Source organism: Pinus tabuliformis, chromosome 4_2 (assembly GCF_031772625.1).
Source record: "Pinus tabuliformis cultivar Carrire ecotype Pingquan chromosome 4_2, CPIR1, whole genome shotgun sequence".
In the NCBI taxonomy this organism is placed as follows: Eukaryota; Viridiplantae; Streptophyta; class Pinopsida; order Pinales; family Pinaceae; genus Pinus; species Pinus tabuliformis.
Genome location: NC_142304.1, coordinates 698,110,002 through 698,182,090, shown reverse-complemented (window position 1 = coordinate 698,182,090; position 72,089 = coordinate 698,110,002). Strand labels below are relative to the sequence as shown.

Genomic DNA, 72,089 nt, shown 5'->3' with positions numbered 1-72,089 from the left:
ATCAAAAGGCGAATGTGATATGAGTACACCTGTGAAAATATGCCCTCACAGGTAAAATAGTGCATAATAAGCCTCATGATGGGAGCATACTCGCTCCGGAGAAACCTGAATGGAAAAACACCCGCCAAATGTCTTATGAATGGTGGCCGGACATAATGCTCAAAGTGAACAATATCTAGCATCTTGCGCTTATTCCACACCTCACCAACATTAGGTATCCCTGTAGCATGTGAGATCACCTCGGGTGTCAATGTAAAGTTCACCCCTGCAAGATTGACATGTCCATCATGGAGGTGTAAAACAAAAAGGCGGGCCAACTCTCTGTGGTGCTGAATCCGAGAAATCCTCTCACAGAACTCATAACAAGACATGTACTGAAAACAAGTGACTGCCATAGGACAGGCCTGTAACTCTGCTAAAGAAGTGGGCTCCTCTCGCTTATGATGTCCACCCTTACCACCCTTACGAGGCCTCCTCTGTACCTCAACCTCTGCAAATGATGAATGGTCATCACTTTGCTCGTAAGTTTCGGTTTCTGACATAGTTTAGGAGCAAAGTGGACAAACTGTACTGTTGTCTCTGCCTGTAAAAAGTGCTGAATTCTATGTTGTTTCAAGGGGAAAAAGACATGAGGGAAATGTTAGGGGAGGGACCTTTTTACAAGGAATTGGGAATATATAAATATGACAGGGAATTTTTAAGGAAAATGTTGCAAACCATTATGCATATAGGAGTACATATTTAAAATTAGGGATATTAGGAAATCATTTGCAAAAATCACTGCATATGGTAAAAATATGTATGAAAGTGAACATATGGGGATATGAAAACATGCAGCATTAATAGGGGAAGATAGGGAAACATATGCACAAAACTGCTGACATATTCACCAACATTTTCCATTGTTTACACATGCATATGGTAGAGGGAGATTAGGGTTTTGAATGCTTTGGGAGAGGGGTAGGGTTTACACTTTTAGTTATTAGGGAGAAGGGAGGGTTTGCATTTAATTTATAAATAGCATGGGAGAAAAATAGGCATACATACAAGTGTGAGTGGAAAGGGGAAGGAGGGAAACAATTACAAAGGGAAAACACCTTGAAACAACACAAACCCTAGCACATTTTACCCATTAACATTGCAGTCATATGAAGAGGTTTCACTTGTACAATTTCAATCATTAAAACATGTTTTATGATATCCACCAATCATAACCACACCCATTTCAAGTTTAGAACACCTACCTCAAACAAATTTGTGGCTTGGAGAGCGTTTGAGCAAATTTAAAATCGTTTTGCAGGGAGACAGCTCGACGGGTCGCGCCCGTTGTATCTTCACACTGTGGAAGACCCTCTGACGGGTCACGCGCACCTGACGGGTCGCGCACCAGTCCAATGCCCGAACTCGCTCTCTATTCGCTCCTTTCTCTCAATCACTCTCTCAAACCTCTCTTGCAAGCGTCTAGGATGCACAATGAGAGTGATAGGAGGGAATTTGGGGTTTTATAAGTTTCATTTGAAAAAAATTCATTCACAAACCCACTTTCTAATGTTTTCTCTTTGACACTTTATAACACTGACTTTTTGGTTTCTTTTGTCCTGAATTTGACTCATTGAGTGCTTTGACTTGATTCTTTTTGCAGTTAGATCATCTGAGGGATCTTGGCAAGGGGACCAGGGTTGCATTTTGTTCACTGAAGACTTTTGAAATTTCATCACTTATTTACAAACTTGGAAAATGACCTTGGCTTTAAAAACAGAGTTTTTAAATCCAAGGTGAAGATTAACTGTACCAGATAAGAAATCTTGAAGAAACACTTTTACAATCATCCCTCTGGCTTGCTGAATACTCATTAACTTTTCAGACACATGACCCTGTAAACATATTTGACCAAAACCCTAGACCTAGGAAATTGACCTCAAGACAAGATAAGACAAGCTTGAAAGAGCTTAATGACTGAAATGACCTGAACCAGCAATGCCAAGAGGGGTACAACACACCAGCTCCTCCATCAGGGTTATGGCATGCCTAACGGAATGCAAAAATTGACACTGATGAGACACCTACATATGCAAATGCAAAGAGTTTTGATCGCTGATGGAGGGCTTAAGACCGACTCTAACATTGGCTCCAATGGGGATGGTAGCTCCTTGGAGGTACCAAGAACCTTAGACCTCTGGGAGAGCAGACCAGTGCTTTATTCATTGGGCAATGGAGTCATTATTTCGGCAAACGACACAAGACTTTGACTCATTTATTGACTGAAACCTGACTGAAACTTAACTGGAACTTGACTCAAACTGACTCGATGGCAAATTGAAATAACTTGAAAAACTCACTCAACAGACCAAACACAAATGACTCATGACCGACTTAAAACAAAACTTTACAAAGCTTTTTGAAAAACGGCAGCAATCCATCAAGATTTGGAATCATGATGACAACCACCTGCATACTAATGAAATATTTACAATCATGTATAATGAGCTTTCCAATGTAACCAATCCAGCAGATGGCTACATACCAAATTTCTGCTCTTGCTTATCTCGAGCAGGCGAAACGATGAACATGTAGGCAACTCAAAATAACCACTGAAACCAAAGCTTATGATAATGAACCAGGTAACATTTATCTTTTCTAATGCTTGCAGAAGAATGCCAAAGGGATCTTGATAATCCTGAAGCACTACCTTGTTTGGAGATCCAGCTGCAAAAATATAAGTACTCGCTTCATTCTGATCTGAAAGAACAGTGGGTTGCTGATTGATTGGAAGGCACAGAGAAGTATAAGCTTCTGCCATATGAGTGTTGGCTGTAAATTCCTTGACAGTGAGAAATTTTGACATATTGTCTCTCTCAAGCTTATATTCCTCAATTTCATGGTCTAGGTCATTCTTAAACAGAAAACAATCCACAAGATCATCAAACATGACAGCCTCATCATCTTCATGAAAGAAAATATTATCTGTTTGCTGATCTATAAAACTAATTACAAGACTGTCATCATTTTCAAAAGAGGAAGAAGTTTCACCAACACTTTCGTGACCATGTGCACACTGCCGATTTTCTTTAGCTTGGGTTGTAGCATGACCTTTCAAAACCTGATCTATCTCCTCTTCAGACAAAGGAGATAAGACTTTCTGTTTCCCTTTGCTCAAACAAGTCTTGTCTTCTTGAAATAACATTTCAAAACATGAAAAATCTGAATGACAGTCCTGATCTTCTGAAACTTGGAAACATTGTTGATCATCTTCATATGACATGGCAATCAAACTATCCAAATTATGATTGAAAGAAGAGTTTTCACTTACTTGAACAAAGATCTCATCTTGTTGTTCATGAGCTGGCTGAATTACCTCCTCATGTAGGCTCTGTTCTGATGGCATAAGGACATTTGGATCAAGAACTTTGTCTATGATCTCAACAACAAAACTCTCCTTTTCAGGATTCAGCACAAGGTATGCTTGGTCATCACAATCTGAATCTAGAACTGAAGTAGCTGTCCTAACATTATCACATTCTGCAATCTGGTTTTCTTCTGTGGGCAGATCTGAAACAACATTTTCTCTTTCCTCATTTTCAGCCATATGGAAATCTTCAACCTGCTGATCTTGACATGTATCCTCTAAGATTTCTGTGTGCTGCTGAAACGGATTTTCATACAGAGCCTCCATGATCTCAACATCCATAAAATTATCATCTTCATAATATTTCTCAAGGCTTTCAATAAAAGTTGAAGCATGTTGGCAACAGTCATGAACTAAATTTAATGATGGATAAGATGCTTGATATCTTTCAATGAACAAGGCATGAAAATCCTTTAAACAATAAATACAAGCAGGCGGCAAACTTTCATACCATGATTGAGCTGCACCTTCCAGAGTGGCCAAGAATATCTTCCTCAAGCAATCTTCAGGAAAATCCACCTTTAACTTGCGAATATGCATATGAAATCTAACTAGATGTAAAGCAGCATCCTTCTTACCATCATCATTAAATGTAGGCAGATTCCTTGACCAATCTACCTTCGGAATTTTATTCGAAAAACCTGGAATGTGATCTCGGCTCAAGGGAGCATATCTTCTTGTGATCCGATCCATCTTGAAAATCTCAAAGCTACTGATCTTCCTGCAGTGAAGTCACCATGAAGCATTGGTTTCTGGAGTTTTCAGTGAAGGAGTCGCCAGTGAATGATTTCAGCCTTGTCAGTGTTTGATCGTTGTCCACCATCAACAATCAGATCTGAACTTGATACATGTACTGGGGTAAAATGCAAATGAAGTGTTGTATTCACAAGCTCACGGAGATTGACTGAAGCAGCGTTTATCTACTAACGCTGATGTAAAACAAGAGCGTTTTCAAAGGCTACCTGGCGTAACTTCAGGCTCCGTCTAAGACTTATGAAATAACACGTCAATGAGCAAAGAATTAGTTGTTCTTCCCCAGTATGGTCGCCAGTATGTTAGCGCTTGAAATTTCACCTCAGGCTGAGAAAGGTAAACCTCAAGGCTACATCAAACCATTTAGCCTCGTAGCTAGCCCTACGGGGCAGGAGAAGGCTCTCTCCGGTCAATCTCGGCAGATCTTCAATGGGATGAGATGACCAACAAGGGAACACTGATATTAGGCTACTAAACTGATTAAAATGGTTGATTTGGGGTTTTTTGGGTTTTTGGTGGCAAATTGAGGAATTGCAATTTTGGGTGCGGGGATTTGACACAGTTTCTGCAGGGGGTTCTTTGGGGCGAGGTAGGAGACCGTATTGATGCCTTTGATTGAGGTGAGTGGATGGAAACGACCGGTGAGGAGCTAAGGAGAGCAAATAATACTTTGAATTCTCCTTAAACAGTAGAAAACATAGAAATTTAAAAGCAGAGCATGGCAAGCATGAATTCTTACTTTAACACTTCATTTGTTTAATATGCAGAAGGAAAGAAAGGGGATGAATCACATAAACACACTTACAAGAAAATTAAGAAACACACCATCAACACTTGAGTCCACAAGAATCCCAAAGAGGACTGCAAAACCCTGGTCTTCCTTAGCCAAAAATTGCAGAGATACAGTGAAATAATACAATGATAGCTTCTCTCTCAAGAGTCCAACCATGAAAATGAGAAAGAAAGTACATAATATAGATGATCTAACCTCTTTCCCTGCCTCCATGGGTCGAGCTCACTATCCTAGGAGCTGTTTCAACCACTTCTAAACTAAGCACTACAAACTAGGCAGTCAAAACAACTTGCCTCTATAAACTTGGAAACCAATTCATACATTACATATTTACCCATTACATGAATGAATCTTCTAGAAGTGTTAAACAAGAGTAAAAGTGTCTTAGAGTTACAAAAATTACATCAAAGATAATCATCTTCAACCCCAAAAAGTCAAACTGAGTCAAATCTGCGTTTTCTGGGCTGTACAGTGCAATCTGGCAAAAAACTGCCTGACAGGTCGCGCCCCCCTGCCTGACGGGTCGCGCCCCTTTGGAGCTCTGTTTGGGGTACTTGCAGGTGGCCAAATTGAGTAAAAGTAGGCTTGTTGGAAAGTTCTATGAGTCTACTTTCCAACCCAACTGGAATTTTTGAATTTGGAGTTCATGTGCCCTGTCAAAAACCAATTCTCCCAAGACAGCTTTCTGCAGTTCAAAAAAGTGGCAGAAAGTCAAATTTTGCATGTATTTTGACCTTCTGGAGGCCCAAAACTCCATAAAAACTCAAGTCCATCCATGGGCATATGTAACTTTGCATAACAAATCAGGAAATTCTGAGTTTTTTTGAAAAGGAGTTGCCATGACAAAGGGTCTCACGGGGGGTGAGACCCGTTAAAGAGCCAAAACCTGTAAATTACCAAAAAATGCCAAAATTACCCAAAATTCTCAAAAAAATTTGGGATTTGAGTTGTGGCTAGGCTATTGAGTGCCATGATCTTTGAGTGAAGCCTCAGCCAAGATACGGAGTGGATTGGTCTTCTTCTTCCCTTTTAGGGCCTCGGACAACCGCCTTTGAAACATCTTCATTTTGGCCTTGCACACATGCATTCTTGCCTAGTAATGGTTTTTCATGTTCCTCAGCAACTTTTTATCTTGCTTGGCCTTAGCCAATAGCCTCTCCAAGTGTGCGTTCTCCTGGATAAGCATAGACTCTCGGTCAGCAGGCAATGGGTCACCGGGTCTTCTACGGTTTAAGGTTTGGTCATCGAATCCTCCATAGCTCATCAAGTGCTTTCTCCTCCTCCAACTGTTTGTTGCGCTGCTCCAGGTAAGTGATGGTCCAATTGGCACCCTCAAATCTCCTCTGCAAAGAATTATTTTCAGCTCTGAGATGTTGAATGATCTCCTTTGCCTCCTGGCTAGGAGAACTGGTCTCAAGATCAACAAACTCAACATCGGGAACTCCTGATGGACCCTCATCAAGCATGGGCTCTTTGCCCCTCTATGGTACCTGTGCTGGTGAAGAAAGCGAGGCCCCTTCCACCTGATGTGGAGATAACACTCGCTGAGCTGAAGATGAAGGCGAGACCCCTTCCACCTGCTGTGGAGATAGTACTCGCTGAGCTGCTGCAAACAAGGCCCTCTGGCCTCTCTGATAAGTGAGCTGAGATGAGGAACTAACATGTCTAGTGACAGGGATGTTCATCATCCTCACTCGGGTGAAGTGCATCAAAAGGCGAATGTGATATGATCACACCTATGAAAATCTACCCTCACAGGTAAAATAGTGCATAATAAGCCTCATGATGGGAGCATACTCGCTCCGGAGAAACCTGAATGGAAAAACACCCGCCAAATGTCTTATGAATGGTGGCCGAACATAAGGCTCAAAGTGAACAATATCTAGCATCTTGCGCTTATTCCACACCTCACCAACATTAGGTATCCCTGTAGCATGTGAGATCACCTCGGGTGTCAATGTAAAGTTCACCCCTGCAAGATTGACATGTCCATCATGGAGGTGTAAAACAAAAAGGCGGGCCAACTCTCTGTGGTGCTGAATCCGAGAAATCCTCTCACAGAACTCATAACAAGACATGTACTGAAAACAAGTGACTGCCATAGGAAAGACCTGTAACTCTGCTAAAGAAGTGGGCTCCTCTCGCTTATGATGTCCACCCTTACCACCTTTACGAGGCCTCCTCTGTACCTCAACCTCTGCAGATGATGAATGGTCATCACTTTGCTCGTAAGTTTCGGTTTCTGACATAGTTTAGGAGCAAAGTGGACAAACTGTACTGTTGTCTCTGCCTATAAAAAGTGTTGAATTCTATGTTGTTTCAAGGGGAAAAAGACATGAGGGAAATTTTAGGGGAGGGACCTTTTTACAAGGAATTGGGAATATATAAATATGACAGGGAATTTTTAAGGAAAATGTTGCAAACCATTATGCATATAGGAGTACATATTTAAAATCAGGGATATTAGGAAATCATTTGCAAAAATCACTGCATATGGGAAAAATATGTATGAAAGTGAACATATGGGGATATGAAAACATGCAGCATTAATAGGGGAATATAGGGAAACATATGCACAAAACTGCTGACATATTCACCAACATTTTCCATTGTTTACACATGCATATGGTAGAGGGAGATTTAGGGTTTTGAATGCTTTGGGAGAGGGGTAGGGTTTAGACTTTTAGTTATTAGGGAGAAGGGAGGGTTTGCATTTAATTTATAAATAGCATGGGAGAAAAATAGGCATACATACAAGTGTGAGTGGAAAGGGGAAGGAGGGAAACAATTACAAAGGGAAAACACCTTGAAACAACACAAACCCTAGCACATTTTACCCATTAACATTGCAGCCATATGAAGAGGTTTCACTTGTACAATTTCAATCATTAAAACATTTTTTATGATATCCACCAATCATAACCACACCCATTTCAAGTTTAGAACACCTACCTCAAACAAATTTGTGGCTTGGAGAGCGTTTGAGCAAATTTAAAATCGTTTTGCAGGGAGACATCTCGACGAGTCGCGCACCACGCCCAACGGGTCGCGCACCTCTGACGCGCCGCGCCCGTTGTATTTTCACACTGTGGAAGACCCTCTGACGGGTCGCGCGCACCTGACGGGTCGCGCACCTGGCCTGACGGGTCGCGCACCAGTTCAATGCCCGAACTCGCTCTCTATTCGCTCCTTTCTCTCAATCACTCTCTCAAACCTCTCTTGCAAGCATCTAGGATGCACAATGAGAGTGATAGGAGGGAATTTGGGGTTTTATAAGTTTCATTTGAAAAAATTTCATTCACAAACCCACTTTCTAATGTTTTCTCTTTGACACTTTATAACACTGACTTTTTGGTTTCTTTTGTCCTGAATTTGACTCATTGAGTGCTTTGACTTGATTCTTTTTGCAGTTAGATCATCTAAGGGATCTTGGCAAGGGGACCAGGGTTGCATTTTGTTAACTGAAGACTTTTGAAATTTCATCACTTATTTACAAACTTGGAAAATGACCTTGGCTTTAAAAACAGAGTTTTTAAATCCAAGGTGAAGATTAACTGTACCAGATAAGAAATCTTGAAGAAACACTTTTACAATCATCCCTCTGGCTTGCTGAATACTCATTAACTTTTCAGACACATGACCCTATAAACATATTTGACCAAAACCCTAGACCTAGGAAATTGACCTCAAGACAAGATAAGACAAGCTTGAAAGAGCTTAATGACTGAAATGACCTAAACCAGCAATGCCAAGAGGGGTACAACACACCAGCTCCTCCATCAGGGTTATGGCATGCCTAACGGGATGCAAAAATTGACACTGATGAGACACCTACATATGCAAATGCAAAGAGTTTTGATCACTGATGGAGGGCTTAAGACCAACTCTAACATTGGCTCCAATGGGGATGGTAGCTCCTTGGAGGTACCAAGAACCTTAGACCTCTGGGAGAGCAGACCAGTGCTTTATTCATTGGGCAATGGAGTCTTTATTTCGGCAAACGACACAAGACTTTGACTCATTTATTGACTGAAACCTGACTGAAAACTAACTGAAACTTAACTGGAACTTGACTCAAACTGACTCAATGGCAAATTGAAATAACTTGAAAAACTCACTCAACAGACCAAACACAAATGACTCATGACCGACTTAAAACAAAACTTTACAAAGCTTTTTGAAAAACGGCAGCAATGCATCAAGATTTGGAATCATGATGACAACCACCTACATACTAATGAAATATGTACAATCATGTATAATGATCTTTCCAATGTAACCAATCCAGCAGATGGCTACATACCAAATTTCTGCTCTCGCTTATCTCGAGCAGGCGAAACGATGAACGTGTAGGCAACTCAAAATAACCACTGAAACCAAAGCTTATGATAATGAACCAGGTAACATTTATCTTTTCTAATGCTTGCAGAAGAATGCCAAAGGGATATTGATAATCCTGAAGCACTACCTTGTTTGGAGATCCAGCTGCAAAAATATAAGTACTCGCTTCATTCTGATCTGAAAGAACAGTGGGTTGCTGATTGATAGGAAGGCACAGAGAAGTATAAGCTTCTACCATATGAGTGTTGGCTGTAAATTCCTTGACCGTGAGAAATTTTGACATATTGTCTCTCTCAAGCTTATATTCCTCAATTTCATGGTCTAGGTCATTCTTAAACAGAAAACAATCCTCAAGATCATCAAACATGACAGCCTCATCATCTTCATGAAAGAAAATATTATCTGTTTGCTGATCTATAAAACTAATTACAAGACTGTCATCATTTTCAAAAGAGGAAGAAGTTTCACCAACACTTTCGTGACCATGTGCACACTGCCGATTTGCTTTAGCTTGGGTTGTAGCATGACCTTTCAAAACCTGATCTATCTCCTCTTCAGACAAAGGAGATAAGACTTTCTGTTTCCCTTTGCTCAAACAAGTCTTGTCTTCTTGAAATAACATTTCAAAACATGAAAAATCTGAATGACAGTCCTGATCTTCTGAAACTTGGAAACATTGTTGATCATCTTCATATGACATGGCAATCAAACTATCCAAATTATGATTGAAAGAAGAGTTTTCACTTACTTGAACAAAGATCTCATCTTGTTGTTCATGAGCTGGCTGAATTACCTCCTCATGCAGGCTCTGTTCTGATGGCATAAGGACATTTGGATCAAGAACTTTGTCTATGATCTCAACAACAAAACTCTCCTTTTCAGGATTCAGCACAAGGTATGCTTGGTCATCACAATCTGAATCTAGAACTGAAGTAGCTGTCCTAACATTATCACATTCTGCAATCTGGTTTTCTTCTGTGGGCATATCTGAAACAACATTTTCTCTTTCCTCATTTTCAGCCATATGGAAATCTTCAACCTGCTGATCTTGACAAGTATCCTCTAAGATTTCTGTGTGCTGCTGAAACGGATTTTCATACAGAGCCTCCATGATCTCAACATCCATAAAATTATCATCTTCATAATATTTCTCAAGGCTTTCAATAAAAGTTGAAGCATGTTGGCAACAGTCATGAACTAAATTTAATGATGGATAAGATGCTTGATATCTTTCAATGAACAAGGCATGAAAATCCTTTAAACAGTAAATACAAGCAGGTGGCAAACTTTCATACCATGATTGAGCTGCACCTTCCAGAGTGGCCAAGAATATCTTCATCAAGCAATCTTCAGGAAAATCCACCTTTAACTTGCGAATATGCATATGAAATCTAACTAGATGTAAAGCAGCATCCTTCTTACCATCATCATTAAATGTAGGCAGATTCCTTGACCAATCTACCTTCGGAATTTTATTCGAAAAACCTGGAATGTGATCTCGGCTCAAGGGAGCATATCTTCTTGTGATCCGATCCATCTTGAAAATCTCAAAGCTACTGATCTTCCTGCAGTGAAGTCACCATGAAGCATTGGTTTCTGGAGTTTTCAGTGAAGGAGTCACTAGTGAATTATTTCAGCCTTGTCAGTGTCTGATCATTGTCCACCATCAACAATCAGTTCTGAACTTGATACATGTACTGGGGTAAAATGCAAATGAAGTGTTGTATTCACAAGCTCACGGAGATTGACTGAAGCAGCGTTTATCTACTAACGCTAATGCAAAAGAAGAGTGTTTTCGAAGGCTACATGGCGTAACTTCAGGCTCCGTCTAATACTTATGAAATAACACGTCAATGAGCAAAGAATTAGTTGTTCTTCCCCAGTATGGTCGCCAGTATGTTAGCGCTTGAAATTTCACCTCAGGCTGAGAAAGGTAAACCTCAAGGCTACATCAAACCATTTAGCCTCGTAGCTAGCCCTACGGGGCAGGAGAAGGCTCTCTCCAGTCAATCTCGGCATATCTTCAATGGGATGAGATGACCAACAAGGTAACACTGATATTAGGCTAGTAAACTGATTAAAAAGGTTGATTTGGGGTTTTTTGGGTTTTTGGTGGCAAATTGAGGAATTGCAATTTTGGGTGCGGGGATTTGACACAGTTTCTGCAGGGGGTTCTTTGGGGCGAGGTAGGAGACCATATTGATGCCTTTGATTGAGGTGAGTGGATGGAAACGACCGGTGAGGAGCTAAGGAGAGCAAATAATACTTTGAATTCTCCTTAAACAGTAGAAAACATAGAAATTAAACAAATTTAAAAGCAGAGCATGGCAAGCATGAATTCTTACTTTAACACTTCATTTGTTTAATATGCAGAAGGAAAGAAAGGAGATGAATCACATAAACACACTTACAAGAAAATTAAGAAACACACCATCAACACATGAGTCCACAAGAATCCCAAAGAGGACTGCAAAACCCTGGTCTTCCTTAGCCAAAAATTGCAGAGATACAGTGAAATAATACAATGATAGCTTCTCCCTCAAGAGTCCAACCATGAAAATGAGCAAGAAAGTACATAATATAGATGATCTAACCTCTTTCCCTGCCTCCATGGGTCGAGCTCACTATCCTAGGAGCTGTTTCAACCACTTCTAAACTAAGCACTACAAACTAGGCAGTCAAAACAACTTGCCTCTATAAACTTGGAAACCAATTCATACATTACATATTTACCCATTACATGAATGAATCTTCTAGAAGTGTTAAACAAGAGTAAAAGTGTCTTAGAGTTACAAAAATTACATCAAAGATAATCATCTTCAACCCCAAAGTCAAACTGAGTCAAATCTGCGTTTTCTGGGCTGTGCAGTGCAATCTGGCAAAAAACTGCCTGACAGGTCGCGCCCCCCTGCCTGACGGGTCGCGCCCCTTTGGAGCTCTGTTTGGGGTACTTGCATGTGGCCAAATTGAGCAAACGTGGGCTTGTTGGAAAGGTCTGTGAGTCTACTTTCCAACCCAACTGGAATTTTTGAATTTGGAGTTCATTTGCCTTGTCAAAAACCAATTCTCCCAAGATAGCTTTCTGCAGTTCAAAAAAGTGGCAGAAAGTCAAATTTTGCATGTATTTTGACCTTCTGGAGGCCCAAAACTCCATAAAAACTCAAGTCCATCCATGGGAATATGTAACTTTGCATAAAAAATCAGGAAATACTGAATTTTTGTGAAAAGGAGTTGCCATGACAAAGGGTCTCACGGGGGGTGAGACCCGTTAAAGAGCCAAAACCTGTAAATTACCAAAAAATGCCAAAATTACCCAAAATTCTCAAAAAAATTTGGGATTTGAGTTGTGGCTAGGCTATTGAGTGCCATGATCTTTGAGTGAAGCCTCAGCCAAGATACGGAGTGGATTGGTCTTCTTCTTCCCTTTTAGGGCCTCGGACAACCGCCTTTGAAACATCTTCATTTTGGCCTTGCACACATGCATTCTTGCCCAGTAATGGTTTTTCATGTTCCTCAGCAACTTTTTATCTTGGTTGGCCTTAGCCAACAGCCTCTCCAAGTGTGCGTTCTCCTGGATAAGCATAGACTCTCGGTCAGCAGGCAATGGGTCACCGGGTCTTCTACGGTTTAAGGTTCGGTCACTACGAATCCTCCATAGCTCATCAAGTGCTTTCTCCTCCTCCAATTGTTTGTTGCGCTGCTCCAGGTAAGTGATGGTCCATTGGGCACCCTCAAATCTCCTCTGCAAAGCATCATTTTCAGCTCTGAGATGCTGAATGATCTCCTTTGCCTCCTGGCTAGGAGAACTGGTCTCAAGATCAACAAACTCAACATCGGGAACTCCTGATGGACCCTCATCAAGCATGGGCTCTTTGCCCCTCTCTGGTACCTGTGCTGGTGAAGAAAGCGAGGCCCCTTCCACCTGATGTGGAGATAACACTCGTTGAGCTGAAGATGAAGGCGAGACCCCTTCCACCTGCTGTGGAGATAGTACTCGCCGAGCTGCTGCAAACAAGGCCCTCTAGCCTCTCTGATAAGTGAGCTGAGATGAGGAACTAACATGTCTAGTGACAGGGATGTTCATTATCCTCACTCGGGTGAAGTGCATCAAAAGGCGAATGTGATATGAGTACACCTGTGAAAATCTGCCCTCACAGGTAAAATAGTGCATAATAAGCCTCATGATGGGAGCATACTCGCTCCGGAGAAACCTGAATGGAAAAACACCCGCCAAATGTCTTATGAATGGTGGCCGGACATAAGGCTCAAAGTGAACAATATCTAGCATCTTGCGCTTATTCCACACCTCACCAACATTAGGTATCCCTGTAGCATGTGAGATCACCTCGGGTGTCAATGTAAAGTTCACCCCTGCAAGATTGACATGTCCATCATGGAGGTGTAAAACAAAAAGGCGGGCCAACTCTCTGTGGTGCTGAATCCGAGAAATCCTCTCACAGAACTCATAACAAGACATGTACTGAAAACAAGTGACTGCCATAGGACAGGCCTGTAACTCTGCTAAAGAAGTGGGCTCCTCTCGCTTATGATGTCCACCCTTACCACCCTTACGAGGCCTCCTCTGTACCTCAACCTCTGCAGATGATGAATGGTCATCACTTTGCTCGTAAGTTTCGGTTTCTGACATAGTTTAGGAGCAAAGTGGACAAACTGTACTGCTGTCTCTGCCTATAAAAAGTGCTGAATTCTATGCTGTTTCAAGGGGAAAAAGACATGAGGGAAATGTTAGGGGAGGGACCTTTTTACAAGGAATTGGGAATATATAAATATGAGAGGGAATTTTTAAGGAAAATGTTGCAAACCATTATGCATATTGGAGTACATATTTAAAATCAGGGATATTAGGAAATCATTTGCAAAAATCACTGCATATGGGAAAAATATGTATGAAAGTGAACATATGGGGATATGAAAACATGCAACATTAATAGGGGAAGATAGGGAAACATATGCACAAAACTGCTGACATATTCACCAACATTTTCCATTGTTTACACATGCATATGGTAGAGGGAGATTAGGGTTTTGAATGCTTTGGGAGAGGGGTAGGGTTTACACTTTTAGTTTTTAGGGAGAAGGGAGGGTTTGCATTTAATTTATAAATAGCATGGGAGAAAAATAGGCATACATACAAGTGTGAGTGGAAAGGGGAAGGAGGGAAACAATTACAAAGGGAAAACACCTTGAAACAACACAAACCCTAGCACATTTTACCCATTAACATTGCAGTCATATGAAGAGGTTTCACTTGTACAATTTCAATCATTAAAACATGTTTTATGATATCCACCAATCATAACCACACCCATTTCAAGTTTAGAACACCTACCTCAAACAAATTTGTGGCTTGGAGAGCGTTTGAGCAAATTTAAAATCGTTTTGCAGGGAGACAGCTCGACGGGTCGCGCACCTCTGACGGGTCGCGCCCGTTGTATTTTCACACTGTGGAAGACCCTCTGACGGGTCGCGCGCACCTGACGGGTCGCGCACCTGGCCTGACGGGTCGCGCACCAGTCCAATGCCCGAACTCGCTCTCTATTCGCTCCTTTCTCTCAATCACTCTCTCAAACCTCTCTTGCAAGCGTCTAGGATGCACAATGAGAGTGATAGGAGGGAATTTGGGGTTTTATAAGTTTCATTTGAAAAAATTTCATTCACAAACCCACTTTCTAATGTTTTCTCTTTGACACTTTATAACACTGACTTTTTGGTTTCTTTTGTCCTGAATTTGACTCATTGAGTGCTTTGACTTGATTCTTTTTGCAGGTAGATCATCTGAGGGATCTTGGCAAGGGGACCAGGGTTGCATTTTGTTCGCTGAAGACTTTTGAAATTTCATCACTTATTTACAAACTTGGAAAATGACCTTGGCTTTAAAAACAGAGTTTTTAAATCCAAGGTGAAGATTAACTGTACCAGATAAGAAATCTTGAAGAAACACTTTTACAATCATCCCTCTGGCTTGCTGAATACTCATTGACTTTTCAGACACATGACCCTGTAAACATATTTGACCAAAACCCTAGACCTAGGAAATTGACCTCAAGACAAGATAAGACAAGCTTGAAAGAGCTTAATGACTGAAATGACCTGAACCAGCAATGCCAAGAGGGGTACAACACACCAGCTCCTCCATCAGGGTTATGGCATGCCTAACGGGATGCAAAAATTGACACTGATGAGACACCTGCATATGCAAATGCAAAGAGTTTTGATCGCTGATGGAGGGCTTAAGACCGACTCTAACAGTACCAAAGCAATTTGAGGGTCGCATCCGTTTGTGATCCAAATCAGGAGCCGGTACAACTACATCTAACTGTCGTTTCCTAGATCTACTATTTCTGACGACTTTCGGGTCGAGAGGAATGCTCTATTGTATTAGAAGCATCTGTTCCAGTGAGGAACCCCTTTCGTTTCACACGAAAAGGTTTCTGGTAACCCTAGCTACATCATTTTTAAGATCTAGAGGTATACCTTCTTTATTTGTAGTTTTAGTTATTCATCTATTTGTTTATTTCAAGGTTGGCCAACACCGACCACTTGAGGAATTTTACAATGGAGTATTTCAAGCCATTAAATATTCTTCATCATATGTAATACCGTGGGCCCATAAACCACCACCACCAACCCATCAATGATTGAATCAAGATTATCTTGACTACTATGTGACCAAATCAAGATTAGCCCAACATTTCCACCCATAAACTTTACTTGGGATAAACACCTTCTGCAACCATGTTGCATTAATCATATTTCTGAGAACACAACATGCCTCCCATCATCCAAGTCCATGTCTAAACTTTATTTCAACAAACCATAAAATTAGGCGTACACATGCTTAAATAGGTCTTACAACCCTTTGCGCATTTACATGTGGTAAAATCCAACTCCATAAAACTAATTACAATTGTATTGTAATGCCCAAGCTATGGTTCCATGAAACATGGACTAATTCATTACCAACATCCCTTGTGCTCCAAATACAATCACATAATGGAAGTACTTATTTTATCACTATATGCCCAAATAAAGTATACAAGAAGCATCTATTTACTTCTTTACCAATATTCCTATTTGCTCCAAATACCAAATACAATGAGCTAAATCAAACACTCCATAATTGATTATTTCTTCATCTTCTGCTCTACGTCCATTTGCTTCTACTTATGCTCCATGTTAATCCTTGTGATGCATTTCTAACTGCCATTCACCATGGTTCATATACCCACAAACTATTCTTTATTTTGTGTATCTCATGCTCCCATAATTTATTTTGATACTATTTATAAATGTCATTAGAACCTTTTAGTAAAATTATCAAAGGCCAATATTTTTTGGCCCCATCTTCACATGGCTACCTTTTCTCTACAACTTTGTAAAATCCTTTTTTCAACCATGACAATTGTAAATTCTTATTATATTTTTTAGCTTGTGTATCTTTAATCTTCACCGTTTCTTCCTCCTTGGTGGCTTTGAATTATTAGCACTCTTAAAACCCTCATGGCCCTTATATAACTACACTTGTGGCTTCCTTGGTGGTAGAAATTTATTAATATAAGGCAACACAGCACCATTGGGTATGATTGTCATACCTAGAATATTGCTTAATTAGTCATCATTTGCTACTACTAACTAAGTGTCAAGTAGAAATCCTCATCTTCTTGTTGTCCCTAGTATAATTTCCATCCAAGCACCTTGATGACAAGATATTCAAGATTGAGTGTCCCAATGATGGGTGGAGTGTCCACATGAAATGTTGATATTTTTGTAGAACTTGCACATAGTTTAATATCCATAATTTAAGCATTGAGATATTCAAAATTGGCAATGAGATAATCAAGAGATCTTGCGTCAACCTACTCAACTTTCTTTTTGGCCTTGAGAAACTTGAAAATACATCCAATCAAAAGCTACATACTAGCCTTTGAGCTCTCTGCAAAAAAATATCTTACCATTAGTTGATTTCCCTCTTCTTTTCATTGCTCAAGATCCAATAAGAATAATGTCATCCTACTTCTTACGATAGAAAATAATATGGGTGAATGTCAAAATCATTCATCTTACTCATTACCCCTACCTTACCATTACAAAACTTTTTTGAAAAATGCAAAAGGAACCTTGACTAAATGCTAACCACTAAACACTCTCACATTACTATTTTATAAATCTACAACTTCTTATCAACATGTCTAAACATTTAAGAAATAGAATAATTTGACAGCCAAAGACCACCCAACACTACATATATCCAAACTACAATATATCCAAGCATCATATACATATAGAAAAATACCACTGGTAGATCAATATATCAATACTCCATCCTCACTACCCAAATAATAGGTCCATAGCCTTAAGAACCTCATGGTCATTTTTAAACAGCGCTCGTAAGAGAGTCTAAGCAAACTAGGCTTTGACACCACACAAAGATTCGTAGAGAGACAAATATTAAATATGACACAACATGCATGCACATAGAGACAATGTTCACCATGAAAACCCTAACTAGGAAAATTAGCCTTTGTGTGGAAGAAATCTTCATCAAACTTAGACAATTTGACCAAGCTGCGTGTTATCACTCAGAAGGTTTTCTTTGTTGTAACATAAAACTCCCTAAGGTAAACTTTTCAAACCAATCTTGTAGATTGAAGGCTAACCCATTTAATCTAGAGAGGGATCTCTCTGACAACCTAATCACTAAGCTTATCAACTCGATGTGTCTTTAAAAAATGGCTAGATATTCAATAGGCATGTGTTGAAATAGGGTTTGATTGAGATGAAGCAATTAATCCATTGGGAAATGGGGTCAAAAAATCAAGTTTTAAGTTCAATTACAATATCTTAACTGTACGAATCAAGATGGACAAAGGCAAGGTAGATGGCAGACTGTAGACATATCAAACATCATTTGAATGGTAGTAGAAGGAGATAAAAATCCACTATAGCATAGCATGAAACATTAATCCTACAAGCTTTTGAAGAAAGAATGCATATGCTTAAACCATATGAATCATAACATTAAACTAATGAATTTTGTCACATAATCTCATTTAAACATTAGCAGATAAAACATAAATTGGAATCACATAGAAAGGAAAATTATCAAAGAAGAGAACAGACTGAGTAAACCATCACAAGAATCTATGTATCATTGATCATAATATTCTAGTCATCTTGGAACTTGTTAAAAATTAAGTAATTTAATCACACACAGCAAAAAGACCACTTTGTTTCAGAGTCCAACCTTTTCTCCTTCTTTTTGATATATTATACAGGAACATTACATATAGTTTTCAAGATTCAAAGAAGTTGGAAGAATTAATTATCGAATATTACAATATTTTCATAAAATACTTAACAAAATGTAAGTCAATCTTATTATTCTAACTATTCGAAACCTTATCTTGGCATCTAATCAAAAACAAAATATCTAAGAAAATTGGTATGAAACCTTTATTGATTCTCTGGAATAGATTTTGGAATTAAATCACTAGAATTATGGATCTAGTAACTATTCATTGGCTTCTATGGTCATACTGTGTCACTACAACTCATATTCCTCCTTTGTAGCAACTATTTCCTTTGATGCATGAATCTGCAAAACTGCTTCAATCTATGAAACAGAGTTTATGAAACTATCTCCACTTTCTAAGGCACTTTCCTCTTGTTGATTTGTATCATTTGTATTCTTTCAACCAAAAAAACTTTTTATGACATATTATTATGATAATTCATCCTTGAATTATGTTCTCTGTAACACCCTCCTCCCACATCCACCCAAGTAACCATGCCAACCAAGGTAAACATGAGACGAGAGGCTACTATGATCAGATTCAACCTCCTGGGTAACCTTAAGGAATTGGAATTGACGGAACATCACACACAGTCATCCAACATCATCAACAAAACCCTCAAGAGACAAGTCAGCCACTCAAACAGGTTGTCCCTAGGTCCCATTATTGTTCTGGAACTCTGAGGCCATAGTTGCTTCATGTTATGGGAAAGGGAGCAACCAGAGACCTAAAGTCTCTCTCATAGGCTTGCATGCCAACGACTGTGGACCAAACTTGCCAGTTTTGTGCCAGCGACCCCAGGAGTTAAGCCACCTTTTCAGGCCCGGAGCCCAGGCCACTACCTAGAATGGAATGAAATCTTGAAATCAAGAAAGGTACAGGGAAACAATGACGTAAAAGCAATAAGCTTAACAAGACCTTAACCAGACCCCTACTAGCCATGATAGGCATTTCATCAGACATATCATTGACATGTAACCTACAGGTGTAAACAACAGAATTAAGTTTAGGGATCTCATACTTATCTGAGAATCGCTATAAACCATTGTTCCCTCATGTCATTTGCTGCATATTCATCTATTGGGTCATAAACACATTATCCATTCATATAAAAATAAAAAAATACGGAGATCCATCCATAGTTGCTGCCACAAAATGTGTGTATAACCAACATAATAGGAATAGAAATACAATAAACATATATGCCATCAAAATCCATATATACACCAATACATTTACACATGAAAATCAAGGAAATGAATTTCTCATTAATGAAAACAATGAACCAACTGGATATGGGACTACCACGTTCCACCCGACCTTGGATTGGCTAAGACAAGTCTCTCTTCAGCCAATCACCCCCGTGCCATATTCCAAACATGAATGTGGGACTCATAGAACACATCAAAAACACCAATCAATGGGGATGCCACTGGAGTTCTCCACCTACACCGTTGAGGAATTTGAGTGCCTCCTAGTCTCCCAGATTTTATCGTGCATCCACAATCTAGTCCAGGGATCACTAGGCCCTACACCAAGACATATTCTCCAGGCTTTACCATGCACTCCATCCCATAATCACTAGGCCCAACAAAGAGAAAATTCACCTCTTGGCTTTACTGTATATCCCGCCATTCACCAGAAAGGATTCCTAGGCCCACCAAGGCACACAATCTGGCTTTACCCCAAAATCTGGTACATGGGTTACTAGGCCAGTGGCTTCATGCATCCTCAGTCTGGTTCAGGTACCACTACACCATGTGTTTTTCAATTCGGAGATCCACCCCACTCATCTTCAAATCCAATCAGATCATCCCACATAAACCTAATGAGAGAACCCATCTCATCAAAGCTATCAGGAAATGGCAAGGCTAGGCCAAAAATACTATCACACCTGGAAAAACCCATGTCATGGTAGAAAACAAACACATGCAATCCCATGCATGCCAAATCTAGTAAGGAAAATACACATGTAATTTGATACCTGCAATGAAGCCTGTTGTAGTTGCTTGATCCTACCTTTCCCTGCTTGATCTTTTCTTCCTCTTGCCTTCTTTGCCTTTCTTGCTCCAATTCCAAAGTGCTCCAAGAAAACTCTAAGTGTCCAAGAGTATTAGCGAGAGAGAGAGAATAATGAAAAAGCTCCAAAGCTAAACTGAAAAAAGGTTACCAACCGATCCTCATAAGCCTTTTTATGAATGATATCTAAATGAGATCTTAGATTATTATTAAGGTATCATAGACTCATGTGCAGGATTTGCCTATATCATTTAGTGCAACGAATTGATAAGATTGTGAATTATATAGACAATGAGTAGTTAGAGAAACATAACAAACACAAACACATAACATAGCAAATAATCAAGGAGTTCACCCAAAACTCTTGGGCTACTTCTCCTGGTCCAGCTTTCAGTGGTGGCCTCTCTATTATATCTTCAAGAGCAAAGTTTTTAAAAATGTGAGCTCAAATAGAATCTCAACACAACAGGGTTTACTTGAATCCCTCAAGTATTTTTGAGTACACAGACTCTCCCTCTCGCTCTCTATCTCTATTTTCTCTCGGTCTCAGCACTCCTCGGCACTGCCCCCCTGTCTCTATCATTCAGCGGCTTTTAATCCAATCGACGCTTGTTTGTTCATTTTCCATTTTGGGCTCTCTGGCTCCCGGCCTCTGTCCACTCAAATCCCCTCTAAGCGTTAAACAATCATTTGTTAAACGTCTTCAAGGAAGGTGGCCACCTGTTCTGCAACGAAAGGGACCATCAGCACATTCGAAATCCCCAAAATAGTCGTTCTCTATTTACACAGATAAATACACTAAAAACTCTGAAAAACCCGCAAAAACGCTTTCTATCAAACTTCAAAAATCATTGAATGCGCCCTAGATTCATATCGGGTCCCCCTTTGATCGTTATCACAAATCGCAAGTGCCCATGTGTCGTGGTTTCCTTTGTATTTGCAAAATACATTAAAACACTGAAAATCCTGATGAATGGCTTTATGGTAGACTTCAAATAATATACAGTTGCATTTATAAACCCTTTCAGGTCCGGCTTTATCGCATCAGGCGCATTTCCTTTGTATTTCATTTATTTAACGAAAATGCGAAATACATAGAAAAACCCTTTTACCAGAACTCAAGATATATTAAATTTCATCCATAACCCCGTTGGGTCCGGCTATCGCAAGCCGCATTTGTATTGGCCCTGCTCCTTTGTATCGCTCCGATGCGATATTGCAATGTGATATATCGCAATCGCATATCGCATAGTCCCCAGGCCTTTGGTAAGCGCTCCCTTGTATTTTGCCAATGCGATATTGTGAGTTAACCTGGGCCGTCGATCTGCGTGCTTGATCGATGGTCCTCGTTGACTTGCACTGATCGCTGTCACAACTTTCATATGATAGCCTCCGCTTGCCACCTCCAATTGCGATACGCCAATCGTATCTGGACCGTTGATCGACCAGATCCAACGGCTCCTATGCAATGTTGTTTTAGCCTCCGATAGGCTCTGTTCTCACTATTTCTTCATGTTTTTCTCTCCCGATAATGTTTTCTGCCATTATTGAAGGTTTATCTTCTACGATAGTTCTTAAGTATTGAAGACTTAGAGGGTTTTTAGGACCCATTTTGGATCACACCTTCCCACTAAAAAGCTTTTGGACCACCAAAAGTTGGTTTTTAAGCATCGATCAAGTGAGGATACAGCTTCCTCACTTGTCCAATATCTATCCATCATGCACTGCTTGGTTTTGAACCTTTGAGCCCGATTCTCAAGTACTCAACATCCCCTTTGCATGTAGTTCTCACCTCCCTGTCTAGAACTGTGTCTTCCTGCAACTCATTGAGATATTCAGGCAATAAATCATCAATAGAAGGCAACTGAATTTGCTCTTCGGGATCTTCAATCAATGAAGGTTCATACAGCCTCAAGTTCTCTGTATTAATGACTGAATAGATATGCATATAAGCTGGAAAATCAAGGAAAAAAGTGTTTTCACCAATTTTCTCAAGTATCTTGAAAGGCCCATACCTTATTGGTTTCAGTTTCTTACCTTCACCTTGCATTATGTCTTTGTTGATGTATAGCCAAACTTGATCACCAACTTGGAAGCTATGCTAAATTTGATGCTTTTCATGCCTTGCCTTATCCTTGGCCTGGCTTCTTTCCAGTTGTTCCTGCACTGCCTGGTGAATTTCTTGGATCTGTTCAATGAACTTGGTTGCTTTGTCCACATCATTGTGTCCATTAACTACTATGTCTTTTCCAAAGACAAAATCCAAGGGAGACTTTGGTCTAAAACCAAAACAAGTCTCAAAAGGAGTTCTCTGAGTAGAAGAGTGCTTGGCACGGTTGTAAGCATGTTGCACATAACACAAATGTTCATCCCGGAGCTTGGGATGCTTGTTGCAGTAGCCCCTAAGCAACTAGATCACTATCCTGTTGACCACCTTTGTTTGATCATTTATTTGTGGATGAAATGTTGTGCTCTTCTTCAATCTGGTGTCCATCAATTCCCACAGACTTGACCAAAACTTCCCAACAAATCAGGAATCTCGATCAGATACAATAGAAGTGGGTAACCCAAAATGAACCCATACATGCTAAAAGAACAACTTCGTTGTTTTTTCAGTTGTAACCTGCTTGTTACAAGGTATAAAAATACACATTTTGCTGAACCTATCCACAATAACATACAAATAATCATGACCTTTTCTAGATTTTGGTAATCCCCCAACAAAGTCCATGGAAACACTTTCCCAAGGACGAGAAGGAACTAGAAGTGGAGTGTACAAGCCTAATTTTCTATTATTGGGCTTGCTTTTAGCACACATAGTACACCCTTTAATATATCTAGAAATTGTTTCATGCATTCTTGGCCAATAACAGAACCTTTGCAACTGTGCAACTGTTTTACTTACACCAAAATGACCTGATATAAGAGAAGTATGTGCTTCTCGGATTATGTTAACTCTTTCAGTTTGTGGAATGCATAACTTTCCCAAATGATATAAGAGTTGGTCCTTAACATAATAATCCAATTCTTCTACTTGCTTTCCATGACTTAAAGTTGCATATACATCTTTAAAATCTACATCTTGAGCATATTGTTCAATGTAACTTTCATGCATTATTGAGTTATGCTTAAGTATAGTAGATGCATTTATGATTGGTCTTGATAGCATATCTACAACCTTATTGTGTATGCCCTTCTTATATCTGATGACAAGATGAAATTGTTGTAGAAAACCCATCCACCTATAATCTCTTAATTGTTGCAGTTTAGTTTGTGAGTGCAAATATTGAAGTGGTTGATGATCTGTATGTATGATTGTTTCTTTGCCCATTAGGTAATGTTTCCACTTTTTCACACTCTATACTAATGCATACAATTATTTATCATATGTGGGATAATTAACTACTGCATAATTAAATATCTCATAATGATAGCATATGGGTTTACCATGTTGCATCAACACTGCTCCCATGGCATAGTCACTGGCATCTGTTTCAATCTCAAATGGACGTTGAGGATCTAGCAGTGCTAGTACTGGTGTTGTACTAAATTTTTTTTTTAAGGTGTCGAAGGCTTTCTATTGTTTGCCTTCCCACTGAAACACCTTGTTCAATCATGTTAAAGCATGTAATGGAGCTGCAATCAAGGAAAAGTTAGCAATAAACTTTCTCCAATATTGTGCTGCTCCTGGGAAACTCCTAACTTCTGTAGCAGATTTGGGTTTAGGCCAGTTCACAATGACTTCAACCTTAAAGGGATCTATCTTCAATTCACCAACCCCTACAATATGACCCAAATAATTTAAAGATGTTTTGCCAAAGTCACATTTTGATAACTTCACATTGAGATTTTCTCTTTTCAAAACATCTAAAGTCTGCTTTTCATGCTTCAAATGTTCTTCCCATGTTTTACTAAAAACAAGAATGTCATCTAAATATAGAATTACAAAATCATCACTAAAAGTTCTGAGTACGTCATTCATAACTCTCATGAAAGTGGCAGGAGCATTAGTTAAGCCAAAAGGCATAACCAGCCATTCATATAACCCTTGCTTTGTCTTGAAAGCAGTCTTCCATGCATCTTGTTCTGCAACTTTGACCTGATGATAGCCACTACGCAAGTCTAACTTGGAAAAGTACGCTGCTTCTTTCAACTGATCTAATAGAACATCAATGTGAGGAAGAGGATAACGATTCTTGATTGTTATTTTATTCAGTGCTCTATAATCAAAGCACATCCTCCACGAACCATCTTTCTTTCTCACCAGTACGATTGGAGATCCACATGGTGATGTGCTTGGTCATATGAACCCTTTATCGAGTAGCTCCTATACCTGCTTCTTGATCTATGCATTCTCTAAAGCAGATAACCTATACATTTCGATGTTAGGTAATGGAGCATCTTGCTGCAAATGAATATCATGTACTATTTCCCTTTTGGGTGGCAAACCTTTAGGTTCTTGAAATAGGATATCATATTCTGAAACAACTTTAACTAAATCAGTTTTCTGTTTAGCATCACAACCTTCAAATACATCGGTTTTATCAGGGTTCTTTCCCTTTACAACCATTAGTAAAAATTTCTTGCATGAATTTACAATTCTTTTCATCTGCCCTGAGTTTATTAGAGAATAGTTATTTTTGAGTTTATGAGCTCTTACAATATATTCTATTCCATCTTTGGTGAGTTGATACTAGCTCTATAGAAAATGGCTTTTCTATCATACAAGTAAGGACTTTCTAAAACAATACCACATATATCTAAGGGAACTATATCTAACTCAACCTCATCTACAAATGTTGACCCAATAGCAAACCTAAGTTTACATTGTCTAGTCACTTGTAGCTTTGGTTTATCACATACCCAACCTAATGGATATGGCTTCTTGTGAGGTGTTGTTAGTAATCCCAACTTCTTTACAATTGCTTCAAAAATCAAGTTTACTTTTGATCCACTATCAAATAAAGTATCAATATTTTGGTGCTTGGAAATAAGTCTAATATGAAAAAGCTCATGTCTGGTCCTCTCATTATCTTCATTATCAATAGATTGTGCAGAATTACTTGTAGATGCTTCATAATTTTTACCTTTTATACCTGTGGCTATCACTGTTGTTTCATCACCTGAGTTTGACCCCAAGTCTTTCTGAATAGCAGCAACAGTCTTCTTCTTCTTACCACCGAACTTCTTAGGTTTCAGCTCCAGATGCAAAGACTAGCAGTGTGCATCATCGTGCCCATCCTTCTTGCAGTGAGTGCATGAAGGTTTGTCTTTCTGTACAGCATTTTTCTTCCTCTCCTTCCATTTTAGCTTCTTCTTTTCCTTGTTCTTTCTTGCAGAGGGTTTTGATGATCCCCCAATCTCAGGATTTAGATTCTTGCCTCTAACCTCTAGATATGTAGCTTGAATTGATACATCATCTAGGCTAGTGGGATTAAACATGAGAATGGTCTGCTTCAAATAGTTATGCAGAACACTTATATACTTCAACAAAGTTTCATGTGAGTCTAGAGAAATGCCTAGAATTAAAGCTATTTTTCTAAATTCCTGGGTATAACTTTGTACACTTTGGCCCTTTGTTGACACCTAATCCGAAACGGATGAGGTGAAGCCGGACAGTCATCTAGAAGATGAACTGATCCATTTTGTATTTGTATAAATAAAGTACTAGCTAATGAATAAATCAATCAGTGTTTTCTCTCGTTCAATTGCTGGAGTTACCCTGGCCTGACATGGTATCAGAGCTCAGGTCCCAGTCCCTAAAATTAGCTGTAACTCCTGCTGGCTGCCTCTGCCTCTGCGCTCTCTGGCTTGAGCGTTTATCTGACACACCTCTGCTCCCTGACCTGCGCCCTCTGCCATTACGTACGTTGCTGCCAGTACGTTGAATCCAGCTGCAAGGCGCTTGACACTTCCTGGAAGGACGCTGCTAGACTCTTCTCATTACTGCGTGTTGGTGAAACTGAGGTATGCTAAGTGCTGTGGACTGCGTTGTTGTATTGAGGCTGTGACTGTATTTTAATGAAAGACTGCGTTTTTAAAGAACTGTGGTTTGAAGTATGGTGACTGCGTCATTGCTCTTCTGAAATCTGGAGCTGCGTTTTTTTTTGTAAGACTGAGCTGAGACTGCGTTTTTAATGGTGTTGTAATGGTGGCTGAAGACTGCGCTGGCTGCGTATTTTAATGACCACTACATGACTGTGTTTTGATGCCTCCATATGCCTTCATGATCTGCGTCTGTTTGTAATGGTGTGACTACATTGATATATATTGAATGTTCACTCTGCGTATATATTGAATGTTGCTGCGTAGAGTAATGAGGAGTTACCATTGCTGTAACCATTGAAGTTGCTGCGTAGAGTAATGAGGAGTTATGCGTGAATAGTTTTTTAACATCAAAAACTGTGATATATATGTGCGCCCTTTTTTCAAAACAATGGTATATGCTGAGCGCCCTCTTCTTTTGAGCAGTGATATATATATATGAGCGCCATTTTTTGTTTGATATATGTAAGCAGTGAGCGCCCTCATTTTTTGTTAAACAGTGATATATATTGATATATGGAAAAGCAGTGAGCGCCCTCATTTTTTTGTTAAACAGTGATATAGTGATATATGTGAGCAGTATTTGAGCAGTGAACACTATTTGAGCGCCCTTTGAATTTTAAACAGTGATATATGTGAGCAGTGAACAGTGTATTGAGCGCCCTTTGATTTTTGAACAATGATATATATATGTGAGCAGTAATATATATATGCTATGGAGTGTTAGAAGAAAAATAAATGCATAAGGCTATCATATAAGGATTTTTTTTTCTCTCTCAACAGAAGTGTTTTTTGGCAGAGATATTTTTTTTACAGAATGCATAAGGCTATTACATAAGATTTTTTTTTTCAGCAGAAGTCTTGCTGTGACATAAGAATTTTTTTCCCAGCAGAAGTTTTCTATCAACAGAAGTTTTTGGCAGAGATAATTTTTTTTACAGAATGCATTCAATCATTTCAATGGTTGGAATAGTTCTCACTGGCAAGGAGAACTATCCTGAATGGTCTCGAATGGTGAAACACACCCTCATCTACAATGAGCTGTGGAAAGGTGTGTGTGTCGGAGAAGAAGACAGAGACCCTGTGCAGCCCACATCAGACAAAGAACTCGCCATTTGGGAAAACAAGAACAGCAAAGCCTTTGCATTGATCGCAGCATCTGTAAATGAGGAAGTAAGTCGTCATATTTCATCCTATTCCACTGCCTTTGAAGCTTTACAAAAGCTGAAAGAACTCTATGATACACATTTTGCACTTGAAGTTGTTCAGCTCATGATTAAACTCTTCACCCTTGAACTGAAAAATAATGATCCTCTTACTCTTGCTTCTGAAATAAAGTCTATAGTGCATGATATTAAATCCACTAAGGTTGAGTTGGATATCTCTCTTATTGCCTTTCTCAAAGCACTCTATCCTACCTACTCTAACTATCTTGAGTCTTTACAAGCAAATGGAAATCTTAAAGATATAACCTTTGACACTCTTGTGAAAAAGTTTGCTGAAAGAGAGAAAGCCTTTGGAAAGAAAACAGTCCCTGAATCTTCTGAAGAGACTGTTTGTCTTGCTCATAAAGAAAAGCAGCCTGCTCAAGATTCGACAAGAGGAAGAGGTGGACGAAGAGGAAGAGGAAGATACTTCAGAGGCAGGGGGGGTAGACATCCTCAAGCAGAAAAGGCAGATCTGCATTGCATTCGCTGCAAACGAAATGGATCACATGATGCTTCTACATGCAAGCTACCATGGGACAAAGTTGAGCAGAGAAGAAATCAGCAGAAAGGTAAAACTGATGACACAGACAAAGGTAAAGCATCTGAATCCGCTCACTATATTGAGGCACAATGTAACATTGGAGTAAATGAAGATCTGTTTAATGCTTCACTTGCTTCTTCAAAAAATCACTGGTTGCTTGATTCAGGAGCAACCTGTCATATGACTCATAGGAGAGATTTCTTTGAGGATTTCACTGACAATGTTGATGGAGCAGTATACTTTGCAGATCAGTCAAAAATCAAGCCATCAGGGCTTGGCACAATCAGGCTTAAACTGCCTGGTCTTCCAGACTTTCTTCTGGATCATGTTCTATATCTCCCACAGCTGAAGAGAAACTTGCTGTCCCTGGTCCACATCCGCCAGCAAGGTCACTCCATTCACATGTTTGATGGCAAGCTTGAGGTAAGAAAGGCATCTGACCACTCACTTGTCATGAGGGGTATAGAAGAAGAAAGACTCCTTAAACTGCAAGGAACCTCTGCTCATGCACAACATTTCTCATATATTTCTCATCATGAAGAAGATGCACTTCCATCAAGTTTATTATGGCATGCTAGATTTGGACATTTAAACTATGATAGTCTCCGCTTGTTGAAGAAAAATGGTGTTGCTGGTTTGCCTACAATTCCTAGAAAACATAAACAATGTGATGCTTGCATTCTAGGAAAGCATAGCAAACAGTCTTTTCATGATTCACATTCAAGAGCACATAGGAAGCTTGAACTTATTCATTCAGATTTATGTGGTCCAATGCCTGTTCCTTCTGCAAATGGATATAAATATATCATGACATTTATTGATGATTACACCAGAATGTGTTGGGTTTATTTTTTGAAGAACAAATCTGATGCTTTTCAAACATTCAAGAATTTTCATAAATGGATTGAAAATGATGCACAATCTCATATTGGGTCTATTCGCACTGATAATGGAAAAGAATATACATCAAATGAATTTGAACACTATCTTCGCCAACATGGGATTAAACATCAAACAACTGTGCCTTATAATCCTCAACAGAATGGTGTAGCTGAAAGAATGAACAAAACAATTTTGAATATGGTACGATCCATGCTTTTCTTCAAAAATGTAAAGACAATGTTTTGGGCTGATGTTGTTCTATGTGCTGCATATATAAAGAATAGATGTCCATCTAGTGCTATAAGAAACAAGACTCCTTATGAATTGTGGTATGGACATGTTCCTTCGGTAAAACATCTCAGGATATTTGGTTCCACCTGTTATGCTTTAATACCAAAGGTACATAGAAACAAACTTGGTGCTAGAAGTCGTAAGTGTATCTTCCTGGGGTATTCAAACACATCTAAAGCATACCGCCTTTATGTTGAAGTAAATAAAAAGTTTGTTTTATCTAGAGATGTCATTTTTCTTGAATCATCCAAATCTGACAGTGTTGTTGAGCGGCAACTTGATCGCTTGGATAGATTCACAAAACCAAAATCATTTCAAGAGTTTGATAATCAGATTCCACATCTTGAAGGGGGGATTCCTATACTAGATCAACATGTGGAATCTTCTTCTGAAGAACAATCTCCCCTGCATGACACTCCAACAACGGATGATGCTTTAAGTGATGTAATTGATAGAATTGGGAGACTCAATCTTGATTCAGACCCAACTCCATCAACAGAACAGCCTGGACCATCTCAGAAAGGTCCCCCAAAGTGGCTGACAAAGACACTTGAAAGTGTTCATCCTGATGAAATTGGAAAAACAGGAACCAGAAATTCAAACCGACAAGATGGAGGTGATGTAGATAACTCTAATTCACCTGTTGATATGGATGTTACTTATGATTGTGAATTGAACTTGTCTACAGATTTTGAACCAACTTCCTTCAAAGAAGTTGCTTCTCATGATGAATGGAAAGAAGCGATGCAGAAGGAGTATGATGCCCTCATAAAGAATGGCACTTGGAAGCTGGTTGATCCTCCATTTGGAACCAAACCAATTGGCTGCAAGTGGGTCTACAAGAACAAGTACAAAGCTGATGGCTCACTTGACAAGCACAAAGCTAGGCTTGTGGCAAAAGGTTTTGCACAGAAGGAAGGGGTCGATTATGAGGAAACTTTTGCTCCCACAGCAAAATGGGCCACCATCCGGACACTCTTTGCACTAGCTGCTCAGAACGGTTGGAAAGTCCATCAAATGGATGTAAAAACTGCATTCTTGAATGGAGATCTAAAAGAGAATGTTTTTATGTCCCAGCCTGAAGGATTTGCTGTGAAAGGACATGAACACAAAGTATGCAAACTTGTGAAGTCCTTGTATGGCCTCAAACAAGCACCATGAGCCTGGTATGAAAAACTAACTGAGCATCTTCTGAAACTCAACTTCAAACATTTTGATCTTGATGATGCAACTTTATTTGTCAAGAAAGTTGGCAAAACAGTTGTATATCTTGTGGTATATGTAGATGATCTTTTAATGACAGGGAACAATGAAAGCTATATTGCATCCATAAAGAAAGAATTAGGAAAAAAATTTGAAATGACTGATTTGGGCTATGTTCATTACTATCTTGGCATTGAAGTAACCCAACATCCAAAGTCCATATTTCTTTCTCAAAAGAAATACATTGGAGATTTGTTAAACAGATTTGGCATGACAGAGTGCAATCCCCTTTCTACTCCAATGGAACAAAACTTGAAGCTCACATCTACTGAAGGAAAAGAATTTGAGGATGCAACAAAGTATAGACAGCTTGTAGGAAGTCTCATCTACCTCACTACTACCAGACCAGACATTTCATTTGCTGTTGGAATTCTCTCAAGGTTTATGCAAAAGCCTTGTGAAGGACATTGGTCTGCTGCAAAAAGAGTTCTAAGGTACTTGAAGGGAACTCAAGACCTTGGAATCAAGTATACACAGGTGGACGACTTCAACTTGATTGGATACTCTGATTCAGACTTCGATGGAGACAAAGAAACTGGGGTATCTACTTCAGGATATGCTATGAGTCTTGGATCAGGAGCTGTCTCCTGGAGATCACGCAAACAATCAGTACCAGCAGATTCCACAACAGAAGCAGAATACGTGGCAGCAGCTGAAGCAACGAAAGAAATTGTGTGGCTCAGGAAAATTCTTGAAGATTTGCAGGTAAAACAAATACAATCAACTCCACTCATGATTGATAACACATCTGCAATAAAGTTGGCCAAGAACCCAAAGTTCCATGATCGTACTAAGCACATCAATACTAAATATCATCTGATCCGACATCATGTTGAGGCCAAAACAATCCATCTCCGTCATTGTTCCACAAACGAGCAAATTGCAGACATCTTCACCAAAGCGCTTGGAAGAGAAAAGCTTGAAAGATTCAGAATGATGCTTGGACTCACCAACATCCCTTCAGATTAAGGGGGGGAATGTTGACACCTAATCCGAAACGGATGAGGTGAAGCCGGACAGTCATCTAGAAGATGAACTGATCCGTTTTGTATTTGTATAAATAAAGTACTAGCTAATGAATAAATCAATCAGTGTTTTCTCTCGTTCAATTGCTGGAGTTACCCTGGCCTGACACCCTTTAATTGGTGAAGAGTTTTCCAACCGATCAATGCTTGTTGCATATAAGCTAGAGGATATAATTGTTTTTTGATGGCAGAAACAAATTCATTCCAGGTAGAAAGAATTTTACCATGTTTCTTCAGATCAGCTTGTGTCTTGCCTTCCCACCACACTAGTGCAGTTCCTCCAAGGCGAAGGCTAGCCAGCTGAATCTTTCTCCTTTCTGAATCAATGTTCTGCACCCTGCAATATACATCAATCTGTCTAATCCAGTTATCTAGCTTTTCTGCATTTAATTCTCCATCATAAATTGGCAAATCAAACTTTACATCTAATTTAATCAAAGAAGTTTTCTTCTTTTTCTTATCAGGGCTAGCTTTATGTGAAGAAGATGATGAGGATGATGAAGGTGATGATGGAGTAGATGGTGGAGAAGGCCTCTCTTCTTTTCCTTTGCCTTCTGGATGGGCAACTAGAAGAGGTTCCTCTACTCCTTTATCTGGTTGAGGTGTTGAAGTGCTTTCACCTCGACCTTTCTTAAACTCCCGATACATCTCTTCCACCATGGCTCGCATGACCATAAAACTTTCCATGAATTGGGCTTCTGATTCCTATGGAGTTTCTTCTACCATTCTCCTCTGAGAATAGACTCTCCCAATCTCTGGATTAGCCTCAACAAGTTCTCCTTCTCCTAGTTTGAGCTTTGACCTAGTTAGCATTCAAAATCCAACACAAGCTTGTCTAACCTTAACAAAACCAAAAACCAAAAGCTCTGATACCACTTGATCTGTAAATGAGATCTTAGATTATTATTAAGGTATCACAGACTCATCTGCAGGATTTTTCTATGTCATTTAGTGCAACGGATCGATAAGATTGCGAATAATATAGAGAATGAGCAGTTAGAGAAACATAGCAGACACACACACATAACACAGCAAATAATCAGGGAGTTCACCCAAAACTCTTGGGCTACGTCTCCTGGTCCAGCTTTTAGTGGTGGCCTCTCTATTATGCCTTCAAGAGCATAGTTTTTACAAATGTGAGCTCAAATTGAGTCTCAACACAACAGGAACAAAATAACAGGGTTTACTTGAATCCCTCAAGTCTTTCTAAGTACACAGACTCTCCCTCTCGCTCTCTATCTCTATTTTCTCTCGGTCTCAACACACCTCAACACGGCCCCCCTGTCTCTGTCATTTAGTGGCTTTTAAGTCAATCGGCGCTTGTCTGTTCATTTTCCCTTTCGAGCTCTCTGGCTTCCGGCCTATGTCCGCTCAGATCCCCTCTAAGCATTAAACAATCATTTTTTAAACGTCTTCAAGGAAGGTTGCCACCTGTTCTACAACGAAAGGGACCATCGGCGCATTCGAAATCCCAAAAATAGTCATTTTTTGTTTACACAGGGAAATACACTAAAAACTCTGAAAAACCCACAAAACCTCTTTCTATCGGACTTCAAAAATCATTGAATCCGCCCTAGGTTCCTATCAGGTCCGCCTTTGATAGCTATCGCAATTCGCAAGTGCCCATGCGCCGTGGTATCCTTTGTATTTGCAAAATGCATTAAAACACTGAAAATCCCGACAAATGAATTTATGGCAGACTTCAAATAATATACAGTTGCATTTATAAACCCTTTCAGGTCCGGCTTTATCGCATCGGGTGCATTTCCTTTGTATTTCATTTATTTAACGAAAACGTGAAATAAATAGAAAAACCCTTTTACCGGAACTCAAAATATATTAAATTTCATCCATAACCCCGTCGGGTCTAGCTATCGCAAGTCGCATTTGTATCGGCCCTACTCCTTTGTATCACTCTGATGCGATATTGCGATGCGATATATTTTAATTGCATATCGCATAGTCCACGGGCCTTTGGTAAGCGCTCCCTTGTATTTTTCCGATGCGATATTGCGAGTTAACCTAGGTCGTCGATCTGTGTTCTTGATCGACGATCCTCGTTGACTTGCGTTGATTGTTGTCGCAACTTTCATCTGGTAGCCTCCACTTGCCACCTTAAATTGCAATACGCCAATCAGATCTGGACCGTTGATCGGCCAGATCTGGCGACTCCTGTGCAATGTTGTTTTAGCCTACGATAGGCTCTATTCTCACCATTTCTTCATGTTTTTCTCTCCCAATAGTGTTTTCTGCCATTCTTGAAAGTTTATCTTCTGCGATAGTTCTTAAGTATTGAAGACTTAGAGAGGTTTTAGGATCCATTTTGGATCAATGAATGAGGCCTCTATTTTCTTCATTTTCCATTATTTTCCTTCATTTTACTCCTCACATGCAACTTGTGACCTTTCACCTTCCTTTTCTTCTAATTTCCATTATTTTCATAAATAATTGTGCCAAAATGCCATTTTTCCTTTCCAAAGCCATAGTCATTGCATTTTCCAATTTCCTTAGCCATAAACAGCCGAATGAACACCCCCTAGGATGTCTTGCCCAACATTTAGCTTGGAATAAGTATCCCATTCATCTGCGGTTATTTTTTTTAACTTTTATTACATTAAATTTTCACCGGGGTTGTTGCAGAACCCTCGCCCTTGGGGGACACCATCCTCGTTGTTCAATCACTCATATACCTCGACAACCTGTTGGAAGAAGACAAACTGCTTATGGAGCTTTATAACACAGCTCAATGCAGTGTTTACAATGAAATATTTGCTCAAGAGAAGAACATCATGACAACATATTGCATAGTGGAGCTTTATATCACAACTCATTATGGTATTTACAATGATCATCCTTTTGAGTGCCAATCCACATGACATCATAACATCATGATAACATAACCACATGATAGCATAATAACATGATAACATAACCATAATGACATGACACCCATACCACATAGTGGAGCTTTATAACATAGCTCGTTACAGTATTTGCATCCATACACATGGGTACATATAAAAACATCACCATAAATATAGATACCAAAACATATGCCAAATCATATACCAAAACATATATCAAACATATACTAGTCATCATATCTAAGCACATATCAAAACATCATATAGCATATATCAAACCATCATAAAGCATATATTGAACCACCATTAGCAAATACCAAACCACCTTAAGCAAATACCAAACCACCATAAGAAAATAACAAACCACCATGTCAAGCTACTTGCCTCAACCGGAAAACAAGGAAGGATACATGGCCTAATCTGCCATCTCCCATATAGCTTCATCGGGCCCAAAGTGCTTCCATTTCACTTGAACTTGCTTGATTGCTTGGTTCCGGAGCAAGAGCACCTTTTTCTGCAATATACACTGAGGCTCCAGCTGGAATTCTCCATCTGGCTCCACCTGCAATACAGACTAGTCAATTACATGATCAGCGTCCTTAACATACTTCATAAGAAAAGATACATGGAAAAAATTGTGGACTTTCACTGTCGGAGGCAGTGCAAGTCGACAGGCTACTGGTCCAATCCTCTCAATGATACTGAAGGGTCCACAAAACCGTGGTGCCATGTTGGCACATGATCCAATCCGCAAGGATCTCTTCTTCAGTTTGATGTGCAAGTACACATGTTCCCCAACCTGGAACTCTTTGAATAACATGTTCCTATCTGCATAACTCTTCTGCCTATCCTGTGTTGCTTTTAGATTCTTCTTGATTTCCTGCATCTCCTATTCCATGTCTACCAAAATATTTGGTCCAATCAATACTCTGCTAAGCGAATCATTCCAACTAATGTGAGTGTTACATCTCCGAAGATACAATGCCTCAAAAAGACTCATCCTTTATGACTCTTGATAACCGTTTTGTATGCGAACTCTACTAAAGGGAGATACTCTTCCCACTTTCATTGTTGATGCATCACATACATTCTCAACATGTCCTCCAATATCTTGTTGACCCTCTTTGTTTGTTCATCTGTCTACGGATGATAAGTTATGTTGAAGGCCAACTTTGTGCCCAAACCTGCAAATAACTCCTTTGAAAACTTGGAAGTGAACTTTGCATCCCTATCTGACACAATCTTCTTTGGAACACCACTTAGTCTAACCACATCTCTGATGAACACCTATGCCACATCACTAGCTAAGTACATAGACTTAACCGAAATAAAGTGTGCAACCTTTGTTAACCTGTCCACAATGACCATGATGGAATCATGTTGCTTCATTATCTTCGGAAACCTTGTGATGAAGTCCATGGAAATGACCTCTCATTTCTATTCTGGAATCACTATCAGTTGTAGCAGTCCACCTGGATGTTTACACTATCCCTTCACTCGCTGACAATCAAAGCATCTCGCCACAAACTCTCCTACATCCCTCTTCAAATTTGGCCAATAGCAATACTACCTCTTCACCACTGTCAATGTCTTTTGATAACCCGGGTGACCTGAATATGGTTTTGCATGAGATTCCCTCAATATCACCTTCCTGAGCTCACTAGTATCTGGTACATATATCCTATCTCGGAACCTGACCAATCCATCTGCTGTAAGACAATAGTCCATGCCCTATGCACTTGTACCTATACATGTACCACTACATGTACATGTACATGTACATGCACTAGTACCTATACATGTACATGTAGTACCTATACCACTACATGTACCTGTACCTATACCATGACATGTACTATCACCCTGCTGCAACCTGTGCACAATCTCCATATACCTGACATCTTGCTGACCTACCTGCAAGATCCTATCCTGTAAGTTTGTCCCATAGGAGCTCATAGCTGCCAAGTGGTGTACCTATACCCGTCTACTGAGAGAATCTACCACCCTATTCTCTTTACTTTTGATGTACCTAATCTCAAAATCAAACTCACTAATCGTGGCCAACCATCTAGCCTACCTGACATTCAGATTTGGTTGGTCAAACAAATACCTCAACCCAATGTGATCACTTATAAGCACAAACCGCCTACCAAGAAGATAGTGCCTCCACATCTTCATTGCATGTATAATCGTTTCCAACTCAAGATCATGTGTCAGGTATTTCTTCTCATGCTCATTTATTTTTTGGTACTCATAACATACCACCTATCCATCCTGCATAAGGACTCCACCAAGCCCTCTCTTGCAAGTATCTGTGCATACTACAAACTCTTTGTCTGGACCTGCAATTTGTAGTACTGGTGCATGCATCAACAACTGCTTAAGTTGCTCAAAGCTAACTTCACACTCCTTTGTCCATTCGAACTTCTCACCTTTCCTTTGCAATGATGTAATGGGATAAGCTATCTGTGAGAAGTTCCTGATTAACCTCCTATAATAGCCTGCTAAACCCATGAAAGATTTCATCTCATCCACATTCTTAGGAGCTACCCATTCCATGATGGCCCTTATCTTCTCTGGATCTACTGCAATTCCCTCCTTGGAGACAACATGTCCCAAGTAATGTACCTCATTCTAAAAGAAACTACACTTGATAACCTAAGCATACAACGGATGATCTCTCAACAACCTCAACATAAATGCTCGGGATGCTCTTCCTCATTTTTAGAATATACCAAAGTATCATCAATGAACACAATAACAAACTTATCCAAATATGGATGCAACACATTGTTCATCAAACACATGAATGTAGCTGGAGCATTAGTTAATCCAAATGGAACAATAGCAAACTCATAATGCCCATACCTGGTCCTAAACGCAATCTTGTAAATGTCCTCCTCTTTGATGCGTACCTGATGGTATCTAGATCTCAATTCGATCTTCGAGAACACTGCTGCTCCCTTCAATTTATCGAACAAGACATCAATCCTCGACAAAGGCTACCTATTATTGATAGTCACTTTGTTCAACTACATGTAATCAATGCATAATCTGAGAGTACCATCTTTCTTCTTCACAAACAAGATCAGTGTGCCCCAAGGTGATACACTTGGCCTAATGTATCCCTTGTCCAACATTTCCTTCAGCTACAACTTTAACTCAACTAACTTAGGTGTGCTCATCCTGTAAGGTGCTTTTGATGTTGGAGATGCCCCTGGAACTAACTCAATAGAAAAGTATACCTCCCTATGAGGTGGCAACTCTATAATGTCCTCAGGAAATATATCCTGAAACTGCTGCAAAACTGGGTACTTGTTCAACACATCTGTATCCTCAACCTCCTTACCCTTATCACTAGAAATATGTACTGAAAATAGCTTGAACCCTTTCCTATAGCTACGCTTTGCTTACATAGCTGTCACCATCCTAATTAATGTGGATTTCTTCTTACCTTGCAAGACTCTTGGTTCTCCATTGTCATCAACACACTCAATTGATTTGTCATAGCATTCAACTTTGGTTCTATGTAGATACAATCAATCCACGCTCAACAACATATTGTATGACCCCAATGATAATACATTCAAATGTGTTGTTGTAGGCATACCATTCAAATCAAATGTGCAAGCTCTTACCCAGTGATGAACTCACTTCTTTGTACCTGTATCCAACTGCACTAACCAAGACTCTTCATGTAACTTCTTATTCAAACCACACTTATCCACCAAGTTCGGACTAACATATCTACAATAAGACCCAGGGTCAATCAAAATAGAAATAGCTTGATCACAGAGCTTATTGTCCATCTCAATGATAGATGTCTGGTGTTCTGCTTTCCTATTGTCCACTGCTACATAGATACGTGGAATACTCTAACCAATTTCCCCAACAGTCTACACCTCCTGTGCACTATATATATGAGGCCTACCACCCTGATTCTGTGGACAATCTTTCTTAAAGTTTTCCTTGCCACATGTCCAACACTCCAACTGACCAGTACCAACACCTCTATGTTGTTGTTGCGACTCATGTCCCTGTCTCGCTACATTAAATCTCTTTTGTGGTGAAACATTATCTTTCTCATCTGCATATTGGGGCCTTGTCCTCTTAGGCTGTCATTTACCTTTACCTTTGTCCTTTCCTTTCCATCCATTATGAGATTCATTCTTGCGCTTTGATTGTTCATGTCAATGCCTGAGTTTCCCAATAACTTCCTCAAGTGGTCGAGGCTCATCATACTCAATCTAATCTCTAAATGCCAATGGAAAACCACTTACAAATCTCTAAACTTTAGCCTTTTCATTAGTAAGATATGGTGCATACCTCAATAGCTTTAGAAACTTGGTCGTGTACTCTTCATCTGTCATTGATCCCATCTTTAGCTCATAGAATTATTTTTCCTTATTGTCATAATACCTTTCTGACAAGTAATTCTTCCTGAAAAGTCTCTTGAACTCCTACCAACTCAAGTCATATGTCTTGATGTCTCTAACCCACTTAACATCTTCCCACCAGATGTCTTCTTTACCTTTCAAGCTGAAGATAGCTATTCTAGCCTTCATGTTATCTGTGTACTCATGCAACTCAAAGAATTTGTTCATTCCAAGTATCCAAGCCTCTACATCTTCCAGCTTCTTCATATCTCCATCAAAAGTAGGTGGTTTTTATTTCTTGAATTCATCCGGTAAGTATCCCCTATCATTCCTCCTATAAGGATGATAGCGATGACGATCATGATGTCTATCAGAACCAGAACTAGAATAATACATGTACTCATCACCCCTCCTTTCCGAAGTGTCCAACAACCTGCCATCTCTCACTGTATCAGATTTATCCAGCCTGTGTCTACCAAGAGATACACTGCCATATGCCCCATTAGTTTTATCCTCATGTCCATGGCCAATCCAAAGCAACCCTTGTCACTGCAAATTTGACAAACTCTGAAGAAGTATAGCATTCACCTCTACCTGATTCTCTTATGCATGTATGATTCGGTCATTATCCACCTTACAACTCCTTATCTCTTCCTTCAAACTTCTCAATGTAACTTCCAAATCTGAAGAGTTCCCAACACCATACTGCTCTTCGGATTCATAGGGAGAGTCCTTCTAGTCAACCATCTTGCTAGCCATTTGATCTTTCTCTTCCTACAATGCATAATATGTCAGATAAACCAAATCACAATAAACTAACGTACCTTAGTATAGCTCGGGGAGGATACCTTGTCTGCAATATCACCAAATCAGTGTGATACATGTATAACATAATCATAACATCATATCGACATATGCAAGTAAATGTATCAACTCATAAACATCACTCTAACTAGGGTCCAGTCATCAATGCAAGGCCATATCAATAGTGCATGCTATGACCTCATGCATGACAACAACCATTACTCCATTATACACATTGCTACATGAAAACGGAAATATGCATAAGCAATGCCTATCCAACTACAAATACGCATAAATGCATGTAGTCGAACATAATCGATCAGTTCTTGCAATCAACCTACAAGACTGATGCATGTAATCAAAATATTCAAAATGTAACCTAACATACAAGGATGTAAGTAGGTGACATAAAATCAACATGTAAGTGACAAATAACCATATACAGTCAGTCACATACTCATGTCAAATACATTCTGAAAGATCAACATCAAATTATCCATGATAACCGCACTACAACCCTAATCCATCATCAAGCAAATGCAACAAGTATATAAGTGTAAGAGACACACATGCAACTAACATGCATGCATAACCAACATAATCAACCCATCTGGTCCGAGAGTTGAACCACGCTTTGATTCCACGCTGTAACACCCTTTTCCCACATCCACCCAAGTAACCATGCCATCCAGGATAAACATGAGACGAGAGGATACTATGATCAGATTTCACCTCCTAGGTAACCTTAAGGAAGTGGAATCATCAAAACATCGCACACTTTCATCCAACATCATCAACAGAACCCTCAGGAGACAAGTCAACCACTCAGACAGCCTGTCCCTCCCTCAGGTGCCACGAGTCCTCCAAGAGTAACCCAACCCCTCCAGGTGTCCAACCCCTGAGACAAATCACCTTTTCCTTGACCTAAAGCCCCATTCACTCCCTTTCCAAGGCCTCTATGCGACTATGGGTTCACAGTCACTCCCATAGGCCTGTATTAGTGCAACTATGGCCTTTTTCTACCAGTGTTGTGCCAGTGACTACAATAATTAAGGCTACTTTCTAAGGCTGGGGCTTAGGCTCTTTCTAGAAATCTATAAAACTTCCAGAACTCATAAAAGACATGAAGACAATGCTTGCAAACCCAAAACTAGAACCAATGCTTGACATGACCATCCCCAACCGGAACTAACATTTTGTCAAACAGTTTGTGGATATGCCACCTACAGGTCATGAATGAAAGTCTGAACATAAGGGACTAAAAACTTATTTGAAGTTTAACAAGAAGGGTATGTACCTTCTCACATTAGTTTTCATAACATCAATTAGGTCTTGCATTCATTATTTATTCAGTTACAAGTAAAAACATGAATAGAGCCATGACTAAGAATTGTCATAAAACCATGTTTATAACCAGCATACAACCAGATAAATAACCATAAGGGAACGGCTATTAAAGCCACATAATAAATAGTACATTTCCTTACCAAAATAAAGATAAGATTATATTTTATTAACCATATTCAATTACCAACCGAGTTCGCGACTTCCACGTTCCACCCGACCATAGATTGGTTGAACCATATATTTATTTCATCCAATCACCCCCATGCCATATTCCAAGCATGAATGTGGGATCTCATGGGACAAACCAATTCAAAACAACCAAGGATCCAGAGGTTAAACTACCTCCACCCTCTCCATACTGTGATCACACCTAAACCGATGTTGAGATCACAAAACTGAACTGAGCTTAGATGCCTCAGAATTTCTTCACTATCCTTGGGGAATTTTCTTATCTCCACCCTCAAGATTTACTGTGTATCCTGCAATTACCGGTCAAGGGGTTCTTAGGCCTTTGGGAATTTTCCTGAGACCACCTCACCTTGGATTCCAAAACCATCCGGCAATCCAAATCTTAAACCGAGAACAATCCCATCACACCATGGATATCCAGAAATGGCAATTCTATGCTAAAATCCATTGTCGAAGCCCGGCAAAATCCATGCCAATAACAGCAGAATAACCAAATACTAGCATGCACATACCATGCATGTCAAAACCAGCTACGAAATCATAAATGCAATTTGTTAACTGCAAGTATTCTTGTTGAAACTGCTTGCTCCTTTCCTTCCTTTGTTTTCCTTGTCCTTCTTTGCTTTCCTTTCCTTTCCTTGCTTGCTTACTTTATTCTCCTCTTGGTGCTTTCTCCTCTTTGAGACAAATTCTACCAGTAAACTAAAAAAAGGATACCAATTGATGCTCTGAGGTCTTTTTATTGATGAGGCCCCTAATTTCTTCAATTTTCCATTGTTTTCCTTCATTTTCCTCCTCACGCACAACATGTGACCTTTCACCTTCCTTTTCTCCTAATTTCCATTATTTTCATAAATAATGTGTTAAAAACATCTTTTTTCCTTTCCAAAGCCTTAGCCATTTCCTTTGCCAATTTTCCCTTAGCCATAAAACACAAGAAGTGATGCCCACTAGGATATTTTTCCCAACATTTATCTTGGATAAGTGTCCCTTTCCCATGGTCTTATTTTACATTTATTAACTTTTATTACATTAAATTTTAACCAGGGGTTGTTACACGGAGCTAATCACATGAAGAATGAAAAGTGAAATTGTTCCTTTTAGGGGCTCACAAATTCCCTATATATACATTTTCAAGGGGGCTAAAAGGAGGGTCGACCTGCCGTAAAAACACCCTGAAAATTGGAGCTGACATGATCTTAATTCAAGAAATTTAAAATTATAAATTCTCTTTTATGGGGCCAACCTTAACTCCCCTTTTTTATGCCATTTTCAAAATATAAATGCCTCCTTTCAAGGGTTGACTTCGTCAACATTTTGTAACTTTCAAGAATCATAATTTTTCCAAGGTTCAACGTATTTTTATTAAATTTTAATGCCAAAATTTTGGACCAAAACATCATTCATTTGGGGCACCTTGACCAGGACTTCAAGGCTTCAACTTTAGGAGGTCATATCTCCTCAACCATGAGGAGTTACGTGGCATGCCACCTATCATTGAAAATGGCACGACGAGTACTATCAGATGATGATGGTCTAGCATGCATTCTCATGATCATATGCCATAAACAAGAGCAGGTAAAGTGGGCCCTCTTTTGGATTCTATTGGAGTTGACATCAATGACAACCACTTTTCAACAATCTCCCCCTTTGGCATTGATGGCAATACTCATATTCCCCTACAATTACTACTCACCCTATCTCCATGTTTTGATCATTCTCTCCCCCTTTGAGATCAATGGAAAAAGTGACTCCCCCTGACAAAATATCTTTCTTTGAATTCTTTTTATTTTTCTTTCTCCCTCTTTCTTCTTGGCTTGATGGAATGTAGATCAATGTGAACTTGGAAGTACTTCAAGCTTTTTCTGAATATACTCAAATGTCTCCCATGGAAGAGGCTTGGTAAAGATATCAGTTATTTTTCTTTTTTCCCAATATACTCTATCTTAATATTATTTTCCGCAACTTATTCTCGAAGAAAGTGGTATTTGATGGGAATATCTTTGGTCTCGCTATGCATCACAAGATTATTAGAAAGACTTATGGCACTAGTTTTGTCACAAAATATCATAATGGGCTCATTGTACTTCACTTGTAGATCTTACAGAGTTTGCTTCATCCAGAGGACCTAAATACAACGTGTTATTGCATCTATGTATTCTACTTAGATAGGTATAATGAAGATTGTTTCCTGCTCAACCATGATATGATACAATCACCTAAGTAGAAGGTTGCTCCATTGGTGCTTCTTTGGTCATCAACACTTCAGTGCAATTTGCATCTATATAGGTTGTCATAGTTAATTTGTTCCCTTTCATATGTTAATTTGGCAGCTCAGGGATAAATTCCCTCCTTTGGACAACCTTCCTCATCAAGAAAGACCCCTCCTAGCCCTTGGAAGAATTTAATTTGGTCAAAGAAAATATATTTTTTAATGAAAAACCAACAAGTACACAAAAGTACAGGTTAGCCTAAAGTCAAAATTGAATCTCCCAAACCTCATATAAATACGCCTCAATGTCACCTCATTTGGACATCATCGTCACACATTCATTTCTTCTCTTGGATGATTCGTGTAACTATGAAATTGCAGGTACAAATTCACATCGGTGAAGAGGAGGGAGAGGTAGCGTTGACGTTTTGCATCTTTGACCAGCGTTGACTTTTGGGAGTTTGGACTTGGTTTCACTTGTTTTTATTTAATATTTTGGCTTTGTTTTGGAGGCTGAATTCAGTGGTAAGGAGAATGAAATTTTCTGGGCAATTTGACCCATGTTGACTACAGGTCTGCACCTAGGGTTTTAGCAAGGTTGACTTTGATTTGACCAATTTTGGAGGCATTTTTTGGGACTATTTTGATTGATCGTTGACCAACAAGGAAGGTTGAAAATTTTCATTGTTGTCCGAGCTTATTTGGAGGAAGTTTAACCATTGACTTGTGGACTGGTTAGGGCATAATTTATTGTTGTTGGTTGATGTTGACTTTGATAGAAATTCCATATTTGACATGTTGACCAGATTTGACTTTGAGATTCATCGTTTGTATAATGGTTGGTTGATCTCTTGGATAGTCAAAGCCATTGACTTTGACTCTTTTGTTGATGAATTGGAACATTGTAACTCTTTGTTGAACATTTGATGACAATCTAATAGAAGAAGAATTTGAAAGGGTTTCCCCCCTTGTGGGGTTTTGTCCCTAGTCTTTGACCAAATCTTTTGTCTCTTGTTATTACTCTTAGTTGTCTTCTATTGGGTTGAGAAATCTAGGGTAGATCAGTTAGGAATTTATTCAAATTGATTTCTCTGTAACTTTGATAGTTGCTTGTGACATTCTTATTAACTTATTCTTCTTGTTGTTATCATCATGTTCTTGATCATCAAACAGCTATTAAAACATGAATATCATTAAATACAAATGGACACCATATGTAGGCACTTAGTTAGGGATAAACCCATATGAAGGGGAAAACCCAGTCAAACTCTTCCACTAGCATATTCAAATCGAATTGAGACAACCTAGACCTTTTGACCAATACAAAGATACTCCTCATTCCATCAAGTCAACCTCCCATGTTGACAAAACAAATTGTAGTCAAGTTTTCATAGTAAACATTAGTTCGTCAACAAAAGTATCTTCTATGCAATCCTGAAGCTTAGCTTTCCACTTCGGCCTTGCAATTTCTGAGATATATTATGAACCTTCGGCCCCTACAACTTAGTCATGGTCCTTCACATTTGTGGCATAGACTTTTGTCTTTTAGCTTAGACTTATTTCTTATTCCTTCGCTTGTCCTTCTCTTCTATCTCCTTAGACTTCACACCCCTTTCTTTTTGCACTTTTTATTGCAGAACGAATTCATACTTCTTCTCTTCTAAGGTAGGTTGAATGCTTGGTATATATAGTGCTTCGAACTTGTTCTTTTTGAATCCAACTTGATGGTGAAGGAAAAATTAACTCAATTGCAATAAAAATAATTGTATTTATTGACATACAAAGCCCAAGAAGGGTTTATGACTTTGACATCTGACACAAACCTAAAAGCCTACAATGGAGGCTTGACCTAGAAGCATGAAACCCATGCTCATAAAATAAATTTTATTTTTATAATAATTTTCATTTTTCTTTTGACAAATATATTACATCATGACCCAAGTACAATTATGAAGACCGTCACTAGTTACATTCTTCAACACTCTCTCTTAACTATGAAGGTATTCATAATTACAGGTACAAAGATGAACTCAAAATGATATGTTTCTACAAAGAGACACACAGTGCTACCAATTAGATACTTGACCAAGGTATCTAACTAGTTGGGACTAAGGTGTGTTCCAAGCGTCAACCACTATGGGTACCATCAGGATTCAGTTCTAACACCAACCCAAGGATTTAAGTATCATTTCTTAGGTCAGAGCTCCACAAGACCAACAATACCCTCCCTACTTTGGGATCTAGACATCATCACAAGTCGATTAGATGTCCTCCCAAGCATCTTGTCACCCCAAGAAGCTTCATCTCTCCCTATCAACTAAATCAGATATATCCATTTGTCCAAGCACACTTCTAAGATGTTCAACCTTCTTATGGAGATATCTACCTATACAATCACAACCCCAATTAATAACAAACTTTCAAATATGTGTGTGTGTGTGTGTGTGTGTGTGTGTTAGCACAAACCTTTGGGGTCCTCAATCATTCTAATGTTGCTTAGGTCATTATTAAATTATCCAAACACATCTTAACAGAAGCTTCCTTCTTCAACTTCTTCAGCAGCACCAAACTCAGCACTTCCCAAAACATTCGTTTCTTGTTCATAACTTCATCAGTCACAAATAATCATTTGTATTGTTTTTAGTCATTCTCTGATTTTATTCTTGCCTTATCGATATTATTCAAATCATGTTCTCTTTCTCAACTATGGAGGATTTACACTTTCCTTCATTCAATCTTCCTCTTAACTTAGGGAGATTAATAGCTTTATTCTTTCAACTATACATGCTCTTCCTTTCACATTATAATTGGAGTACTTCAACCTTTCAAAGCTTCATTCTTTCTAGAACATCATTCTCTCTTATGGAAACAAGGTCATCTATCCATTTTAATGTCATCATCATTCTTACAGCTCCCTCTTTCCATCATACTCATCATTATTATTAAGTCATCTTCAATTATGAGGTAGGTGAACATCTTCAACATCTTGAAGATTATGTACCTACAAATCTTCAACAACCAGGTACAAATATAACTTTATAGGGTTAGCAGGTCATTACAATGGAAGCATAGAACAATCAAACTTTAAATATCCAAAACCTAATCCTAGTTAGGTTCATAATTAACAAGAGTTACATATTTTCATATTCTAGACTTCAACGGCTTTGCTAAGATTTTGTCACGGACCCTAGATTCCATCATTGAGACTTAAAGCCTTAGATATCAGTAACTAAATCAAGTTAGCGATCCAATCATAGCATTTTACCTCATGGATTTCAATATAATGCTCTAGATTTCATGTCAAGCTTTACTAGGGTTTTGTCACGATATCAATCTCTTAATAGGGTTTTTATCGTAAACCCTATATACATACATCAAATTCCAAAATTAGATATACAACAAAGTTAATCAGACTAGGAATTCAACATGCAAACACCTGGGGTTTCATTCCTAGGACTTGTCTTTAACTATTACAAGGTTTTTTTCATATACTCTATTTCAACAAACCCTAAATGTATAGGATTTCATCATATAACCTAGACATCGATAGAAAATCATAAAGGTTAGGGTTTCATATTAACAAATCTTAAACATCAAGAGAATGGAATTTCATTATATATTCTAGACTTTATAAACAAACCCTAAGTATGCTAGGGTTTCATCAAAACATCATCAAACCTTAAACATCAAAAGGCCAAGGTTTTCATAGTGAACCTTAAAGATCAGGGTTTATCATTAGAGAACAAAAGGTGGATAGCGTGATGAGGACAGATTCAATCTAGATATCAATCACCCTAACAAGAATCTTTATGATTCAAAATACCTAAACATGAGAAAGTTGGTGATATAAAACAAATTTCAAAATCACTGTACCTTTTAATACGAAAGGATTTACTTCAAATCTTTATACATACCTTGAGATTATTCCTTTACAAACCTTGTTGGATTTTAGTTGAAGTTATAGATCGTTTCCTTATGAGTCAACTAGTGCCCAAAGATCCAACTTGATTTACCAAGTCACCAAATTTAATATATACCTGCAATATTTTTTGACAAGCACAACCAGAATATAGAAATACAATAGTGTGATAATTAACTAAAGTTTTCATTATCTTTTGAGTCTAGACATCATTTATTATTATTCAAGAATTAACATATATATCTAACTATTTACACTAGCACAAACAACTTTGTCAAGCTCATCACACTTCGCCATTTATTATACTTTGCATTGGATCATCACTATCAACACATTTAGATCTTTGGGGATTCTAAGATTGTCATCAATTGGTTCAAGTGCACATCTGATTGTCATGTAGACTCTCTCAGGAACATTTTGGTTGGTGTATTGTTTTTAAAATCACAATTTGAACAGATTACATGTCTTCACATTTACACGGAGTGCAACCAGATTGCGGATCAGCTTTCAAACGAAGCGGTGCATCAACCTCGGGGTGAATGGCTAATTCAGGGACAGAGGGCGGAAGAGATCTTCCAATTTTACCACAAGCCATATATAGATCAGATGTAGCAGAGGGTCGATAGGCCCTAATTACATAGATTATATGATCCTTTACATATCAGAAACTTTTTGCAAGCAATTTTGAAATTTTGTATATATATTTACTGGACTTTAAAGGAATACCCTTAGAGGGTACTTATGTAGAGACCTATACTATCTGATGACTTCGGTCACTCATATAGCATATGCCACTGGCATCTACAGCATGTAATTTTCCATTTATAATAGAAAATTATGATTTTTCCCAGGGGAAAAAAATATCTAACTATTTACACACCCTAAGACATTTGTGAGAAATAAAACATGTGGATGAGTGTGAAACTTTCATATGCACTGTCTAAGGTCTACAAACCTTAGACATTACCAATCTTCAATGAGGACTTTTCAATCATCACTAACCTTAAGGCATCATATTATTAACCAATGAACAAATTATACATACCTCAAAACTTACATATTTTAGTTTGATGCTTCCATTGAGCTTATTGCTCTTTTTTCAAATTGTAGACATGGTGTTAGATGTAAGAGACAAAAAGAATAAAAGCAATGCTTACCTTAGGTTCTTCCACAAGCTAATACCAATTTACTATTGTAAACTACTTCCTCCCCTTGAGACAGAGATACTCAGTTTCGTTAAACAAGGTCTTCCTTTTTACAATGATAGATTATGCATTGTTATAGTAGACTACTCATAATAGGCCTAGAACGCTTTATACAGCAAAGATTCTTTTGTTGGCTTCTTTGTCACTTATAGATATCGACCTCCATATGTAAATATAAGTCTCTAGGATCTTAGATATTTCATTCACTAGTTCATTAGTTGTGTCCTCTTTTAAATGTATACAGGTTCCTTTTGGTGATAATTGTAGTCCTTGAGGTGATTGTAACTTTTAATGTATTCATAAAGGTAATCTTCATAATTGTAATCTTAATCACTGTAATCTTAATCTTAATCACTGTAACTTTTAATGTCTTCATAATTGTAGTCCATTCAACAAGTAATAGTTCCACTAGTTGGTCCAATCTAGAGATTTGGTCACCTTCTTATAATGTGTATGGCACGTATCTCTTTTCGGATTTCTAATATTAGAGGTTTGTCTGATATGATCACAAACTCGATAATTTATGCACAGGAATGCGTTCTTCTTTCCAGGAATCTCGACCTTGTCTAGGTTAGTAATCTAGTACTTTCGGTCCTTCAAAATGCTACTTGACTCCTTACTTTGTTATGATTCTTAAGCACTGGATTGTGGCCCTAATTACCCAAGTATGCGGCCTAATCAAGTTTAGAAATGAGTTATTCTAATTCAGTCCTCTTCCTTGGTAGCTTGGTCGTGAGAGATGGACATGAGACTTCATTTTCCAACCATCAATGATCTTCTAGTTGCCTTTAACCTTGACCTTAGCTCTAATACCATGTTGAGAAATCTAGGGAAACTTAGTTAGGGATTTATTCAAATTGATTTCTCTGTAACTTTGATAATTGCTTGTGACATCCTTATTAACTTATTATTCTTCTTGTTACCATTATGTTCTTGATCATCAAATAGCTATCAAAACATGAATATTATTAAAGACAAATGAACCCCAGATGTAGGCACCTAGCCAGGGCGAAATCCCTATAAAGGGGAAAATCCAGTCAAACTCTTCCATTAGTAAATTCAAATCAAATTGAGACAGCCTGGACCTTTTTACCAATACAAAGATACTCCATCCATCAAGTCAACCTCCCATGGTGACAAAACAAATTGTAGTCAAATTTTCATAGTCAACATTAGCTCTTCAACAAAAGTATCTTCTATACAATCCTGAAGCTTGGCTTTCCACTTCGACCCTACAATTTCTGAGATATAGTTTTTGAACATTCAGGGCCTGCAACTTAGTCATAGTCCTTCACATTTGTGGCAGACTTACATCTTTTAGCTTAAGAATTATTTCCTATTCCTTCGATTGTCCTCTTTTATCTCCTTAGACTTCGCACCCCTTTCTTTTTGCACATTTTATTTCATAAAAAATTCATACTTCTTCACTTCCAAGGTAGGTCTAATGTTTGGTATATATAGTGCTTCAAAGTTGTCATTTTTGAAGCCGACTTGATCTAAGGGAAGGTTGAATTGATGGTGGAGGAAATAATGACTTGATTACAATAAAAAATGATTTTATTTCTCGACATACAAAGCCCAAGAATGGTCTATGACTTTGACATTTGACATAAACTTAGAAGCCTACAATGGAAGTTTGACCTAGAAACATGAAACCCATGCTCATAAAATAAATTATCTTTTTATAATAATTTTCTTTTTTCTTTTGACAATACATTACATCATGACTCAAGTACAATTATGAAAACCAAAACTAGTTACATTATTCAACATATTGTGCATTAGATTTATTTTTATATCTACAATTGCTTATTGTTACTGCAATATTGAATTTATTGGATAAATTGATTGCTAATTGAAGAAGAATTGTAATAAGTGATTGTGTTAAGCATAGAACACTAGAAAATTAACATATTTACCACAACCCAAATTTTGTTGTTCCTTTGAGATATTTGAAGATCCTTTTTATTGCTAACACATGGGATTCCTTTGGTGTTGTTTGAAACATTTCCACTTTTCCAAGTGCCTACATCACATCTAGCCTTGAAGTTATTACATATAGTAGGTTGTCAATCATCTACTTGTAGAGTCTCTATTTTGCTTCCTTGGATTCAATGTCCTTGCTTAACTTACAATCGGTGACCATAGGAGTGCTTACAGTGTAACAATCTTCCATCCGACACCTTCTCATCATTTCCTTGATGTACTTGATTTGAGAAATGAATAATCCTTCATTTCAATGAGATATGTGGAGTCCCAAGAAGGAGGTCAACTCTACAAGTAGAGACATCTCAAACTCATTATGCATATATTTGGAAAACTTTTGACTCCACCAGTCATCGTTGCTTCCAAAGATGATGTCATCCACGTATACCTCAATGATAGTCAAGTTGTCTTGATCAAACTTAATGTATATATTTATATCTACAATGCCCCTTTTGAATCCTCCTTGTAAATATCGGTCCAGTTTTGCGTACCAAGCTCTAAGTGCTTGCTTGGGACCATATAGGGATTTCTTTAATTTGCAGAGATAATCTCCATTTTTGGCTAAAAGAAACCCTTTTGGATGTTTTTTTGTAGACTTCTTCTAACTCTCCATTTAGAAAAGTTGATTTTACATCCATCTCATACACTTTGATCCTTCTTGAGCAAACTTAATCCAAAAACATCCTAATTGTTTCCATTCTGACCACAAGAGCAATTTTTTCCTCAAAGTTTATCCCTTCAGTTTGCACATATCCTTTACATACCAATCTTGCCTTGCCCCTGATTACCTATCCATCTTTGTTCATCTTGTTACTTAAAACCCATTTTTTCCCAATAACATTATTGTCCTTGGGTCTTAGAAACAATTCCCATGTCTCAGTCTTCTCAATAGCAATTTTTTCCTCAAAGTTTATCCCTTCAATTTGCACATATCCTTTATGCACATATCCTTTACATACCAATCTTGCCTTGTACCTAGTTACCTATCCATCTTTGTTCATTTTTTCCCAATAACATTATTGTACTTAGATCTTAGAGACAATACCCATGTCTCATTCTTCTCAATCTGGTTCAATTCTTATTCCATGGCTTTGACCCATTGTTCATCCTGGTCGGCTACTTAAACTAGGCTCAATTGTGGATAGAAATGCAAGATGTCTCTCTTTTGGCATGGTTTCTATTCCTGCATTCATATCTCCAATGATTTGCTCTGATAGGTGATTCTTATCATTTAGGTGGTTTGTTAATAATTGGCTCTTCTTATTGTTCTTTTATTTTTTCTTCTTGCTCTGGTTCTTCTATTTCTTGCTCCTTGGAAGATGTGCTTCTTTGCTTGGTCTTTAGCCCATGCATTTCATCAATTATTAAATTAATGTTGTCCACTATCTTGTTGGGTCTAAAATTATACCATATGTACACCTTGATTTTGCTCAAGTATCTAATGAGTATACATTCATCTACCCGAGAATTGAATTTTCCAACATTTTTATCTTCCCTTTTATAGCTTTTGCTACCAGAGACTCTAAAGTGTTTGACATTTGTCTGTCTTCCCTTCCAAAGTTCATATGCGGTCTTGTCGTTGTTACTTCTAAGCATACCCTGTTAAGAATATGACATTTTGTTTTTACTGCGTGTACCTAAAAGATATCACTTAGTTGGAGCCATTCAACATAGTTCTAGCCATTTCCTCTATTAATTTATTCTTCCTTTCATCATTTACCGAGGTGTCTTGGCTACCAGGAATTGTCTTTTTATTCCTTATTCTTCGCAAAAGTGTTGGAACTCTTTAGACATGTATTCTCCTCCATTATCTAATCTTACACACTTTATTTTCAAATGTGTGTCATTTTCAACCATCTCTTTTTAAATCATGAAGCATTTAAATGCTTCCGACTTTCTCTTCAGAAACATGAAGTTTTGTTCACCATCCAACCCTTTAGTTTCATCAATCTGCATAAATCAGTTTGTGTACCAACTCCAATGATCTTCGTATTTTCAATGAGCAAAACATTTTTCGCCATAGCATCCTTGCTTCCAAGCTTAATTGTATCATTTCCTAAAATCTTGGTTGAGCCACCATCTCAAAACAAAACCGATCCATCAATTTTGCAAGGTTACAAATTTGTCTTTGTCCCCAATCTTGTGTGTTGAGAAAACATTGTCAACATACCATTAACTTTTCTTGTTTTGGGCTTGTCGAGCAATCGCACAATTTTCTTCTTTCTTTTTCCAAAATTTTTAAGGTTCTTTTGGAAGATTATTGACAGTGTGATTTAGATCCTTGGGAGGAATGATCAACATGTGATCTTTTGTTGTATGTCCAAAATTGTTACATTTGTAGCATTCTACTTCATTACTTGATGTTTCAGAGTTGTTATAGATTTAGTTATAATCTTCACAAGGCTTTCTAAGATAATTTCTTGTTTTGGGCTTGTCGAGCAATCGCACAATTTTCTTCTTTCTTTTTCCAAAATTTTTAAGGTTCTTTTGGAAGATTATTGACAGTGTGATTTAGATCCTTGGGAGTAATGATCAACATGTGATCTTTTGTTGTATGTCCAAAATTGTTACATTTGTAGCATTCTACTTCATTACTTGATGTTTCAGAGTTGTTATAGATTTAGTTATAATCTTCACAAGGCTTTCTAAGATAATTTCTCTAAGAGTAGCTTTTAGAGTTGCTTTTGTAGTTGATTTTATTCTTAGCATAAGATTTACAATTCATAGCTTTATGTCCAAAACTGTTGCAAGACTGACATAAACCAAGAAAAATAGTTTGATACTCCTGTGGGATCTTCTAGGTGCTCTCCAGAAAATTTCTTCGTCCTATCCATTTTTGACAATTGATTCTACACTATTAAATCATTGATATCTACCTTTTAAATGATTGATATTTACCTTTCATTGGTTGAACATTCTCTTTTGAGGGATTGAATTCCTCCTTGATAGGACCCTTGATGACACTTATATAATTCTTATGTTCCACTTCTTTTCCAGTGGTCATGGAGCTTGAGCCCTCCTCAGCATATGTTGGCTTGAATCCTAATCCAAATTTGTCGTCATGGAGCTTGAGCCCTCCTCAGCATATGTTGGCTTGAATCCTAATCCAAATTTGTCGTCATGGAGCTTGAACCCTCCTCAAGCTATGTGGGATTGTATCCTAATCCAAATTTATCGTCACATGGCCTTTGACTGCTGATAATTTCATCCAAAATTTTAATGTTGTTCACCAAATTATGTTGGATGTTTTTCTTTTGAACTTTCTTTCTTAGTGGAAACTATTTCCGCTTCAAAACTTTCCTTTCCTTTATTTTGGCATTTTCTTCCAACCGGGTTTTGGGTATTACTTCGCACCATTTTGACTTCTCTAACTCGACTTTCAAACTGATAATGGTCTTCTCTGATTCTTCAGACTTTTTGGTGAGACTTCGATGCTTCCTCTAACTCGATTTTCAAACTGATAATGGTCTTCTCTGATTCTTCAGACTTCTTGTTGAGACCGATAATTCTCTTTTAGTTCACTTAAGCTCTTTCTCCAATGCCTTGCCCTTTTTCCTTTCTACTTTTAAATCTTTTAAGAGCATTGACGAGTTCTCTCTCAAGGTCTACTTTTAGAAATCTTTTAAGAGCATTGACGAGTTCTCTCTCAAGATCTACTTTTCCTTCGACTTCATCTTCGGGGGTTTCCTTTTGATTCTACATTTCCATGAGTAACACTCTATTTGAGTCACTGTCATTGTTGCTTTCTTCGGAAGAAAAACCATCTTTTTTAAAAAATCTTTTCAGAGAGAAAATCTATTTTACATTGCTGTCTCTTTTGTGATTTTTCTTTTCCTCCTTGTGAGTTTCTTCTTCTTCATCACTATCTGAACAATTTCTTGAGGACATTTTGAAGCAATATGACCAGTTTTACCACATTTAAAACACTTTAATGGAAAGCTTACCTTTTTTCTTTCTTCCTACCGTCACTCTTTTGTGATTTTTCTTTTCCTCCTCGTGAGTTTCTTCTTCATCACTAACTGAACAATTTCTTAAGGACATTTTGAAGCAATCTGACCAGTTTTACCACATTTAAAACACTTTAATGGAAGCTTACCTGTTTTCTTTCTTCCTACTGTCTCTGACAGAAACTGCAAACCATTATATATAACCTGAATATTGAAATCGAACTTAAACACCTTTTTTCTTAAATCAGAGACGTTTCAAAATTGAAAGCACTTACTAGAAATCGGTGTTGTACACAAAATTGTCATCCAATTTCCATATTTATTGATGGACTTGACACCCTTTCGCACAAGACTCACAGATTTAGAGAACCAAGAAGCAGATCAAAGTTTCGTAAGCAAACCAGATAATCATCAAATTTATTTATGCTCAGTTAAAAAAATCGAAATTCCTGATAATGAGGACCATGCAATATGATCACAAAGGAAGTCACCAAATTGAAATATGAAGTTTGTAATTTCATGCATATGGTGAACATGATATTGTGAAAGTTTGTTCCTCGGGTTATATAAACCGATGACAACCAACAATAAAGATGAATATAAGCAGTTTAAAAAAAAAAAGCAAGACAATTTCAAAACATATACTACACAACAAATTTCATACAACTGTAAGGAATTCTCTTTAACTGCTTTCTATGTCGAAGGAATGATTTACATATTGAAAATCAGAATAATAAAATTGGACACAATTCATCTAGCTTTTACCAACCATTAGCATAGTAACAGAACCAGATGTGTGATCTCTCAAACATTCATTTAACCTCGAGGGTTATCTCAGGCAGTCATGAACCAGATGTGTGATCTCTCCCTCAAAGTTGGGGGTTTGACTCTTGATTACCCGGTGTTGGGCTCTAATCAAAAAGCATTTGCCCAGTTTACCATCCATGGTGATACAGAGGCTTTTCTACAAGGTGTTTTCTTCATTTAACAGAACAACAACCAAAAAAAAAAAAGTAGTCAATTCATCTTGCTTTCCAGGAGTGATTTGAAATGAAAATCGGAACAATAAAATTAGACACAATTCATCTAGCTTTTACTAACATTAGCATGCTGACGGAGAGAGAACAAATAAAATGTTTCCCAAGTCACATTAACAGATTTATAATTAGAGTTAGCCTATAATTAGATGTGGGATCTCTCCCCCCTAAAGTTGGGGAGGTCACTAATTTTACTCTCTTGAGCATAAGCCAGATGTGGGATTTCTCCTCCAAAGTTAGAGAGGTCCCTAGTTTGAATCTCTTGAACAAGCATAAGCCAGATGTGGGATCTCTCCCTCACATTAGGGTGGTCACTAGTTTGACTCTCTTGATCACTAGGGTTAGGCAAAAAGGAATTTGCCCAATTTACCATCCATGGATCATGATGAAGAGGCTTGGAGAGGTTTTTCCAAGGTGTTTTCTTAAAATCATTTAAGAAAATGAATGAAAAAATATAATTAGATATACTATCCAGATATAATGCATTCATGGTAAAATTTAATAGTCAATATATAATGCAGCACAATAGATTGAATTCATGGTAAAATTTAATAGTAAATATATAATGCACAATAGATTGAATTCATGGTAAAATTTCATACTCAATTTATCCAGCCTTCAGGATGACCATGAACATACTGAGCAAAAGAACAAATCACAGTAGCAAAGAATTAATGGGGAATCACAATCTCCTCCTGAGCTTTATAATCCAAAGGAAATATGGAATCCACGAAATTAAATTTGTATCAAAAACTTTAAAATGCCACTCTTGACAACTCAAATGGCAAAATCTCTTATACAGTACCCAGATACATCCCTTCCAAATAAAAACTCAAATAACATATACTGTTCCTGCCTTACAGGTCAAGTTTTGTTCTACGCCAATGCCTGCGCTTGGCATTTCTACAGTACCAAAATACATCCATTCCAAATAAAAACTCAAATAACATGTACTGTTCCAGCCTCACAGGCCAAGTTTTGTTCTACGCCAATGCCTGCGCTTTGCGTTGTACCTGCAGTGAAATAACGTTTTAATGTTAAACTGAAAAATCTATGTAGTGCAAACACAATCTGAAATCAGAAAATCCAATTATAACTACAAATGAGGAAGATATTAAAATATAATTTGATTACTAAAATTATAAATATTAGGAAAAAGACAAATTATATAAGTTTTAGGAAAAAATTAAAGATTAAATTTACCTTATGGTGTTGTCAGTCCTCATCCTGATCCAGTGAGGAATAGGCCTGTTTTGCCTCATCTTCTTAGCCAGCTTCTTCTTGATGCGAAAAGTCTTGTGTGACGGCTGCAAAAAAAATACAATTTTAGTTACTGTAAATTACAATAAAAAAATGCCCCTCCTCAAAAGAGGTATCAAGAGTTCCATGTCAACCATCACCAAGGAGATACCTAAGGATTTGCTTCAAGTGCTTGATTTTAAACAAATTACAAGGGGTTTCTCAAGTAATATTTCCACACATGCAATCTGAGTATAGTAATATAAACCAAGATATAAACTAAGGTTCAAGGAACCAAATTTAGCGGCTCAGTACAGCAATTGAGTAATAGTATATGAATATATTGAAAAACAGAAACAACTCAATAAAACATCATAAATAGGCATGGATTTATAAACCATCTGTACGAAATGTGAATATGGTAATTAGCCTACAAATTTACAAAGACATGGATCTGCAATTGCTAGTAATTATAATTTATCCTATATCTTTACAATGTTTCTAACTACAATACTTTTTCCCTTTGGGAATTTCAATAAGGGTGCCTGTTCTCAAAACAGGCAACAATGCATAGCGAACCAAGTACATGGGCTGTTGGTAAGTCATTAAATGCAATTTTCTGAAGAAGGCTAGCGCAATGTTATCAGAACCAGACCGGTCATCAAACCAGTAGATCCCCCCAGACCAGGAACTGGTCTGAACCAGACCAGAACCTGTAAGAAAACCAGTCAACCAAAAACACAAAAAATATTCCAAGTTTAAAGAAAAACACATTCATGTGTATCCATATGAATCCATACCATTTATACACAAATAAGCAAAGGTTCTCGCGAATTCAAACCATTTATACACAAATAAGCAGAGGTTCTCCTTTATATAGCAAGGAAGGATGCACAAACAAAATAACACTGATTGCAATCCATCTCCGAACTGAAATTACATCAAAAGACAGGCCTTAGATGGCCTCTAGCATCCAAGAAAAATCATGCTACAACAAATACCTACATATTATCAAAATCTTTAGGATCTTCGTCATCAATATCACTCCCTAAGCATTAAAATAAGATAGTATATGCCTAGCATGTCAATTCAAGATATTGTTTGAGTGATGGGCACAATTTTAGCAGGATCATGATAGAGGAGTTTGACAACCAATGCCACTAACATCAAGGTACATAGAGGGTATGGTGCTCTTAATTAAACACTGGTTCCATACCCTTGTACATTACAAAATCCAATGGCAATCTTGCAATCTCCCCAATACTGAAATATTGAAAAACTGTTAAGTCTGTGCTGGATTTTGTGTGAGATCTAAAATTCTACTTTGTGTGAGATCTAAAATTCTACTTTCTCCATATGAAATCCAATGACTTCAGAACCACTCTCAAACATCATGAGTCATTTCATGGTAATGTTAATATGCAATCCAATGACTTCAGAAGCACTCTGAAACATCAAGAGTCATTTCATGGTAATGTTAAAAATTAAGTAAAAGGATAAAAATTATATTTTTACTTTTTAACATTACCATGAATAGCATAGCAATAGTAGGGCCATAGGCTTGAATATCAATAAAATAAGCCCCACATATTTATAGGCCAGTTTGGTGAAAATGGCCGGTTTTCCCCTCCATCAAAGTCAGGCTGGCCAGTTCAGACAGGTTCGGTCTGGCTCTGGTAACACTGGACTAGAGTATACATCAATCAAGAGATCAGCCAATTGCAACATACTGGAAGACATTTACCATTATAACAACTATGGCTACAACATGAGTTAGTGAATACCATGAAATATTTGCCAAAACTTACAACCATAAGATTCATATGATTAAAAGGCCAATTATGGATAAACTACTCATCCATGGGTGATTTGAAAGAGTACAAACCTATGTTATGGCAATAACATTAAAGGCATGAAACGTCTATTCACGCCACACAAGTTTTGGACTCATTCAATGCCATCCCGATAATAATGGAAAGGGTAAAGGACAAACAACATAAAGATGCCAAAAAACTTCAATATGGAGGTGAACCCAAAATGAAACTCTGTAGAACCCTGAAAGGCCATTTAGCATTCATTGTTAAAACACCCATGGTGTCCAACCAGCATAAGATCCATCTTTTAACTCCAGATCTATTAAGCAGCATAAGATCCATTTTTTAACTCCAGATCTATTAAGCACCAAGAGGGATTCATAATTAATTGAGATGCAAATCTTCTCGTTCTTAAAATATCTCAAGTTAAGATAGATAGATCTGTGAATGATTATTGTTATCTAGTTCACATTATATTTATTATTACTATATTTTTAGTTTTGTATGACATTATATTAGGACATGTGCTGATGTCATTCATGATCTGATTTTTGTTCTCCATATCTATATATATATATATATATATATATATCCCACATTATATATATGTGTGTGCGTGATTATCGTTATCTAACCCACATTATACTTATTCCTAACATATTTTTAGTTTTGTATAACATATCTTACTGGGACAACATATGCTGACGTCAATGTTACAGACATGGGACAAATATTTTGATCTCTTTAATAGAGACGTAGAATGCACCTCAATTCTCAGTGCAAAAGGCAAAAACAAAATAAGAATATTCTTGGTGTTACAAGAAACAAGTGCCTAATTGGTGATGCCTTGATTAAATTTTTGCCATCCATTGTATAGCAAATCCCACTTGACACTAATTAGTCACAGAACAGGTAAACTAGAAAAGTGCATGTAAATGCATGAATCAACAAACAAAGACTGTATGGATGTTATCAAATCAAGGGATATCTTCTCGTGGAAAACAGTGAAACCTTTCTTGAGGTGACTATTCCAATCCATCGACCAACAAAGACACTTTGTTATCAAATCAAGGGATACCTTCTCATGGAAAACAGTGAAACCTTTCTTGAGGCGACTATTCCAATTCATCCATTTGATAGAGCTAACAAGATCAAAGTTGGCTATAAACTCTCACAGGTAAATTATGCAAGATGGAGATTCTCACCAGAACCCACATTAGAGCCAAAATGGATGATTTCCCTCTTTGCTATGTGTAGATAAGGGAAGCCTGTGCGGCCATCCTTCGGCTTAAGCTTGTATCTTGAACGTTCTTAATGGAGTCTGTAAAAGACACCAAGAGTCTGTAAAAGACATTATCAATGTTTCAACAATTTTCCAGGGGGGAAGATGTCCAAACAGAGAAACACATCAAGGGAACGTGTGGAGACACCACACAAATCTTAGGGAACATCATCAGAGACACCACACAAATTTTAGGGAACATCATCGGAGACACCAGGGTCAGGTGCCCAGCATAGGGGAACCATATAAATATATGAAAATAAATTCATAACTTCAACAATGATGTGTAAGTTGTTGTTGTCTGATCCCTGTTGTCTATCAAGTTCCTTCCATCAGGTGCCAAGTTCCTTTCAGAAGGTGCGCTTCACTGCTCCCATGATTATGCACCAAAAGACTTCACACCAGTATAAACATTGGGCATAAAAAAAAAAGGAAAGCCAGGGTAGGAAGGGATACTAGTAATAGATCTGACTCTAACCGGTTAGTAAGGAACAGGTCATTGCCCACCCCACAAACAATCAGAATTCATCAAACTCGAAATATCATTGAATCTCTTTAAATTTAAAATATTCAAAATTATTTATTAATGATACATGAAAATCGATGATTTCAAATGAAGATACATTACAATGGACACTAAATACTAATAGTACTAAGTAAATGGTAAAGAGTACAGGCTGCGTCATTAATGCCCAATTCTAACTAGTCAAAGCATATTATGATTCATAATAAATTTAAGAGTTAAATAGAAAATAAAAAAGGATCAAATGAGCGCCACCAGTCCTCTGCACAGATTTACTGTAGAAATGCAAAAGCACCAATATCATTGTTGCTGTTTGAATCAGAACCTCTCTCAAGAGTGACCAGTGGCACACAGATCACCCTCCTGCACCTCATTCAGTTCTTCACACTCATCTCTGTGCATCCTCTCCTGGACCTACATCCCCCTCAAATCACTGATTCATTCCAATATTCTGGTGCCTTCCTATGCAAAAGAAGTAGGGAATTATGCACTGGAACTAGCTTCTCCACTCCCCTAGAGGTATATCATTTCCTATTGATGTAGTGAATGAATGTATATATGCACTAATTCCTCTCTGCTGCAGATGAACTAGAAAACAGAAACAAACAAGGAATAGCAATAAATCGGAGCTCAAGTGAATTATCCCTATGAAAATGGTAAACGCCAATGTGTATTCCTTAGTGTTTTTATTAAGTACTAAGGGTAGGCAAATTGGGATTCAGATATAATAAAATACAAGTCAATTTTATTATCAAATCATCTACCAGAACAACACTAAAAGCTAAAAAAAAATACAATAATAAGAAGCTAGCCCATAGGGGCGGCTCATTTGTGGATCACCATATTAATGAAGTGTTGTGTACCATTGAGATTTGAGGTTCAAATCCCCCAATTTACCCATGTCTGCAGGTCACCATATTAATGAAGTGTTGTGTACCATTGAGATTTGAGGTTCAAATCCCCCAATTTACCCATGTCTGCAGGGGGGCATACATAGGCACCTATAGGATAGGTTATATTGGAAGGGTCTGGATAACACCGTGCATCATTGTCCATGCGATAATGAGACCATCCCAAGTGTAATTTCTGTATTCATTAATGGAACTAATAAACCAAATTATTAAATAAATAAACGTAATAACTGGCTACAGACTAGCTGCTAGGCGTGTAACTGAAGAAAACTAAGAAGGAACTAAAAGAGCGTAAGATGATCAGCTGGTAGTAAGTACAATAGAAGCGCTGCAAACTTAGAGACTCCAAAAATCATGGTACTAAGCACAAGAAAGCGCCAGCCAAAACATTTCAGTCTTCGGGTTATTTCACCTTACTTTTCTCGACATCCCCCCAACAATAGGTATCGTGTCACTGAGAGTTACCCATGTGGAAGTGCCAGGGAGCAGAGCACGCCCTCCACCGAGTGAAGACGCTCCCCAGTGAGGACAAAGGTTCTTGTTGCTCAATTAAGGAGCAACTCACATCAATTTCAGTGTGAAACAGGACTTGGGAATCAACTTCAGTGTGAAACAGGTCTTAGGACTCAACTTCAGTGTGAAACAGGAAGTGAAAAAGGACCAAAGAAGCTGAGGAAGAACGGGTGTGTACATTTTGCACTTCTGGGGATGTGGAATCAGAAAAACATTTCAATTTGGAATGTGATACATTCAAAGACATCAGAGATATGTTAAAAAGTTATGAAAGTTAAGAGACATGTTAGAAAGTTATGAAAGTTACGAGAACATGTTAGCATCAGTTTTTGGCAGTCTTTATAGCGATGGGATTGTTGGAAGGTCATCTCATCATCAATTTGAATCTGAAAATGATTGAATTGCAAAAAAAAACATGGAACTGATGGTCTCATAGACGGATCAATTCGGATCGAATTGATGAAAAAAAAACAAAAACATGGAACTAATGGTCTCATAGACTATTAATGCTCTCAATAGACTATTTTTTTAAAGTCTCGTGGACTTTAAAATATCATTTCATTTCACTACATAAATTCTACCAAAAAGCAGATTTAAATTTTTAACAGCTTTAGAACGGCTAAAGCATACGAAGTTCAAAGATATTTAAAACACATGCACACAATGGAAATTCTGGCGTGCAGGCAAGTATCAAGATGCACCCACACTGTGCCTTAGATATCTCTGTTCGGTTTCGTTTCTGCTGGAGGAAATATTTGCTGAAGGAGTAAATGAAGTCCTTCGGATTTGTTCAGATATACGAATATATGAAAAAATTGCCACCTAGAATTTAGTAGAAACGTAAACGGAGCTAGATTAAATAGTATAAAGTGACCATCAGCCATTTGTGGGTGAAATTAATCGTCTCCTACCTAATTTATCATATCATTCTCTGAACCAAACACGCGGACTACGGGATAGAGGAACAAAAACCCATCCTAAAATTTATGATATTGGTCGTGCAGAAATGTAAAATAGGTTATGTGTGCTGCCTACCAAACAAATCAAGACAGTGTGACTGAAACATGGAATCAACTATGATACAGCAGGTTACTGCCGACATATAAAACAGAGAGCCAGAAAGTTTACATCTGTCGCTGAAGACATATTTAGAAGTTAACGATGAACTTGCGACTCAGAAAAAGTTAACGACGAACTTGCCACTCAGAAAACCCTAAGGCCCATAGACCCTTTGACCAGATAAACCCAATAGCTGGTCATTACTTTGATTCCTGTTGCCCCTACGAACAACGACTCTCGAAAAAAGATACATCAAATCAATTTAAAAACGTCAAAAACTCTGAGAGCCTATCGAATCCCGGCTTATCAAATCCCTATTGCGATAGCAAGAATCATTAAAGACCTTTCAAACACTGCCTCCAACATAATGTAGAAAATTTCAATAGAACCATTCATAAAAATCAATATGGGTTTCCGCATGTACCATTTTCGCTGACGAGATTTCGCCCCTCGCTGCCGCTCCTGCTCCGCCCCTCTGCTTCAAACTACTGCACCAAAGAGTCCAAGAACCCTAATGCAAAGAAATAAAAGAGGCAATGACCATTAAACCCTAGATTAATTCACTTTTGCGTCCGCAAAAACCCTAGGGTTATATTTTAGGTCTGATTAATCCAGGCTGTTTTTTTAGTCACATTTTTTTCCATATTTAATTAAATGTTATATGTGAATTTCCTTAGATTTAGTAAATAGTAAAGTTATAATGAGGGTTTTATCCCATAGCAAAGTTTAAATTTCACTTATTATTGCACAATATCCCATCTCAACCATGTTGTAACAAATTAATGTTATTTTCTCTGTTTATGCTCATGGTATAAGGTGTTTTCTTTTTAGTAACATTTAATGTTTACAAATAATATTTTGTGCAAGTAGTCACAATTTGTTTCATTTTTAATTAATGTTATATGTGAATTTATTTAAGTTGAGTAAAGTTATAATGGAGTGTTTCATGAAGTTTAAATTTTAATTATTAGTTTTTAAGTTGAGTTAAGTTATAATGGAGTGTTTTATGAAGTTTAAATTTTAATTATTAGTTTTTATATAGCCAGGGACTATAGTACTTGTTTTGTTGTTAAAGTTAGTGATTCTTTTTTTAGTAATTTTAACTAAAGTTTTGGGAAATGTTGAATATTTCTATTTTTTCGTAAATTCAAAAATATTTTTTTAATTTTTTGAAATCTTGTTTCTAATTTTCCATTCGCTAAGTAAGCCTTATGTAACATTATTCACCTAGTGGAGGGCGATTTATTTTTGATATTTGTCAATGCTTGACAAATCATTTTAAAATCAAAAAAAGGCTAATTTTGTGAGTGACAATTTATGTCGATGAGTGCATTGACACTGACATTGCTACTACTCCGTCCAATGGTGCCAAAACTGGGGGGATGTTCAACAAATATGTGGATGAAGCTTTTATATATTAATTTAATATCAAACTACTATTATTTTGTTATGCCGAGAAAGGGTGTGCAGGAAGTGAGGGAGAATTGTTATGCCGAGAAAGGGTGTGCAGGAAGTGAGGGAGAAAGGGTGTGCGAGAAATTGTGTGTGGAGGAGTTTGTGTCCCTTGGTCTGCACACCATTCCTTGCACACACTTTCTCCCGCACTCCTAATGCAAATATTTGTTTCATTGAAATTCCCTTCACTATTTAAAAATAAATATTAATATTTTGTTTCACTGCTTTTGCATGGTGTAATAAGTATTTATATATTAATTTTTTGAACTCAAAGCTTGAAGCAAGAAAGGATGCCACTACATCGCCTAAAGACGAATACCCCTGTTGGAGAAACAATTGTCCAAAACATATCAACGAGATTAGATCTTCTTTTTCCTGTGTGTAGATGCTTCCTTTGCTTATAATATTTTTAAGTGAAAGTCGACACGAAGAACAAGGGCCTCAATGTTAGTCACTTACATGTTGCTCCATTCTTTCAAGTCCAACTCATTTTCATCGGCCCTCTATATGTTTTTAAAATTGAATTATGTGCAAAGAAGACAAGAACACGACAAAAAGAAACAAGAAGTAACTAAATCACAAAAAGACGGTGCCAAAAACAAAGCCTTATGACCTAAAATACCCCTGGGAGCATGTTGAAAATAGCAACAAGAAATGCTAAATATAGAAGTGCTAAATTTAGTACTGCTATAAATAGCATTTCGAGATACCTTCCTATTTTAGTTAGTCCCTGAACTAAAATAGAGAAGTAAAATTCGAATTTGATCTTAGTACTTGTTTGTAAAATAATTAATTAATTCACCATGAGTTAATTAGTTGTAGAAAATCAAACATGAAGTCTATGTGGGGACATGCAACAGTTTCTCCATTAATTGAGGAATTTATCCATCAGTTAAAGAGATAAGGATGAGTTGTAATTAGTTGGCTTAGTTAACTGAGTCAAGTCCAGTTAGATTAATTCAAACAGTTTGTTGAATTAATTGTGAGTTCACTTAGTTAATGCATGCATGTAACTGTTGCACTTCAGATAACTGAATATTATCTCGTAAATAACTCATGCATGTCGGTTCAGATAGAGACCCAGTTGAGATCAGATGGAGGGACAGTGTACTATCAGTTGCAGGAATATTCCATTATGAATTCCCCTTGCATGCAGAAGGAATTCTTTCCTTGAGGATTGCACAATTACTTCTTCAGGTTTTGTGAGTGTGATGAGGCCAATTCACACATGTGGCATCACTGGACTCCAAGAAAACCTGCGCAAGGAAATAGGAGGCTTGGAGGGCTTGATGAGGACATATACTTTGTCTATTCAGTCTATGAGTTGTATTGTTTGATTGTAGAGAGAGCAGGATAGCTTGAGAGTTGATTCTTTTTGTAACTTGAACATATTTCCACTTGTATGATAATACAAAGATTGGGGTTTTAGGCTGAGGTTTTCCCCGGGTTATTTTTTCTGTGTTATGTGTGATTGATTTCTCATTCTCAGGTATATGTGTTCTCATTGATCTTGCTCATATTCGATTAAGCTTCTGCGAAGTTTGTTGTAGAAGTAGATCTTGTATTTTGCTTTAGTACATTGCATAATCTGTTGATCTACAGTGGGAATTTCTACATGGTATCAGAGCAAAGGTGATCAAAGGAGAGAACTGTATACAAGAAGGGAGAAATTCGAAGTTTGAGGTTCCTGAATATAGAAATCGAGTTCTTATCACATCTCAATTTCACCAATGGCATTCAACGGTTTAAGACTCGAGTATGCCCTTGATGGCAACTCAAATTATATAGCCTGGAAGGATCGCATGGAAGTAGTATTAGAGGATAACGGTCTAAAGGACTTCATTGGTCAATAAGTCCCTAAGCAAACTAATGCTACTCAATTGGCGGAATGGAAGAAATGTGTGGCTAGAGAAAGGAGAATCCTTCTGGAGGGAGTTCGAGACCACATAGTCTCGAGTCTCCGTGGGAAGGAGACACCATTTTCGATGTGGAAAACATGGAAATATTTACATCAGAACAGCAGCGATCAGAGGAAGTTGGTGCTGAAAGACAAGCTTCAGAAAATCAAGTGTGAAAAGGGCAACACGATCTCTACATATCTGAACAAGCTCACCACCTGCAAGGATGAGCTTGGAAGTGTAGGGATCACGACCGCTGATGATGACATGGTGAGTCTTGCACTCCTCGGTCTTCCTAAGAGCTGGCATAGCTACCAAGACTCGGTTAATGGAAGAGAAAAACTGTCAGATTAGGAACGACTTTGGTCAGATCTGATGCAGGAGGAGATAAGAAGAAGCACCAAAGATGGATCCTCATCGAAGCAAGATGATTGGGATAATCTAGCCTTAACAAGTAAGGCGAGGAAAGGGAAAGGGAAGGCGTCCCATCTCAAATCCGGTTCTTCCATTGGTGGGAAGAAGTTTGACAAATCGAAAGTGCGATGCTTTCATTGTCATGAAGTGGGCCATTATGCTACGAATTATCCACAAAAGAAATCCAAGAAGGGTTCCTTGAAGGGATCTGATGGTGAGGCAATGGCCTCACAGTTTGAGCTGGATTTCTCTCTTATCGCATGCATGGTTTCATCCATGGTGGGATGTGTGTGGTAGCTGGACAGTGGAGATTCATTTCACATGTCAGGTGACAAGAATCTTTTCAGTACCTTGGAGGAGAAGGATCTCCAGATGTGGATCGAAATGGGCAATGATGGAAAATATCGTGTTTTAGGTGAAGGTACGGTTGTGTTTTAGAGGGAGCATGTAGCTCCCCTCACCCTGACTGATGTAAAGTATGTACCAGGTCTGAAGAAGAATCTTGTGTCTATCACTATGCTAGAAGATAAAGGTTATGATGTAGTCTTTAGTAAAGGAAAGGTATTCATGAGGCATATCGGTATTGGACAGACAAAGCGAACTGGGATTCGAGTAAAGAATCTCTACAAGCTAGAGGTAGACGAGTGTGCTGCATTGAGTTCCAAAGCTGAGATGGTGCAGAGACAAGATGTTGGTGAGCTATGGCATAGAATACTGGGCCACTTGCACCATGGAGCCCTGAAGATCATGCAGCAAATTTCTACCGAACTTCCTAAGGGAAAAATGGAACAGACAAATATATGCAAAGGTTGTACCTTGGGTAAGTGTGCGAAATCTTCCTTTCCGGATCGAGACAGTAGAGCTAGAGCAATCCTAAAGCGAGTTCACTCAGATGTTTGTGGACCCTTCTCTATAGCCTCCACCACTAAACAAAGGTACTATGTCATTTTTATTGATGATTTTTCTCGTAGATGCTAGATCTACTTTATGCAAAACAAGGATCAGACCTTCTTGAGGTTTTGTGAGTTTAAATCCTTGGTAGAGAAAGAATCTGGAAAGAAAATAAAAGCCTTGCGTAGCGACAATGGTGGAGAGTATGTCTCCCAACAGTTTAAAGACTTCTACACTGCAGAAGGAATTAAATGGGAATTGACGGCACCCCATAACCCACAGCAGAATGGGGTGGCCGAAAGGAAGAACAGATCGATTGTGGGAGCAGCTCGAGCGATGTTGCATGACCAAAGCCTACCACTGCATTTGTGGGCTGAGGCATGCAATACAACAGTATACTTGCATAACAGAATGACGCACTGTATACTGGGAATGAAGACACCTATTGAGGCCTTTTCCGGGAAGCGACCAGATGTGAGTCATTTCCAAATCTTTGGATCATTTGTTTACTGACATGTGACCAAAGATGCCCGGAAGAAGCTATGTCCAACAGCTGAGTTAGGAATACTTGTGGGGTACACGGATACACCCCACAACTATCGGGTGTACCTGCCTACCAGTTAGAGGACAGTGGTACGCAGGGATCTGAAGTTCGATGAGTAGAAAGCCATGTGATTATCACTTGAGAGGGAGCTCAAGTTGCATGCAGAGGAGGAACTTTCAGTTCCTAAGGAGGAGGAGCCTCAAATTGATGCGAAGCAGCCGCATGCAGAGGATTCGGGAGTGGAGACATCCACTCATGCTGAGACTTCCAGAGATGGGCAGAAACGCTCAAGGGAAGCTGACAGGTTGATGTTGGATGTGCGGGAGAATGTGGGACAGCCATCTTCTCAGCGCAGATAGAGGAGGTCGCCCGAGCGGTACACTGGGTACATGGCCCTGGTTGGGGAGTGTGTAGATACCAAACCTTCTTCATTCAAGGAGGCAGTGCAACAACCATTCTGGGTTGATGCAATGGTAGAGGAGTACGACTCTATCATTCGGAACAATGTGTGGGATGTTGTCCCAAGACCTCAGGGAAAGTCAGTGATGAGTTCCAAATGGCTTTACAAGGTAATGCAGGTAGCTAATGGTAGTGTTGAGAAACATAAGGCAAGGTTTGTTGCCGGTGGTTTCTCACAGGTCGAGGGGATCGACTACGATGAGACCTTTGCTCCTGTAGCAAGGTACTCATCTATCAGATCGATGTTGGCACTATCAGCTCAGATGGGTTGGAAGATCCATTAGATGGACATGAAGACATCATTCCTCAATGGGAAGATTGAGGAGGAGGTGTTCATTTTTAGAAATTTTGAATAGTAAACACATATTCAACAGAGATTATCCTGATCATGCACTATTGCGGAATACATGCACAATACATAAGCTCCTCTACGTTGATCATCAATTTAGCAGCATCAAAAACAATGAAACATCAATAGCATGCACACATTAACACAGTATGTAACCCGGGGAAAGCATACAGCTGAAAACCCCACACTATCTGTATATTAATGATTGAGAACATGTAACATTACATAGTACAATACTCCTCACAAGTACTCAGTACTATCTCCACCTGTTACACAAAATACAGCTCAGATCCGAACAAGTCACAGGTTCAAATCTCCACAGCTGCTTTGCCTGCCTCCACTGCACAATACCTGCTAAGAATCACTCACACTGGAAATCACGTGAGCACAGGCTATTCTACTGGGCATATACTGCGCAATACTCATTGGCATAACTCAATCCATGCTTGTGCAAATCCTCATGCACAACTGATAGTCACAACTCACCCTTTCACTTACCTCTAACACCTATCTCTGTTGAACTGTCCATGCACTGAGTTAACTAATGTATTCTTTAGTTGCTTTATGAGTTAATAATTAATTCACATAACTCATCACTAGTCTATTTGCAGTTAGACTAATTACAACTAGTTCAACCAAGTCAAACTGAACACAACTCCATCAACTCCACATCCAACTCCACCAAACTCAACTGTTTGAGTTCTAACTGAAGTCCTGCATGCAATAGCTCAACTGACCCACAAAGAAAAGTGTATTTCCTTCTGACAGCTGCATGTGCCACATCCGTAGCTTGAACTGAAGTGCTCCAAGAGGATAAGATAAAGTTTATAGTCCAAATATTACTAAGGGCTAATAATATTTGACTTTTCTATTTTTAGCCTGGCAGTCTAAAAATAGACTTTGATCACTCCTGCTGTGAACCAGAAAATGGAATTCCATCTATTTTTCCCAACATGACCAATCATCCATAACCAGCATCCTGCAACTCATAGACATGATCCATATGTCTAAAAATAGTCATAGTCTAAAAATAGACTTTGCGCCATAATTTGCCTACGGGCCCACTTAATGAAGGCGACTCCTTTCCACTAAGCTCCATCATCTTGTTGCATTCTCAACAACATTGAGCAGCCAGAGAGTTTCGAGACCTTCAATCGTGAGTCGCATGTGTGTCAACTCAAGAGGGCTTTGTATGGGCTGAAGCAAGCACCCCGTGCTTGGTACACCAGGATCGACAACTATTTCACCAGGTTGGGCTTCACTAAGAGTGAAGCAGATGCGAACCTTTACCACATCATGGTAGAAGGTAAGCCATTGATCATTGTTCTTTATGTCGATGATATGATTTTGACAGGTGATGATCAGCTGATACAGTCTTGCAAGGAGGACCTTGCAAGAGAGTTCGAAATGAAAGACATGGGTCTTATGCACTACTTTCTAGGCATGGAGGTGTGGCATAAAGATGGTGAAGTATTTGTGTCTCAAGGCAAGTATGCCAATGAGATACTTAGGTGCCTTCACATGGAGAAGTGCAAGCCCATGCAGACTCCTCTAGCTGGGAACTGGAGGAAGGAGGATGCTACTTTAGGTGAGGTAGTAGCTGCTACTGTTTATCGGCACTTGGTGGGTTCACTTATGTATCTAGTGAACACACGACCCGACTTATGCTTTGCGGTGAACCAAATGAGTTAAGCTATGGTTCAGCCTACCAAGCTGTTTTGGAAGGCAGCGAAGCATGTGCTGAGATACCTCAGAAGCACATCTCAGTATGGATTGTGGTACAGACGGACAGAGAGAGTGAAGCTTCATGGCTTCACAGATGTGGATTGGGTCGGGAGTCCATCAGATAGGAAGAGCACTTCTGGAGGAATCTTCAACCTTGGTTCAGCTGCAGTTTCCTAGTACAGCAGGAAACAGAGGTCAGTTGCACCTAACTCAGCAGAGGTTGAATGCATGGCTGCTAGTTAGGCTACATGTGAGGCCATTTGGATGTGGAAGATTCTAGTGGGATTGTTTGGTCAGAGGATGGATCCAACCGTGATCTACTACGATAATTAGAGTTGTATCAAACTCTCTGAGAATCCAGTTTTTCATGACAGGTCCAAGCACATTGATATCCGGTATCACCATCTTCGAGACTGTGTGGTAAAGAGGATCATGTTGTTGCAGTATGTTTCGACCGAGGAACAGTATGCAGATATTTTGACTAAGGCATTATCAAAATACAAGTTTGAGTTCTACAGAGACAGGATTAGGGTTACTGATAATCCCTTTCTTGTTGAGAGGGAGTGTTGAAAATAGCAACAAGAAATGCTAAATATAGAAGTGCTAAATTTAGTACTGCTATAAATAGCATTTCGGGATGGATTCCAATTTTAGTTAGTCCCTGAACTAAAATAGAGAAGTAAAATTCAAATTTGATCTTAGCAACTATTTGTAAAGTAATTAATTAATTCACCATGAGTTAATTAGTTGTAGAAAATCAAACATGAAGTCTATGTGGGGACATGCAACAGTTTCTCCATTAATTGAGGAATTTATCCATCAGTTAAAGAGATAAGGATGAGTTGTAATTAGTTGGCTCAGTTAACTGAGTGAAGTCCAGTTAGATTAATTCAAACAGTTTGTTGAATTAATTGTGAGTTCAGTTAGTATGTAACTGCTGCACTTTAGATAACTGAATATTCTCTCATAAATAACTCATGCATGTTAGTTCAGACAGAGACCCAGGTTAGATCAGATGGAGGGACAGTGTACAATCAGTTGCAGGAATATTCCATTATGAATTTCCCTTGCATGCAGAAGGAATTCTTTCCTTGAGGATTGCGTAGTTACTTCTTCAGGTTTTGTGAGTGTGACAAGGCCAATTCACACATGTGGCATCACTGAACCCCAAGAAAAATTGCGCAAGGAAATAGGAGGCTTGGAGGGCATGAGGAGGAAATATATTGTGTCTATTCAGTCTGTGAGC

General features: G+C 38.3%; 1 protein-coding gene across 1 annotated transcript; it reads right to left on the bottom strand.

The window, feature by feature from the left end:
- Positions 1-56,438: 56,438 nt before the first annotated feature.
- On the bottom strand, positions 56,439-63,689 carry LOC149171398 (large ribosomal subunit protein eL39). The gene is made up of 3 exons (XM_089424079.1): positions 63,533-63,689; positions 56,971-57,074; positions 56,439-56,780 (listed from the first exon to the last, which is right to left on the bottom strand). Exons 1-3 carry the CDS (start codon positions 63,533-63,535, stop codon positions 56,732-56,734), a joined length of 156 nt encoding a protein of 51 aa, XP_089280205.1. The 5' UTR covers positions 63,536-63,689; the 3' UTR covers positions 56,439-56,731.
- Positions 63,690-72,089: the final 8,400 nt, after the last annotated feature.

What these genes read in the sequence shown, in the direction of transcription:
- LOC149171398 (XM_089424079.1), bottom strand. An exon ending in AGGACTGACAACACCATAAG is followed by an intron (nt 56,781 to 56,970) that starts GTAAATTTAATC and finishes ATTTCACTGCAG; the next exon opens with GTACAACGCAAAGCGCAGGC.